General features: G+C 46.2%; 1 protein-coding gene across 9 annotated transcripts; it reads left to right on the top strand.

Annotated features, from left to right (window-relative positions):
- Positions 1–20,513: 20,513 nt before the first annotated feature.
- Positions 20,514–63,069, top strand: TFAP2C (transcription factor AP-2 gamma). Of its 9 annotated transcripts, none has more exons than XM_069651106.1 (8): positions 20,514–20,665; positions 39,205–39,678; positions 41,620–41,671; positions 45,991–46,062; positions 47,532–47,754; positions 54,129–54,247; positions 58,270–58,411; positions 61,209–63,069. In XM_069651106.1, the coding sequence occupies exons 1-8, from the start codon at positions 20,636–20,638 to the stop codon at positions 61,492–61,494; spliced, it is 1,398 nt and encodes a 465-aa protein (XP_069507207.1). In that variant the 5' UTR covers positions 20,514–20,635; the 3' UTR covers positions 61,495–63,069. The 9 variants fall into 9 exon arrangements, with proteins under 9 accessions (XP_069507207.1, XP_069507211.1, XP_069507210.1 ...); XM_069651105.1 differs by lacking the exon at positions 20,514–20,665 and adding an exon at positions 35,655–35,848 and having other exon boundaries at positions 39,205–39,672; XM_069651103.1 differs by lacking the exon at positions 20,514–20,665 and adding an exon at positions 35,655–35,848.
- Positions 63,070–71,799: the final 8,730 nt, after the last annotated feature.

Here is a 71,799-nt window from a genome sequence, read left to right as displayed (position 1 = left end):
CAGTACTGTCTGCCACTCGCAGCCATGTGTGTCCAGGCCAATTGCCACAATACGTTTTGCAGAAACCTGTACCCCTTGCTGATCGAGAGACAGGACAGTTCCAGGCAATATCTCGGGGGTAGCTACTGGGCGAAAAACAAAATCAGAAAGTACTCTACAGTCTTTTTGTATGTTTTCTGGCACTACTCTTGCTAAAACTTGTATGCCATAAATGAACATGTCGGCGTTGGTTGGTAGTCTCATTAGCTATTGTCTGTATTAATAGCATTGCTCACATTGGGCACATGCCAGCTGTAGAGCACACTATACCTCTGTCTGTAAATACAATGGTCATATTAAGCATACTGAGCAAGTCTCGTCCCAATAAATGTACAAGGGAGTTCTCATGGTAAAGTAGGGGTGTTCGTATCGTTTTTCCCTGTATTCTTACATCTAGATTTTCTGTGTAAGGAACCATGATCACAGCCCCAGAGAATCCTTGCGTCTCGAGATTTTTGCCAGATAAAAGGAAATCACCTTCGCATAGACATGATTTCTCCGCCCCATAGTCCACCATAAAGATGAACTGCTTGTTCCCCATCTCTGCCCCCACCAGTGGTTCCTTGTCTGGGCGTAAGGTAGTTGATAGGACTGGACATGCAAGTGCTCTCTTTGGGATGTCCTATTCTGGGTAGGTGCTCATCGCAGGGCAAGAGAAAATGTTTTTGCTTAGTACACATGTTCCCTGGTAAGGCGCTAGTGCACCTTTGGCAGTGGTGACAAATGGGTTTGCATGCGTGTTTGACACTTGGTTATGACAGGTAGGACAGGACTGCAAGCAGTGTGGGGGTGTCAAAGTGTATTGTATCCTGGTATAGGTCTACTGTCAGGCTGCCCATCTTGTTCATAATGTCCTATGGGCAGGCCGTATGGGCTACCTGGGTGTGGGTGGCCATACTGTTGTTCATTGATGTACCTCTGATTATTTTGATAGTTGGCCACAGGTTCGCAGTGCATCCTATACTTGTGTTCTCACATTATTAAAGGATGCCCCGTCATGCATGTCGTTCCCAATGGTCACTCGTGACTACCCTGACTTCACCCATAATGCGTCTGCTTGGTTTCCCACTGCAGAGATTAAGAGGCTTTTGATATCTCTGATCGCTAATGGGACCCCTGCTGTATTCTTTTCAAATGCACATATCCATTTCCCCGCATCCCCCGATAGCGGTGGAAGTACCTTGAGGAGATTTTTTTGTCCATCAGTGCCCAAGGCATGTAATGGAGTAATCCTGCTCATTTGTGGATGAGGGGCATGTGTAGTTTTGATCTCACCTTTCCTTTACCTACTTCTACTCCTTTCTTCTTTGCCAGTGCCATTCTCCCTATCCTGCTTTGGAGTCTTCTCTCCCATCCTTCTTCCACTTCCATTATTTACGGAGGTACCACTGGATCTGCTGTATCCCCACTACCGCCCCTTCATTGGACTCATCAAGCTCACTCCAGAATTCCTCTTCTCTTTCTGAGGCCACTGTATCGTATCCTACACTTTCTATCTCACCTTCTCGGTCTACCCAAACTGTTTTAATAGGGGCACCGTCTATTCGAAAAAGGAAATCCCTGAATTTTCATTTGTCTTCTGGCAATAGGGAAGAATTCTTTACTAGGGGCTGTGATGGCAGTTTCCCTTCCCCGGGTAGTGGCAGCTCTGTTTCGCACAATGTTCGTAACTGGGCCAATTCTGCCTGGGTAGATGTTAATACAATTTCTAAATCTCGGGTGGTGGGCCCTGTGGTGGCAGGAGTCCTGTTTGTTGGAATGCATGGAGAGGGTGGTGTGGTGACTGACGTGACTGGCGCACTCCCCCCTGGTACGTACACTGAGTCAGCAAACCCCTCTGCAGGCGATGGGTATATTTTATTTGATTCCTCACTCTCTTTCTCCTTTCCTCACACTCTCTCATTTGACATTACCGGGGACTCTGCCTCCTTATCCTTGTTATTTGTTGGGGGTGTTTCCTCAAACATCCTCCACAAGCACCTCTTGTCCATTTTGGAGCTGTTTCCCCTTGTATTTGGCCATTAAATAAGTTGCTACATGGTCCAGTATCTCCTTGTCAAAAGACCCCTCCTCTGGCCAAATGTGAGGTGACCCTTCTCCTTTTATCTCATTTACCCATTGCCCATGGTATTTCTTTATTCGGTCACTGTACAAGGGGTTGTGCTTGCAAATGTGTGAGTGGCGTATCCATTCCCATATTCGTCAAAGGATCTTTCTCTCCCGCCCTGTTCCCCCTTTACCATCAAATTTTGACCCTTGGTGTATCAATCTCAATTTTTTACTTCAAAACATTAATTATACATTGTCATGACGGACACATAAAACAGTAACCATTGAACATTTCAACAAAACAAACCAACAAATATACTGACAACACTGAACAAAGAACATAAAACCTTAAAATATTCCCATATGCCTTTAACCCCTTCTCATTATACCCTACTCCCCCTTCTTCGACACTCAGAACTCACATCACCTCTGCCCCTCTTGGGCCTGCCTCCACAAAGTCATAGAAAACTAAAAATAATAATCACTACTATTTCCCGAACCTACTAAATATACAGGGCTCCTACTTATTTCCTTTTCCTCACTTATTTCCAGCACTGGTTGAGATAGTGCTTCGCGGTGCCGCCTTCCACCCCCTTTCGGAGATAGGATCCCATATCTTCTCTTATTTTATCACCTTACTCTTCTTTGTACACATACAAACCTAATAGCCATGAAAAAAGAAAAAACGCTTTGTTTTTCACAATCACTGTATTCATTCACCCCAATCCTTGCGTGTTCCCTTCAAATAATCTGCTCCACACCTTCCCACTCCCCTGCTTTGTTTTCCCCTCGCAATTAATACTCAGGCTCGCGTGTCCGTGGTCTTCCAAAATCCTCCTTTCACGGTCTATCCACAAGTGGGGGCCTCACCGGTGTGGCCCCACCCGGCTCCGGCGAGCAGTTGGGTATTCGCAAAGCTGTGATCCACAAAACATTCTCCGCTGCCTACTCATTTTTGTTTGGGGACTGGTCAGCCGTAGGTGGGAGGTGGCCTTTCCGGGGAAGCCCTGTATCTCACGTCTGGTACGGAGGCATTGCTGAATTTCACGTTGGACGGGTCACCAAATGAACGGCCCCATTCCCCAACACTCCAAAACCCAGTGAACCCGAATGATGGACACACCCGCTAGGGAATGAGACCAGGAGATGGATTGCAAGTAAAACAAATTTATATAGGTTTTGCATGCACAGAACTCTGCTGCCCACAGAGCGCTCTGCCAAACATTACACGGGCAGCACATTATAAAGCAAAACCGCGTCACTAGTGATGCCATACTATAGGTACACAACTCTGCAATACAATTGGTGAGACACAACAATACAGTATGTATCCATATGGGGTAACCACGTTGGATTGGCTGCTGCTGGGGTGTCGATCCCATGGGTACCTGGGTCAGCTGGGCTCATCTTCGTGGATTGAAGACCAAGTCTGCGGAGGGCAGTATTAATAACTATCTAAACTACGATAACAGGATCTGAGGACATGAGACAAATTGCAAGCATAAACGTTTGGCATGAATGGAGTTGCTTGCAGAGTTCAACGACAGGTTATATGGACATTCTACCCTCTGCACCCAAAAGTTCATAAAACACAATGCCACAGACCCAGGTGGCCATCGTGGAGGTTTTGATTTACCTGATGCCTCATGATAGGGATGGACATGAGTTATTTTTATATAGGATATGTTAGCGCAGGGGATTAGTGCTATGGTGGGTGTCCTCTTCTGATCACTGCTAGGGGTCAGATGTGCATCTGTATCAAAGAGCAGAGGGGCATGGGCGTAGTGGACTCTGGCCTGGCAGGGTGGGGTTGAGGGAGCACATGGTGTTTAGTGGAGATGGATGTGTTCTGGGGCTGAGGCCTGCTCCGGTCTCACACAGTGCAGTGAGCTCATCTTCCCCATGGTGATACTAAATGTTGCAACAATTAATGGTTGGACTTCGATGAGAACAGGACTTGTGCAAAGTTGGCTGGAGGCTGGGTGGTGGCCTGGGCAGTTAGTGCGAGACACTGGGCAGGAGAGAGACAAGTTTTTAGAGATCCTTTTCAGGCCTGGTAAAAGACGGTGTCTAGTATGTCACAAAATGGAGTGTCTGACCTTGAGTAAGACTTGGTTATGCATTTGTCTTTTGTTAATGATTAGTGGTTAGTATGGGTTACGTACAGGAGAGAAAGGGGCGTCTCCCCCCTTTAGTACATATGGGATTCATCTTGTGTGGGAATGGTAATGGGGGCGGAAAGACCACCTCTCCCCCCAACACTATCCCAACCTTGGACTTGCGGCTCTTTAGCAGCATGTACGTGATATGTAAGACTACTAACTGTTTTCCCAATGAGTCCATCATTTCACATAGGTCAGCCATAAGCCAAGGTCTTCCATCTGTAGTTGACCTTGTAGCCTGCTCACTGTATTGGAACATTCAAGGGAGTGTGAGCACACAACTATCTTCATCTGAGGCTCTAATGAATAACCCTTGTCATCGACTTCTGAGTCACATGTGAAGAGACCACACATTTGTCCATTTCAGTCTCTTGTTTATTGTTATTTGATTCAATTATGCAGGGTGATGTTGTTCCTCTTGGCCTCTAGGCACAGTCTACGTTACATAGATTTCATACACTTTTAATTGTCCAATACTTTGGGAGTTGCAGGTGTGTTCTTCTTTAATCTAAGAGGAATGTATCCTTCGTTCATAGCTTATCCTGGTTAACTCCCCTTGTGCCATGCAATTATTCCTTAAAATAGCATCCTTGGCCCTAGGCCAACATAGCCTTCCTGTTGTTCTGCACACTGAGCTTTCCAGCCTCTCCTGATTCTGAAATCTTGGTCTGTCTCCGAGGTAGCTTGGTTGAATTCGACATGAGCCAGCGTCCATTTTCCTATCATGGTCGCCCTTGCCACATTATATATTCCTCTATAGCAATCCTCTATATGTTTCCTTTCTATCCGAGTTACTGCGTATTTACAGTTTGTCAAGTGACTTCAAGTCAGCAATCCCACTAAGTCAGTGCCTCGTCTGGGACACCCAAGGGAAGCCTTTATTTATATATTTTTATGACAAGTTATACTCTGGATGATAAACCCTTACATAACGCCCCTCTCTTTGAATCCCCCTAACCTCACTGAGCCAAGAAGTAGGTTTGTTTTGCAATTTGAAAGATTTATTGGAAAAATTAAACAATATATATATATTACACTTTTATAAATAAATTAATATTTGATCGCACACTTATGAATATTACTGTGATCAACAATGGATAATATGACAATTGTATGCTTACTTAATCACTTAGGAATTGGTATAGAAAGGGTAAAGTAGCAGAGAATACCTTTATGGTTTCCAGGAAAAGCAATGATGGAAAAGAATGCAACACAGGAATAACCTTGATTTGATTTCAACAAAAGACAATGTAATCACTTTTCCCCTTTTGGCAATCCCCCCCCTTATGCAATATAAAAAGTTGGAAAGGAGAGCACACAGTTCTCAGGAATACAATCAAATGTAGTTCAAAGTTCCAGTTCCCCCCAGCGAGCTTAGAGGAAAACAGGTATGATTTTAAAGCAGACAAATCCTTTTAAATGTGGTGGCAATGAAGTAACATATGCTAAAAATGATTTTTAATTCCCTATAGGAGATTCAGGGTAGGTGATAGATATTTAAGATTAGTTCAAGTCACACTGGCAATACTCAATGAGGGATTAGCAGGTTGAAAACTAATTTTAGCAGTTCAAGCAAAAGACGGCTATCTTTGACAGGAGCTAATTTTTCAATTTGCGGCAATTTTTCCGAATGCATCGAGCGCGATTACGGAAAAACTATAATGAATAGAAAGTCTATAGTTTTAGGCTTGTTGGAAAGCTTAGAATCTTAGCTTTCAAATGAAAGTTAAATCTAGTTCGTAGCACCTACGATTCCAAAGATACGGACAATTTTATGAAGGTAGTTTTTCAGAAATGAAATAATGATTCAAAATGGCAAAATGACACTTTTTTATTTTTTTATTTTATTTAAACAGATTGTATGGTTTTCATAATTGAAACCTTTAACCTGATCATGTCCATTCTTCCATGATGTGTCTTCAGTTTGATGTACAGTATCCTGATAGCAGAGCTTGGTAACATCTTATTGTGCCTGGGTCATGTTGTTGATCACCTCTAGTTTCTTGAGAATTAGAATCACTAGTCTTATGAGTGTCAATGTTATTTTCATTTTTTCTCCTTCTACAAGAGTCTTCCACCACTCATCAACATTCCCTGTCATGTGACTTCTAATGATGGCCCCCAAGCACTGCTCTCGCTCTTTCCTTAAACCGGTACACTGTAGTGTGAGATGTTTCAGAGATTCTATCTCTCCTTTTATTTTACACATTCTGCAGCTTTCACGGATATCCAACCTTTTTCTTCTTTGTAATATTTCTCCCGTTGGTAAAATGTTCAATCTGAATCTCAGAAAAAGGTCTCGGAAGTACCAGTTAGGGAATAAAGTCAGATAACTCGGGATCTGATTCAGTTTTCGTGGTTGAGCCCAGAAGTTTTCGTAACTTTTTTATTTGCGGTTGTCTTCTTGGGTTTCGATCCAATCTGCCATGTATAGTTTCTTTTTAGTTTTGTCTGGGTTGATCCATAAGTCATCCTCAGACTCACTGAGGTTCACTAGGATCCCGCGACATGTCTTTTGCCAGTCTATTAAGATTATGTCAGATTGGTCTTTTAGGGCTTTTATCAGCACCCCAAATCCTCCCGTGGTGTTTTCTTCAAGACATTTTCGGTAGAAAGTTAGCATTTTCCATACCGCAATTGTTTTGAGTGATGTCAATGCCAGCTCTCTCCTTATTTGCTGTATTGGGACTGATTTGGGCAGCTGTAAAGTTTTCCTCCAAAACAGGCGCTCCAGGATTGACCATGTTTGAGCTTGTAGGGGGGTTGGTGATTCTACCCCATATGTTAATATTGGCACCACTTTCATCCTGTAAAAGGATATTAGAGGTGATAAGGTGAATCTGCAGTATCTTTTATGCAGAATTCTCCCTTGGGCAGCTAGGTTGGTTGCTTTCCTTTTTAGCCCCACTATTCTTGGCATGTTGTTTTTCGTATCGTCTATACAGGCTCCCAAGTACGTGAAAGCTTCAACTTCCAAGATGTTTTTGTTTTTCAGAGACCATCCTAGTTTTTCCCTCTGTTTCTATTACCTCCTGGGCATAGCTCCAGAATTCTCGATTTTTCTGGATTTATTACCAGATCATTTGAGTCTACATACGATTGTAATGTAGTGAGCTGTCTTTGCAAACCGATTTGGGTTTGGTCCATCAGGACGATATCATCTGCGTACAGCAATCTCCCAATCGTCATTCCTGCTATTTTTGGTGGAAAGCAGCGAGTGGACTCAAATGACTCCTCCAGGTCTGATGTGAACAGGTTATACAATTCCGGAGCCAGCGGGCATCCTTGTTTTAAGCCCATTTTTATCTGAATTTCGTCTGTTAATGTACCCGCTGTGTCCAATCTGACTCTGATGCTTGTGTCCGTGTACAAGTCTTTGATGTTCTCCACCAGTGACTGTGGACATTCCCAGCTTTCCATTTTCTTCCATAGTTTAGCTCTTTTTATGGTGTCGAAAGCCTTCGACAAATCTACGAACGCAATATAGATTCCTTGGTTTTTATTCCTTTGTGTTCTGGCTTTCATTAAGTTAATCAGGAAGATTTTAAGTGCTGTGCCTCTCCCTTTCACAAAACCCGATTGCCAAGGATCACTTCGTCCACTTTGCTGTACCCAATGGTCTAATGCTTTCAGTAGTGTAGATGCAAAGACCTTCCCCACCACGTCTAGTAATGCGATTGGTCTGTAATTGTCAGCTGATGTTCTGAGACCCTTTTTAAAAATGGGCACCACTACTGCCTTTCGCCAGGAATCCAGAATTTTTTCTGTTGTTAGTATGTAATTAAATAGAAGATGAAGAAATTTAGCCCATTCGCCTGTGTTACTTTTCAGTATTACGTTTGTCAGCCCGTCAGGCCCAGGGGCTCTCGAATCTTTCAGTTTTTTTAGGATGCTCTCAATTGCTTCAATACTGATATCTATAGTTGCCTCATTTTTATTTGTCTTTGGTTTCCGCTTTGGGTCAGTGTGAGTTTCTCCTTGCAGCTGTGTGTAGTGCTTAACCCATGAAAAGCACTAATTGAGTTCATTTGACTTATTGCTTGAGGCTTCTCCACTTTGTTGATGATTGCCCAGATTTCAGCTGTATTTTTAGTTCTTATTTTTCCCAGCATTCTTTCTGCATCCTGATTTAGCAATGTCTTCTTGTGTAAATGTAACCAGTTTCTGTATTTTTATTTTTAGCTTATGAATCTCTTTACTCCAGTTGTCGTGTTTAATCTTTTTTAGTCTTCTGATGTCTCTCCTTAATGCTTTTTTCTTTTCTCGTATACGACTGTCGTACTGGTGTTGGTAGGTTGATATTTGATGGTTACTTCCAAGCTTCCTTTCTGTAACAAATGTTCTGAAAAGTGGGGTGTAATCAATCCTTTTGTGGCCTTGTTCGTTTTCAAGCGTTGAGATCATTTGTTTTAGATTATGGTTTAGTTCTCTTGTTTTCTCTGGTCTGATCCTTAGTTTGATACCTTTTTGGTCTGTGACCAACTTCTGGTTATAAGTTCCGGTCTTGTTATTGCTGATGTTTTTGCACGTCAGTTTTAACAAGTTGTGGTCACTTTCTACTGTTGAGATTACTTCCAAGGTCTGGATGTTCTCCGACAAATTACTTGAGATGCAAATATAGTCCAGGATCTCTACTGATTGTGTTCCCTTCCAGGTTGGTTTTGCTGGTTGGTCCCCCTTCACCTTTCCGTTCAGTACTACACAATCCCTTGATTGTACCATACGGTTCCACATTGTACCTCTTTTTTCCTTTGTTGAAGCTGTTGTTATGTCATGCTCTGATCGGTCGTCCTTGTTCAGGCACGAACAATTTAAGTCTCCTACCAGTATGAACATAGGATAAGTCCACTTTTCTCTCTGTTCATCGATTAATTCTGCTATTTCATCTGGCAGGTTTTTGTGTAGTGAGTTTGCTGGATTCCAATATATGTTGATCAGTATTAGTACTTTACTGGCTTTTTTATCCAGCTGTAACGCTACCATCTGAATGAGTAAGTTTGGATTTGTCTCCTCCAGCACTTGCCAGTCCAGGTCATTTTTGATGGCTACCAATGGACCTGACATAGGTCTACCTTTTGGACCTTTGACTGCTGGGTTTAGCAATACCACGTATCCTTCCAATGTCGGTGGTTGCACCAGCCATGTTTCTTGTAGGCATAACACACTAAGTTTCTCTTTTTGAAGCGTTCCATTAGTAAAAAGGTGGTTAGAGCCTCTGGTGTTCCAACTTCCCAGGCTCCATGAACCCATGCTTTTTACTGTTTTATATTATTGGGTGTTTGTTTTGTCATCAATCATGTTTTTCAACCATTTCCACCTTGCTGCTTCGTTTTCTTCTTCTTGTTGTTGAATTCTTTTGTTTGAGCTTTGTGTGTTCTGGGTGCCCCTTCTCGCTGATGTTGTTCTGTTAGTCTTGGCACTACTGGTCTCTCTGTCTTTTCTGTTGATTTGTCTCACTGAGTGTTTCTTTACTCTCTCCTGGGTTTTTAGGACTTCATCACTTTCTTGTAGGTCGAAACCCATTGGTCTTAATTGCAGAGCTTCTTCCAGTAGCAGTTCTCTCACCAGATTTGATCTTGTATGTAAGATTACCTTGTCGGTGCGATCTTCCTCGATGAATTCTACGATCGCCAAGTCGTCTGTTGTAATTAGTCTTAGGGCCGGTATGTGGTGGAGGAGTCTTATTACGTTGGTTCTGTTGAGGATTAAATCGGTCCTCATAATGAAGGATCCGTTCCAGAACAAGCCCTAGTTGCTTTGAACTGTCAGCAGCACTTATTTTGCGTGTGGGTCTGTGCTGTAGATCTCTTCCCCCCTCTTTTGTGTACTGCCGGTCTCTTCTTTCCTCCGTCTCGATTCGCTTGTTGCTATATCTTGTTTCACTTTCCCGACTGGTTCCGTGGTTTCGGGTCACAGACCGTCCCACGAACCTTTCTCGACCTTGACGTTCGCTCTTCTGAGCTCTTTCACTTGATTCCTGTTTTTTTCTCGGTCCATCCTTTTCTGTATGAGTATTTGGTACTCTTTTGTTTTCTCTCTGTGTCTCATAACCGGTTTGTGTTGACATTATAGATGAGGTGTCACTTTCACTATAATCTGTGTGCTCCTCACTCGCGGAATCATCAGCCCCTGTGTTTACCTCATCGATGCCTCTTATGCCCTGTTTGTTTTTGTCATATGAGACCGGGTAAGTGGAGAGGTCCAGCAGGTCATCGTCAGAGCAATCAACTTCTTCGATTTCTAAGATCTTTTGTTCTTCAGTCTTTTGGTCTGGTCTCACCCTTTTTCTTGTTGTTTCTTAGCTGGTCAATTATACTCGGTTGTTCTTTTGGTATTGTCAGGTTTTTAATGAAAGCTCGGCATTTACTACTCCTGGGGGCTTTTGCTGTTGGTTGATTTGTTTGTTTTCTAGGGGGCCCTATGTTCTTGTGGTGCCCCCCTGATTTGTTATCTGTGGTCCCATTGTTCTTCGTTTTTGTTTGGCTGTCTAGTTTTTTATCTTCTGTGTTTATGTCTCTTGTTTTGAAGATCTCGCACACATTCCCCTTTTTCTTTCCTTTCACCAGACATTTGTCCGTAGTGATGGAGTCTCCAGGCCTTGTTGTCGGTCTTTTACTAGAAATGGCCTCCACTATTTCTGTTGAGTTGTTTAGCCCTTGCCTAGCGCTTCTATTTGGGGGACTTTCTTCCGACTCGATCGCTGATGATTTCATTGACTCATTTCTTGTTCCTGGTTGAGACAATTTGCTGTTTGGTTTTTCTCTTGGAAGAATGTTACTGGTGATATCCTCAGTCGGGGGGGGTCTATCTTCGTTTTGTTTTACCTCCCCCTTCTCTTCACTTTGAGTTGCTCGCGGTTCCATAACGGTTACACTTTGGGTTTCTGAGTCGCCTTCTAAATTTACTGGTGTACCCATGCTCCTTTCTCCTTTATTTTCTTGCTCGTTAGATTCAGCATTGTTTTGTTTTTCTACACCTGGAATAACCTCATGTACGGTCATTGTTCCTGAGTCTTTTCTTATAAAGTCCTTGCCTTTTTGATTTAACCTCCCTAGTTTTCTTTCTTGTAGTATAGGTTTGATTATGTCATGTAGCAGTTGGGTGATATTGGCGGTGCTGTTGTCCAAATTGTTTTGGATTGCTGAAATGAAACCCTCTACAAATATTGTTTTGGTATGTACCATTGCAAGTATCGTAGAATGGTCTCTTAATGTGTCTGCGATGTCCTCATACAATTTCATGAAGGGTGCTAGGATTCCTAACATAGTTGCGACCATTAGGAAATTGTCTTCCGTTGTTCGACCTGATTTAACCTGGTCTTCATTTCCCACTTGGTTTAATGGCAACGTTTGCATCGATTTGTCTTCGATGTCAACTTTGTCAGTCATTCCTCTTTCTTTGTCAACGTTTTTGGTGCCTATGGTCTTGTCTTTTAGTGCGTTCTCCATATTCATTGACGTCTCTAACAAAACTGCATCTGATATTTCGACTCCTGTCGTTTTCTTCATTTGATTAGTGCAGGCGGGGCTCTGTCTGCCAAGGCTGAAGCTTAGTGTCTCCCTAGCATTTGCTGGGGTTACTGTGGTTCCTCCATTTATGGTGTTTGGAGTTTTGGGAGCCCCTGTTAAATTTGTTGGCAATGGTCCTGCCGTAAATGGTTTCCATATGATGCTTCTGGTAGCACCCTCCTTTTGGTTGTTGGGGTATTTGGTCCTCTTAACTATGTATCTAGATGTGGGGGCTGAACTGAGTTCTAGGATTAGCCCCCTCACGGCCTTCTGACTGTGCTAACTCCTTCCATGGCCTTTCGTCCTCTGCCTCGGAGTTTGAGTTTTTTCTTTTCAGGTTGTTCAGCATATGGCGTTCCCCTGTTGTTGGTAGCTTCGGTTTTTCTATCCAACTAGATACAGTCGCTTGGCTTGCATTGTGACCTGTTCTTGCCTCCTTTGGGCTTACCCAGGGCTCAATAGTAGAGACATTCAATGCTGTTAGAATTGGAGAACTGACCAGATTTTGCATTTGGTCTTCCACTGGCTTGTCTGTGATTTTTTGTGTGACCTGTTTTGTCGAATGCTCTGCTTCCGTCTGTAGGCTTCCTGCTACAATTTCATTTTCATCTGTGGCGGCTCCCATGGCTTTTATTGGTTCTCCGGTATTAGCGGCCGCCTGCCCATTGTCTATGTATAGCGCAGTGCTAGCTCCAATTTTTACTTGAATATTGATGGGGCAGAAACTTTGATTTAATAAGGGGTCAGGAGTTGCTGGCTGGAGTTCTGCCTCCGCAGCCCAAGAGGGGGTGGAGCAAGTCACATCCGTATCCCTCACTATGCCCTCTGCCCCTTCAGTCTGTTCATTGTCTCTCTTTAAGTGCATTTTGTGTCCTTGCTCCCCTTCAGTGAGTCCCAATGGCACGTGCAAATAAAGCTTACCTTCTTTTATGTTCTGCAGTTCTTTGGCGGCACTGTGGTCTGGCACTCCGCGCTCTGCCCGCCACCTGACACCGGACACTCTGACACACTCCGCTACGCTTCGCTTGACTTCCAGTTTTTGAAGTAAGCGGGCGTACGGAGGTGGAGCGTCAGGCAGGTGAGAAGGCAAGTGAAAACAGACTCCTGTGTCTTCAAAGTGAAAGTAAAAATAATAAATAAATAAAAGCAGACTCCACGTAGTTTTTGCTTCAAAAACGTCTTCCAGTCTTCCAGCAGCAATTTCGCAGCAATTTCGGGCGGCAATCCAAAGGTAGTGGTACAGGCTCCACGGCACACAGGACACTCTGACACCTATAATAATAAGTCTATATTATGGTAGGTCGGCGTGGCATACGTGTGTGCGTGTGGGGGCCGAGGGGGCTGCACAGCCTGGATGCAACAGCGAGAATGTGACTTCTTCCTGTGAGTGATCACACTGCTCTGCCCGTGAGGCGATCCTGGAAGGGCCAACAATTACCAGCCAGGTTTAAAATTGGAGAAGGCACACACGATTCTATGATGCAGTTTTGGACAGGTTAAAATGGTTTGAATCAGATTATTTTAGACTAAGAGATTGGTTCTGGCACAGTTTTAGCTGAGTACTCACACTATAAATTTGAAATAGGCCGTCAAGGTCTGATCAGGTTTGGACTGGACTCCTGGCGGGTGGTTCTGAAGTCACAGCTCTCTGGTTAAGCTCTACTCTGCACTTCACAGCGGTCTGGTCTCTGGTTCTACTGGTCTCTGGTTCTGGAGATGGTCTTTCTGGATATTGTCTGGTCCGGCAAAATGCGTCGCAAGAAAGTGGAAAGTGAATGTCTTGCCTGTCCAAGCAGTCTCTTTTTATGTGTTTTGAAAGTGGGTGTGTGCGTGGGCATAACTAAGCCTGCCCCTCACAACTTATCATTGGCCAAGCTCTCCTCTCTCCCTTGATTGGGGGAAGGAAATGGAGTGTCATCGTGATGAGGTAGTTTATGGGTCAGAGGATCCACCCCTGGTCAATTTGCACACAAATCTATTCTTGATCCAAATACATATTTATCTACGTACAATTTTTCTAATATTATATGTCCAGTTAACATATTTTCTGTAGCACCAAACCATCCGATCCCTGTCTTTGTAAGATGTCGTGTCCACTTATGACAGAATTCTGCCCTTTTCATCAAGAACACAACCTCTAAACTTTTCCAGAATTTACACAAACTTGCACAAGGAATATGGGCATCAGATGATAAAGTGTCAGATTTTTAACATACAGACATTCGGAGTAATACCTTATTTTCCACTACTACCCCCAAGAACATACCACAGAGTCCTAACACCTCTTAAAATGTGCACAAAAAAATAACAAGAATAATGATATTAATTATATAATTTTGACAAGTCCGTACTATGAATTATCCATCTTTTTAAAATTATGCTCTGGCCCAAAGGGGTGTGGTTTCCCAAAGCACATGGTGGAATTTCTGGTTTGTCCACTTCCTCCAACTCAAGTTCCTCACAGAGGCACTGCCCCTCCCAGTTTCTCTCAAGAGGAAGTAATTTACGACCCCCCCCCCTAATTTAACATTTGCCTGCCAAGGAAAGTACATTGTTCTGCTTCCTTCTAGTCCTAGGTGCCACTCCCCTGATTCAATCAGAGAGGTGTCATCTCCTTTCGGTGGGGACAGCAGAAGATAGCCAGGCCTGGGAATGCAGTGGCTGAGCAAGTTTCAACTCCTGTCGGGGGTAGTTGCCGGGCAGAATTCACTCTCTTCAAGCCAGGCTTCAGCCAAATGTCACTTTTGTTCCCAGTTTTTCTTCATTCAAATCAAACTTACAATTTCTACACATGCAGCTAGAACGCTGATTCTAAGTTCAAAACTATGACCTTTAAACAGTTGCAACCTATGTGACACTCAAAGTAGGTTACTCATTTATTTTAAACATTTCGATTTTAGTGGCTTTAAGTCCAATTTCACTTCAGCTGCTGACATCCACAGGTCAGCCAGTTTTGTTATAAACATTGTTTTGGGCACTTCATCTTTCCAGATTTTGTACACCCACAAGACTACATTCTGCCAAATGTCTGCTGGTGTTCAGTGAGATTTTTGAATATCTTGCAATGTTTAAAATAGGCATTTTTAGCTTGCATTTCAGAGAAACAAAGGTGATTTCAAAGCGCTTTTGAGCTAACAGGCACTGCTTTTTTTCCTTTGGCACAGATTCCACTCATGGCACTCCTGGCCCATCACGCTCGCACTGGTGGGTGGCAGGTTAGGCGACCATTTTGGTGTGCGCAAACTGCACGGTTTTCCTGGATTCTGGCGCAAATGTGGGCTTTTCGGCCATCTTGGATTTTTTGAGCCCACCGCACCAAATGTTGCAGCATAATAACTTGAACGTGGGTCAAGACACCCAACAAGTTATTAGCCAGCAAGTTACTTCATCTTCTTTGTATTCACGATTACTTTAGCCTTAGGTACATGTTTCTCTTGGTGCTTCAGTTACATTGTTACTCTATTTTCATATCGTTTTCAGGTTTATACATCTTCATGACATCACTTTGCCCTTGTTAGGTCTCACTTTAACATTCCATGATGTCAATAGGTGCGTGCTGATATTCTTCCATGCGGCATCCTTCCATACTTCCAGTGGGGGGGTACATTCTGTATGGCTGTCTGAGTGCATAACGTCTTTCATACACTCGATGCAGTATAGGAACAATACAGGGTGTCACATTTACTGCTCTTCTTCTACTATTCCATTTTGACGGTGGTCCGGGGGCGGGAACTAGTGTGAATGCATCCATCTGCTCCTCTAAATCACCATTCAAGAAATCCAATAGCATCTATGGACTTCCACTCCCATAAATCCTCAAGTACTGAGACCAAGAAGAGGAGGAAGGAGTTTGTGCAAACTAAGAGAAGCCTGAAGCCTAACGTGCAGGCTAGTTGTTTTGCTGGACCTAAAGTGTGTGGGACATTTAAAAATGCCATCCGCACTAATGACAGGCAGTAGGAGAGAGCACCATGCAGGAGAAAGCAGTGCGAGAGAAAATGTGCAAATCCATGCAGCGGCTTGCAAACCTGAATCACACATACTAGCGCAGCGTGATGGAAGGAGAAGCACAGCAGGCACTCCTGAAGAACTGTGGAAGTACTGGGAGCCGCACGGGAGCCCCTGGAGGTATGGTTGTGCCAATAGACAGCATTCTCTGGTCCAGGCAATAGAGCAAAGCTGGCGGGTTAACGAAAACCTGCAGAAAACGCTGGGGGTATGTCAGCACCATATAAGAAGCAGACCGATGGAGGAAGCTTCATTACAGCAGCACACCAAGACTTGTAGACTCTGAACTACCGGTGAGTCCGCCCAAATTCCTTGGGGATCACGGGGCATACCGAAATTCATGCAACCAAGTGAATTAATTGAATTAAATTATTAATATGGACAATATTCAAATATGGTTCAAGAACAGACAAAACCCTATACTAATTAAATACCCAGTAAGAAGACCATTTGAATACTAACAAGACAAAGACCAGCAACAAACCCCAAGCAAATATAGATGCATAAGATCGCAATTTGGGGTCGGGAGTTGAAAAAGTTTGGTTTGGTTTATTTATGAAAAAGTGTAACCATAAGCAAACATACTGAGCATCTCAACGTATTATGCTACTGTGGTATAGTAAAAAGAACAGTGAAACCAATAAGAAGTCCTGGCAAGAAGAGTACACCAGGCAGCTGACATTTGAGGGAGGGGATCTGCAACCCTGATGGAAGGATTCCTGGCAGGGGAGTATACCAGGAAATCTGCCCAGGTGTTATAAAGATTCTAACATTGTGGCAAGACACCTGGCAGGGAAGTATACCAGGGATCTAAGAAGCACATGAAAGAAGTCCTGGTGACTGATACACCAGTCACTTGAAGTTGTATAAAGACTAACATTCTGAGATGATACCTGGCAGGGGAGTATAACAGGAGATCTGGAAAGCCCACAAGAGGATTCCTGGCAGAGGAGTAAGTACACCAGGCAATTTGCCAAAGTTACAAGAAACGTTCAAGAAAGACTGTTACGTAATTTCTTATTTGAACAAGAACTTTGTGAATCCAGTACAAAGACGCAAGGGAGCCATTGGAGAAAGAAACTCTTTTGCCATTCTATCTTAAAATCCAGGGGAAGGGAACTACCCTTTGGACCCAAGGATTTCTCCTTAGAAAATTCTGTTGGATTTATCCTTATACGTTTGATTCTGATGATGTGTTGCTAACATCAAGTCAAAGACATTACCTTGCACCCTTTGGGCCCGACTCATGGAAACGTTTTAAAATGGTGCAGTCCCATTGAAAAATGCTCTGTGAATCAGGCCCTTTGTTGTTTTCTAGCGTTAGGGTCAGATTTGGACACAACGGCGGCTTCTACGTACCGACTACTCGACACAGACTGATCTTTAGTTCTCGTTTTCTAGGCAGTGCTAGAGAGGCGTTCTCCCAACCCATTTTTGTTTAATAAGATTGTTTGACTATGAGAATACCACAACTTTGAGTCTGGCTCTCTTGTCTGACCCTCACGGCACATTGTGCAGAAGCACAGGTTGGGGCATTCTCCTGCACTGTGTGAAGTCTTTGTGGCATGGTTTGCACAGACCCAGGGCTCCTGCGGCAAATTGTGGAATTTTTCTCCTCCTGTGCAGTGTGAAGCCGTTGGGGGTATTACTGCGGCTGTCGAATACACTGAGCAGATATAACTCCTCCTGATCCTGTGCAGTGTGAAGCCGTTAGAGTAGTGTTGTGGCTGTTGGATACACTGAGCAGATGCACAGGCATAGAGCTCCTCCTGCACAGTGTGAAGCCTTTGTGGGTATTTCTGCGGCTGTTGGATACACTGAGCAGATGCACAGGCATAGAACTCCTCCTGTGCTGTGTGAATCCTTTTGGGGTATTGCTGCGGCTGTCGGATACACGGAGCAGATGCACAGATAGAACTCCTCCTGCACAGTGTGAAGCCTTTGTGGGTATTTCTGCGGCTGTTGGATACACTGAGCAGATGCACAGATAGAACTCCTCCTGCACAGTGTGAAGCCCTTGTGGGTATTTCTGCGGCTGTTGGATACACGGAGCAGATGCACAGGCATAGAACTCCTCCTGTGCAGCGTCATGCCTTTGCGGTATTGCTGTGGCTGTTGGAAACATGGTGCACAGTTTGAAACGGTCGCAGGTTGGATCCAGGGTGGTCGGCACTGAAGTCGGGCTGGTCTTTGGTTCACCTGAATTTGCTGAATTTTTAAAAGAGGTGGGTAAATCCTTCTATAAAACAGTTCACCCTCGTTTGAAAATAGCCCCCAAAGCCCCAATCTGTAGGAAGAAGACGGCGTTCATTGATCAGGTTAACGTCGAGTCTGCAGCCTGGATGGCAAAGTCATTGAAGCAGAATGTTTTCTGTAGTGTTGGGTGCATTTGCTCTGAATAGGAGGGGGGACACTCAATACTGAAAAACAGCCCCATTCTTCGGGGTTGAAAGGTGTCAGCCCTTCCCAAGAAAGGCCCCAGGCCAGGGCTGATACTCCGTGTGACACCGCAGAGCTGTCCGGGTCAGCAGCAGTCAGTGAGTGAGAGCGGCCAGGCAGACACGCAGCTACTGCACCGCGCTGAGGCAACACGGCGCCCCGCCATCACAGGCGTGTGGGCGGCCAACCTACACACATGCAACTGGGAATACCTAAAAGGCGCTCAGAGGAGTGTGGGGCTGAGAAAGGTTAGAAGTGAGGGAGGGAGGGAGGGAGGGAGGGAGGGAAGGAAGGAAGGAAGGAAGGAAGGAAGGAAGGAAGGAAGGAAGGAAGGAAGGAAGGAAGGAAGGAAGGAAGGAAGGAAGGAAGGAAGGAAGGAAGGAAGGAAGGAAGGAAGGAAGGAAGGAAGGAAGGAAGGAAGGAAGGAAGGAAGGAAGGAAGGAAGGAAGGAAGGAAGGAAGGAAGGAAGGAAGGAAGGAAGGAAGGAAGGAAGGAAGGAAGGAAGGAAGGAAGGAAGGAAGGAAGGAAGGAAGGAAGGAAGGAAGGAAGGAAGGAAGGAAGGAAGGAAGGAAGGAAGGAGCAACACACTGTATAAATAGGGCGAAAGCAAGAGGTTCGGGGAGGGGACGAGGGAGAGAAGAAGTGATTCGGAGTGGACTTGAGGGCAAGCCTGGCCCCCGAGAATGGGCCCGTCCCCTCGCATTGGCTGACACGCATCTGAGGGGCGAGCAAAGGCCTGCAATGATCCCGGCCCCGATGACAGCCTCCTACCAAGCACCCTAAAGCCGCACCTCCAGAGCCAGCAAGGGAAGAGTGGGGCCCCCCACGAGCGCTCTAGTTCAAATGGAGAGTTGACTGCATAGTTTCATGCGGAGGGAAAGATTCGGGGTGCATTTTCCCCAGCGCAGTCTTCAGAGCCCCTAACTTTCGTGGCCCCCTTTATCGATGGAACGTTCGATTAGGATTGTGAGAATTCTTCGATCGGCCGGTCTGTGATTCCGGAGTGATAGAGCACGCAGCCCCGCGTGCGAGTGCACATATAAAGAACACTGGTTCTCGCGCAGACCCCGACAAGCTCTTCCATTTCCCAGTTCAACGTGTGTTTATTTCGTTCGTTGTGTGTTCGTCTCTTTCGTTAGTCCCTTCGCTTCGCTTTCATTCGTTAAAATGAGCAAACATCAAAAAATAAAATACAAACTTAAACGGGTAAAAATGCCGTGAAACCTACACACACCCAAAGGGGTGAGTGTTCAGCTTACACGCGTGCTTTTGGCATATTGTATATGTGACGTGACCCTATGTATTGCCATATTGCGGTGGCGCTACCCTTTGGGGTGCTTAGGGCTGTATATGGGATGGCGCGGGCAGTTCTGTGCAGCAGCAGAGGATCCGTTGCCGAGATCCTGATCAGGGCCCGTGATCGATCAGTTATTGATTGGAAGTTAACGGGTCATCCTCAGCAACACGAGCCGTCATTTTGCCCCAACCCTCTCTCTCTCTCTCTCTCTCTCTCTATATATATAGAGTCTAAACACCTGCCGTTTCGGGGTTGAAATTGTCGTTACTGTCACGTGCTGGACGCCCCTATTGAAGGGGGATTATTTGAATGAACGTGTCATGTCGTGCGCAAGAGGTGGCGAATAATGCACGGAGCCGCAAAGCCGGCGGGGTCCCAGCCTGTGCGCGGTAATGTGTCGCCACCTCGAAAGGGTGACCAGCCGGCCAGCCGAGCCTCCACCCCACCCCCACAAAACCCGAACACAAGCACACCTTGGTTTGAGAGGCGCCTTGCACAGCACAGACAGGTGTATCCTAAAACAGGGCGGCAGGTCCAGGGTTGCCTCTACACCCAATAAAACGCAAGCAGGCCCCATAGACGAGGCACACGTATGCACGCCCGGTGCCTGCGTGTGTGGCGTGTTCTCCTGGGTAGGCAATTCAACCGCTACTGAAAACAACTAATGCTGGATAGCGTGGGCGCCTGTGTACCACCTCAGATGCCACCCATCAGGCTTTAGTCCTGGGGGGCATTTAAATATCAACCTGCTCCGGCCCATGAATTGGCATTCCAGACCCAAATGCCCGGCAGCGCTCCCTAGAGAAAGAAAACAACAGACACGCGCCTCTCTCCCGTACATACGCGTCTGGGCGCTTTTGGTTGTATATGTGTTGAAAATGGAGAGTCACAACTGTTCCTGCGGCCAGGTTGGGCCGGGGAAGTGCGGGGGAGGCCTGGGGCCCAGGGAGGGAGGGGTGGAGGAGGGGACGGGCCGGGCTGCTCCTCCCCAGGTGTGCTGCTGACGAGTCCGTTGTGCGCATGCCCCGAGCCGGCCCCCAGGCAGCCAGTAGTCCAGGTGTAGCGCTCTGACTTGGGGCGCAGTTAAAGAGTTAGCGGCGGAGAAAATTCTACCCCCCCCACACCTGAATCTCATGGCTCTGCTGGGCAGGAACGACTGGCAGGTATGTACCTTTAAATATGCCTTGCTGGAAATGCAACTTAACGGGGAAGGAACTCCGCGGCGGGCCTGGAGCTCACCCCGGGGCTGCGTGGGGGAAAACACACGGTGCCTGTGCGCGGAAAGCCTGACTGTAGGGCGTCCAGGGGCCTGTGGACGTGCTTGGGTGCCGCCCGGCCCAAGTAACCATCACAGGTGGCAGTTGGGGGCTGGCTACCCCGCTGCTCGTTGGGGTAGCAAGGGGGCTGCGAGGGTATCCCGGTGCCTGAGGGGGGGTACCATCCGCACATGTCAAGGTAACAGGTGGCTGCTGTCCATTGCCTCGAGGGGGGGGCTACAGCTGGTGACTGCTGGGTTAGAGGGGAGTGGGTAGGTGAGCACTGAGGGGCGCTAGTTTACGGGTGGGAACTTTAGTTGCGGATAAGCCAATTTAACACCGCTCAAAAGGAGGTGGTTAATGTCCAAAGCTTGGGGGGGGGGGGCGAATCAGCACAGTACGTTTAGACATAAGGGGCTACTTGAGTAGCCTGGTGCCCTGTGGGTATAAGCTGTGATTGTTGTGGTAAGTCAAGTGCCCCCTGTGCCCCCCCCCCCCCCCCCCCACGGTTTGTTTTGTTCCTCGCCTGAATCTCACCTTGATCGTCAGCAGTAATGATGCTGTTATATCACCTTAGTTGAATAATTTCTTCTACTTGAAGCGCTTGGCTAGGCGCTAGGTAAATTCAAAATCACCGTGACCAGGAGCCTCCTGGTCTGGGAGGGTGGCATCGTGCCCGTATGGGTAACGCGAAGCTTGTAAAATAAATGGGTGACTTCGGCGTTTCTCCTGTGACTGTACGCGCAGCCAAGGGCCTCTAGGGTAACAGGGTAGCTTGGAATGTAAGGGGCCCCACAGCCCGGGACACGGCTATTTTCCTGTGGTACCCCAGTGTGCGTGAGTCACGCTGCGGGGGGAGTGCCCGAAGTATCCTCTGTCGGGGGGGCGAGAACGGGTGGATTTGACAACTGTCGCCCAGATGTCCTCTCTCGCTTCTTTACCTTTTAAGCACGAAAGTCAATCCCGGAAAAGGGCCCCCTCCCTTCGATTCGGTACTGGTACCCCACTGGAACCTTGCATTTCGCCGCCAAGAGGCGCACGCCCAGTGGTAGCTGACCCGAAGGAACTTTACAATGCCAAGTCCGCGCCTAATACGGAGTATGTAGGCGCTATTTGACCAAGCGCTACCATGTATAAACTGAAGCGTGCAGAACAGTCTACTGCTCCGATGACCCCCCCCCCCTGACCCCCCCCCCCCGCCTTGCTTGCAGGGTTACGGTCTCTACCGCCTTCTCGTCGCTGTTTCTGTTTTTGCGCTTTTTCGCCAGCGATTTCGTCATGCCGTTGTTTTGGCAAAACCAGCGCAGGAAAAACCTGATTTGCCTCGAGCCGGGAAACCAATGTTTAGGGCTTCGGTTCGTTTAGAAGGACAGAATGTGCTGCTTGTTTTGCCATATTTTATGCAAGTCGTCCCATGCTTGTCCTCTGTACAGGACAGGACATGACATCCATGACATGCACAGAAGGGTTTTCTAATGGTGCAGCCCCATTAGAAAACGCTCTGTGAGTCGGGCCCAAAGTATACCTGTGTAGTGTGTCTCCGACAAACTCTTCCAAGAGTCCCAACAACCACAACCAGTAGGGCCTTTCCATAATGTGCAAACGGTGTGGCGCAATATGCGCGCCCAACATACGGGTCACTGAAGGCGAGCGCTATGGAGAGGGCGCTATTCTTTCACTGCGCGTGCTAGTGGGGGGGGGGGCGTGCTGGATGTCCCACCCCTGCCTCCGGGCCCTGTGGTGGAGGCGGGCCATGGGCCTGTGAATTATGTCTATAGCCAGCATGCTTGCTTTACCCATGGGTTTGGGGGGGGGGGGGGGGGGGGGAGTCTCGTGCGCCTTTTATCCGAGATTGAATGTAAAAACACCAGGGACCAGATTACAGAAATTTTGCAAAGTTTGCCCTAGTTTTAAAAACACTGGGACCTATTAGAAAACCATTGCACCTGGACAAGTGCAGTTTGGCATATTAAAAGCACCAGGGCAAAAATTGCCGTAGTGTAAAAAAGATGCATTTTCACTACATTTTGGCACCAGGGCAAACTTTCCCCTGATGCAAAAATGTCTCTTTTTAGTACTAGTGCAATGTAACCCCTATTTGTTTTTAACATGCAAAAGTGCACTTGTTGAAGTGCAATGTTTTTTATGTATCCCAGTGTGTTTTTGTAAAAACAGGCAAAGTTTTTTCTAGTGCTAATACGGAATGGTATTAGCACTAGGGCACACTTTGCCCGGAGGTACAAATCCACCAGGGGCCAGATTAGAGAAACTTTGCACCGGTGCAAGTGTAAAGTTTGTACGGTATTAGCCCTAGGGCAAAGTTTGCCCTGTTTTTTAACAACACTGGGACATATTAAAAATCCATTGCACCTCGACAAGTGCAGTTTGGCATGTTGAAAGCACCAAGGCAAAGATTGCCCTAGTGCAAAAAAAAGAAGCATTTTCACTTCATTTTTGCACCAGGACAAAGTTTTCCCTAGTGCTAATACGGAATGGTATTAGCACTAGGGCAATCTTTGCCCCGATGCACTTCATGCAAAAATGCTTAAAACATGTATCTTTTTAGCACTAGGGCAATTTTAACCCTGGCAATTTTAATATGCCAAACTGCACTTGTCGAGGTGCAATGGTTTTTTAATGTGTCCCAGTGTTTTTTAAAAAATAGGGCACATTTTCGCCCTGGGGCCAGATTACAGAAACTTTGCACCGGTGCAAGTGCAACGTTTGCACGGCATTAGCACTAGGGCAAAGTTTGCCCGATTTTTTAAAACACTGGGACATATTAGAAAACGTTTGCACCATGACAAGTGCAGTTTGGCATGCTGTAGGCATCAGGGCAAACATTGCTTTCCGGTAAAAAAAGATACATTTTCACTGCATTATTGCAGCAAACTTTGCCCTGGGGGGAAAAACACACCAAAAATGTATCTTTCTTGCACTAGGGCAATTTTTGTCCAGGTGCTTATACAATGCCAAGGTGGAGTTGTTATGATGCAATCGTTTTCTAATGTGTCCCAGTGGTTTTAAAAATAGGTCAAACTTTGCCCTAGTGCTAATACTGTGAAAACTTTGCACTTGCGCAATTGAGCACATGCTGTGCTCTTGTGTATCGGACGACGCAGGCCTTGTATCTGTGGTATTCACGTGCTGCCCCAGTGCCTCGCCGTGACGTGCCTCGCATAAACTGCGGAAAGCGGCGCTTGCAGGGGTGGCCCGTGTCGTTGGCTTGCTCAATCTGCTGGCGTCTGCACTGTCGCTGATCCGTAGAGTCGTCGTTTTTGCACTCCTCGGCTGTTTTTGCTTCAACCTTACCACGAGTTCGCCCCGTAAACTATAAGAGAAGGTTCCCTCCTTCGAACGAAATCCACAGGGCGTTTTGCAATGGGGTTTTGCCATTGTAAAACGCTTCTGTGCATTAGGCCCCTAATGTCACTCGGCGTGGCTCCAAATGAACAGTCTATGGTGTTTTATACAGTGTGCCTCGTTGTTTAACGCAGTGCAGTGTGACTCTGCACCAGTACATATTCACTTTACACTGAGAAAATGCGCTTTGCACTCTGTGAATCGGGGTGTTTGTTGGCAGTGCAGTCATTTTGCACTGCGCTAAAAAGCAATCCTTGCACGAGGTCCATTTGTTTCAGTGCGAACATCCCATATCGGGCTCTGCATACCTGATTCTGCTTATGGGGTGCATCTTCGGCCTGGGCTGGCCCCTGTTTGCGCACGCCAGGAGTCTGCAAGAATGCCAAGTGTGGGGTTCGCCCTGACACTGCGCGCCTCGGGCCCTGGACAGAGGGGGCCTGGCTTGCCAAGCGTTTTTCAGTGGGGTTGCGCCCTGACACTGCGCGCCTCGGGCCCTGGACAGAGGGGGCCTGGCTTGCCAAGCGTTTTTCAGTGGGGTTGCGCCCTGACACTGCGCGCCTCGGGCCCTGGACAGAGGGGGCCTGGCTTGCCAAGCGTTTTTCAGTGGGGTTGCGCCCCTGTAAAACGCTTCGGTAAATCGGGTCCTCGCTCTATTATGTGATCAACCGCTTAAGAGTCCCACAGAGAAGCCGTTCCACTGCCTGTTCCCGCCCCCCAGCATCCCACGCCAAACCTATAGGACTGGTTTTACGGGGCCAACAACCACTAGAAAACGCGGCAGGTTGTACCAAATTTCGCAGAAGCGTAATCTGCGCTTTTGCACACTCGCTTTTTGCGGGGGGGGGGGGGGGGGGGCGCTTCCGTGCCTTGATTACAGAAACTTTGAACTGGTGCAATTGCAAAGTTGCACTGTATTAGTAAAAATTGCCCTGGTGAAAACATGCATCAAAATGTGTTTTGAATGTGGGCAATGTTTGCTCTGTTGCTTTTAATATGCCAAACTGTCCCGAGTGTTTTTTTTAAAAAAAAAAAAAATAGATTAATCTTTTCTTTAGCGCTAACACTGTAACTGTGCACTTTCACTGGTGCAAACGTTCTGTAATCTGGCCCCGTGGTGTTTCAGTATTTAATAATGGATTATAAAGCGGGTGTTTGGATTACGGAGCGCTTTATTCTCTCGAGAGCCCTGCCCCGTTGGAATGCTCTTATCCAAACACCCCCAGGGCCGCGGGAGGTGGATGCTGTAAATAGCCGGCGTTTTCGGCAACACTCGCCGCTGCGCTCTCCTTACGCGGCTGCAAGTCTCTCATGGACGCGGTGGGGCGTTAGTCCGCGTGAGAACGATTTGACACGATCATAAAGCACAAAAGTTATATATTGCTCGATAGTCACAAACTGCGTGACCTCTGACTCTAGGAATAATAATAGGACAATTAAAAGATGCACGAATTCGAGGGCAATAAAAGGGCCATTCAGTACGCCCTGAAATGCCCTTTAAAACGGATAGAGCGCTCTTCTGTGTGTAACGCCCGTGATGCTGCATGAACGTAGCCTGTAACTGCAAAATACCCCTGTAATATGGACTTCACCCTAGAGCGGTTTATGATATACGATACGAAAACAGCGCTTTATAATATACGACGAATAAAGCCGGCCCGTGATGCTGCAGACAAGTAGCGTGTAACTCTGTCAAATAATCCGGCAATATGGACTTCACTCCGCAGCGGTTTATATACGATGAATAAAGCCGGCCCGTGATGCTGCATACAAGTAGCGCGTAACTCTGCAAATAACCCGGCAATATGGACTTCACCATAGAGCGGTTTATGATGTACGACGGATAAAGCCGGCCCGCGATGCTACATTAAAGTAGTGTGTAACTCAGCAAAATAACCCTGTAATATGGACTTCTCTACAGCGGTTTATAATATAGATGAATAAAGCGGCCCCCTCTTTTTCAATTTAGATTAATGGATGTTTAACAGACCTCCGACCAAACTTTATATATATATTTTCAGGACCCGGTTAAAAGTGTAAAATGCTTGTTAAACCGCTCGTGAATGTGTTACACATGGATCACCTGGGTGGTTTATGGTACTCGCTTTATTAATCTCGCCTCTGAACAAATATTCAGATGTGGTCTAAATGTGCCGACTCTACAACCCCCACCCCCTCCTTCCTTCAAACAGGCCTCTGTACACCGATGCGGTCAATGCAGTGTAAAGCGGGAGCGATTTCCACTGTACGTTAACAAGTTCTGAAGTAATGGAGGCGCCGCGAGCGGAGCGAGGAAGGAAGGCTGATTACATCCGCGGAGAGTGTTGTGGTGTTCGCACGTCATTAAAGACCTCTAATAAACCAGTGCCCGGTTTATATCACAACCCCCTGTGACATCACTCTAGCGAGATTACGCAAGTGACCGGGGAAATATATTAATGTCTTGTTCCCCACCCCCCACTCCCTTATCAAAGAGGGTTTTCGGTTAATCTCCCTCCACCTGCCCCGGGTTCCCACCACTTGCTTGAGCGGTGCCTAGGGCATCGAGCATGGACTGATTATAGCCTATTGACTTCTTCCTGTAACTAGTTAGAATTTATCACAAATTACCGTCGTGATTTTTATGTATTTGTTTTTACCCATAGACGCCCTGAAATAACTCGCTCTGCCGAAACGCACCTTCCCCCCCCCCCCCCCCGTAAGTGGCTGTGTGGTATTGCTATTGCCATTATACGTGTTCGGATCAAGGGATCGCGGGGCAGGTAGAAGGGACACCCCCACCCCGCCACCATGAGCGCACCCAGGCCGCCTGGAACAAAACCTGCTCTCTGGGCCTTTGAGATGCGGGGCTCGCCTTTCACCGCCAGTAGATTGGAACCTGCTGGTATTTGCTTTAATTTCGAAATATCGGCCGCCTTAATGACGCCAGGCCCTTTCGGGACAGGGCCCGCCGCCTGCTCCTACAAGCGTCCCGGGGGGAGCCGACTCCCTGCATTTCAAAGGCAGTGCAGCTCGGGCCCCACCAGAAATGCAAATGCGGATTAGCGCGGCCCCCCCGGCGCTTATTGGCCTTAATGGGCACCTGTGTGAAAGGAGCCGAGCACCTTCCCTTGCGCCGGCCGATTGGCTCACTTCACAGCGCCCCCCGTCCCCCCCTTTAAAAGACCCGAGCCCTTGATCGGGCCTTTGTGTTGGCTGGCCAATTTCACACACTTCCCAACAACCCCAAGCCCTTTTCTTCACCCTATGGCGGCAACGGGCCCAGCGGCATTTAGTTTTAGCCAAATGTATCTTACCTGCAGGGATTTGTAACCAGTTCGAAGTGAATGCATATTCTGGCTGTTTACTGTGCCACTGGACCACACAGCGCCTAGATTATGCCCACGCGCTGTAAACCGCTACCCTACTTGGACTACCCGTAATTTCAGTGCTTCTTTCGCCACCTCTGTTTAGAACACACACTGCCCCCCCCAATGGCTAAAATGAACACACTCCTTTTAATTGACGTGCACGCGTAAATCGTGGAATGTGTTTGTTTTAACACCTACCATCTAGCGTCGTTGCAAAGTTCTCTAGTTACATAGCCACAGCGCCAAGAGGCGATTTCAAGCTTAGCCTTGAAAAATAAAAAAGAGCTACGTTTCATGTTCCCGTTCTATGTTGGTGTGCCACGGCGTCCCATCACAACCGCACGTGTATTTCATTTGCAGTGAATTCGTTTCCCAAAATGGGGGTGTTTTCTTGTACCGCTGCCACACAACTTGTGGGTTCCCCAGCCTGCTTTAATTTTTACGACCGAATGTTTGTGGTCCGAATTTAGTCCAGTGTTTCAGCAACACATAAACTGAACGCTCCCCACCCAACCCCCCCTGTTCTCAGGAAATCCGACCAATAAACTACTCCAAGGGATCGGACCTCGGGCCTCCTGGTGCCGCAGGCCCAAGGGGACCGAGCGGGACGCCAGCTTGCTTCACAGCAGTGCCAAGGTTTGTGCCAGTGCGCCTCATCGCGTGGCCCAATCGGCCCAGGTTGATGTGTGTCTGGGGAGGATGCGGAGGTGCCGATTGATTTGTTAAATGGTGCGTGAACATGTCCTCCCCTCTCATGATTCAAACCCGTCTCCTTGAGGAGCAGAGACCTTCCGCTGTGCGGGCCCAGCAAGGGGGCGGGGGCGCTCTCTACCTGGGCAGTGAAGGCGCACAAATTCCCACTTTAGAAATGGGTGTGGGGTACCCCCTAATCTTCCGTTGGCGGGAAATGCAAGACATTGCGCCGTTCCCTTGAGCAGAATATGCCCCCGTTAGGCCAGTAATGCGACCCTTCAAGACATTTTAGCGACCCTTAAAGACATTTTAGTGGATCCCAAGTCACGTAAATTTAGTGAATACCTGGTTTAAAGTCAGTCACTAACTCTGCCATGTTGAATGAGTTGCAGCCTCTGGGGTTTCATGAATCCCTAGCCTAAAGCCAGTCACTAACTCGGCCATGTGGGGTGCGTTGGAGCCTCTGGGGTTTCATGAATCCCTAGCCTAAAGCCAGTCACTAACTCGGCCATGTGGGGTGCGTTGGAGCCTCTGGGGTTTCATGAATCCCTAGCCTAAAGCCAGTCACTAACTCTGCCATGTCGGGTGCGATGGAGCCTCTGGGGTTTCATGAATCCCTAGCCTAAAGCCAGTCACTAACTTGGCCATGTCGGTTGCGTTGGAGCCTCTGGGGTTTCATGAATCCCTAGCCTAAAGCCAGTCACTAACTCTGCCATGTCGGGTGCGTTGGAGCCTCTTGCCTACAGTGTGTCCTTACATCCCAATACGCGCATTTTTACTTATATTTAAAAGCATGATTTCAGTCACAAGACCAATAACAGATAATGCATCACCTTACAGTAAAAAAAGTACACCTTAATAAACATTTTTTTAAACTGTAATTCGTGCAACAATCGGGTGGACTGGGAACCAAAAAAGGGCCTGCAAAAGTGGCCCCATATTACAACTTTTCAGCAAGCCCATGTTCCTCTGAGATTAAAATAACATACGTTGTCACACAAGAGGCCCAGGGTGCAGAGTACTATCAGGAAATGTCAGGTGTTCCCCGTAGGCCACTCCACACCTGGCAACAATGCCTTTACCACATGGAAAACTTCCACAGCCGCATGGGACTTGTGTGGTACATTCGGTCGGCCCTCCAGGAAACCAGGTGTGCACCCCAGCTATAGGCAGAGCACGCAGAGGCCACACCACTTTTCATTGCACGTTTGCCAAAATGGAAGAGAGCTTGCAACCATATTTACTTTGGGAAGCTGCTTCTGCTCTTACACAGGCCCCTCTCCATATCCCTTAGGATTGCTACAAGTCTCTCCGACAACTGTTTCCTTATCTTCCCGAACTAGGGACCTCTGTTAAAATCATCGCTTTGGAGTGACTGTCTCGGATGTTGAAACCCAAATACATGCCAATTTGGCAAAGGATTGACAGACGCATGTTGACCAAGACTGAGGACTAGACCATCCTAGAGGCCACCCCACAATAGCTGAAAATCAGGGTACAGCCAACAAGCAAGGAAAGGTGCAAGCGTGCTTCTGTGAGTCCATCAATTAAGGCTACACATATGCTCCAGGTTGACTGATGGGAAGAGCCACAAACCCAACCACCAGGTAGACCACAACCAACAGCCCGTCCACAAAGGAAGAAATCACGCTACTGTCCATGTTGTCTCGCACAAGCATGCCGAAGGCCGCGCTAGAGCTCACCTATAAGGAAAGATTCAAGCATGTAACAGTTCGACCATCAAGCAGTCTACAGACAAGCCTTCAAGGAAGCGCAGAACTCGGCCACAAGGAAGGGTGCAAGACCTCGTACATGCAAAGGCAAACCAACCAGGAAGGCTACAAGCAGGCTGTACACTAAGAGCAACTCCAGGGGGAGAGGGCAGACCGGTGAACCCCGGAAGTAACTGTGAATAAACAAAACAATAATAATAGGACTGGTTGCTGCGTTCGGTCCAGGTTGCGTTGAAGCGCATGGACAGAGCAAAGTTTATCACAGTAACAAAAAATTCAATAGTCACTGTTTGTAGTTCATCAAACTTTTTTTATTTTAAAAAGGTAATTGGATTATCATTAAAAAATTAAGAACCACATAAGTACATGTAGGCCACAATCGGTCAAAAAGGGGGGGGGAGGGCCTGACGGTAAAGTGGTGGCAAGAGACACTTACTTCACAAAGAACATCCAATCAACATGTACATCATACTTGAAATTAATCCAAGGAGCATGCAAACACAACAGTACAATTACACAACATAGGTACTATAAAACATGATTCACTCATACAGAATGGAGAGCTATATTAATACAGCTAAAAAAGGACCCAACATGTTTCTTTCCTCTATGAACACCATAGACTGTTATTAGGACATTTTCTTCATGTTTTTTTTTTTTTGTTCCAAGTAGCAGAGTCTCTGCCGTTCAATCTGAGCGATGCATATTGTTCTGTTCCAATACGTGATACTCTGCAATAAGGACAAATAATGAAATATATAGGAAATGTATTAGTAGTTGCATATGGGCTAATGGCTCATCATTACCAAAAAGGAAAATCAGAAAAAGCCTGTAAATTACTTAAATCGTCTCCTCCCCAATTTAACACTGGAAGCTATTAACACTGGTAATGGGAGCGATGGGGTATCAGTCCACCAACCCAGTTTCACCCTACACGGGTATAAAGAGAGCGACCAGACCTATTACTTGCTATTAAAATCAGTATTTTTCCAGAAGTGATCTGATAACACTATAGTATCGACTATTTATCACAATCCATCATGCATCATCTAGGATGTTGTATTAACTGGCATGAAGATTGTGAACGTTGTACATCCTCATTGTAGGATGTGGGCTGTCGGCACGAGCCTTAAGCGTGGTGGAGCATGGTATATCTGTGTCACTAGTGTGGCGAGGTCCCGTAGGGAGTCTGTGGAAAAGCAGGAATACTCTTCAGTACGAGACCTATTTCTGTGATGTTCACAGTTGTGAACTAATGTCACATATATGGAGTCCCGCGTCAGGTGAGGTATCTAAACATTTAATAAATACAGCTGAAAGGTATTTCGAGCCCACTGGCAAGTTCTATTCTCAGTGGGAGTGTTTTTGTCTGAATGATTTTGCAGATGCCTATTTTCTGTGATGGATACCGGGAGGAGCCTGTGTCTCATCCGGAACTTGGAGCAATAATCATGTTTCTTCGAAATTCAGTCCGTACGCATGAGCTACCACTCGCTACCAGTTCACTGTAATAGGGTACTTACAAAGTCTGCATATAGTCTATATTCCCGGTTATCATACAGGTATTCTCAGTCTCGCCCCGTTTCAAGGCATCCTACTTGTGTTATTGAAAGATGTAGATTGAGGCGACGCTGGGTCATGTGGTTTCGTGCTCCAACATAATATCAAGGGGCCATCTTGCTTTGGGGACAAAGGATCGTGTGGTATAGACAGAGCCTGCAAGGAAGCCAAGAACTCGGCCACAAGGAAGGATGGAAGACCTCATACATGCAAAGGCAAACCAACCAGGAAGGCTACAGACAAGCCTGCAAGGAAGCCCAGAATCATTCTAGAGCTCGGCCACAACTAGGTTAGGGTGACCATCGAGTATGACTACAAATTGGCCAGCAGTCAACCAACAGGGAAAAGTGCAAGGAAGGAGGCAACCGTACCATAACCAACCCTCAAGAAAAGATGTAACTATGCTACAGTGCGATCACAAGCAAAGGGGCAATTTTGCAGGCAGATCTGTAAAGGACCCGACTATTCATCAGCTGAACCACAGAGAATGATGCAAACCTCATACTGACCAGCACACAGCCAAGCTACAGGCCTGGAGCTGACCCCCATCAATATAGCTGTCAATATCAGGGGTCCACTTCTTTTGAATGCCATTTGTATTTTGGCCATACGAGCTATGGAGCGTTATCTTGCCTTTAAGAAGATTTGTAATAGTTAACGGTCTATAATCGGTTTTCAACCTACAGCAGTCAAGACCAAGGCATAGGAGTCTGATGTTAGAATGCTGCCCCCCCCATTCCCCTTTCACAATTTACCCAAAGGATCTGCCCATCTCTTGGCTCGCAAGTTGTCACATGGTGTTGTAAAGGGGGGGGGATTCCAGTCCAGGTGCTGTTCTAGCACTTGCAGATTTTTGATTCTCTAACCACATATCCCAGAAGATAAAACTGCATCATGTGAATGCCTGACAAGGGATGAGTAGTTTCTTTTTGAACGTGGTAGTTCTCCAATTGATAGGAATGCTCCCCTTTGTGTCTGGCCCAGGAGTATGAAGAACGTGTACTCAAAAAACCTTGAAATATAAGTCCCCTTCATTAGGAGGTTCTGGCCACCCATTGCAATGCCGTAGAAGGGTGGGGTGTTTGCAACTAGTGACTACCCAGGCGTGTTTGCCTACGAATTCTGGCCAGTATATAAATACTGGAGGTGTATGCTAAAACATCTGGGGAGTCCGGGTGTGTTAGAGAGAATTCTCTTATAAGGCTAATTTCTCAAACCTAGCGAGTCCCCCAGCAGCTTTGCTGGATTTTTGGGGTTTGTTTTTTTCTCCTGCTAAGAGTGAGACTTTTTTACTCCCACTCTTAGGCATGATTTGAGGTATGTCTTTGACTATTTGTGTGATTTTGGGCTATGGGGTCTTTAACTCCATAGGGTATCATCTGTTTTTGTATGTGTGTTACACAGCACCCTCAGTGCATTCAAGTTCATTCATTAATGTTGTCATTTGTATAGCACCTTTCACCATAATTGGGGTCACAACACACTGTTGGTTGAATGCCCTGAGGAACCAGAGTCCTAGGTGCTATTATGCATGTGTGCATTTCAGCCATTAAAGCTATGTAAGGGTGGCCAAGACCTTGCTTGTCACCCATGTATGAATGGCGTGTGGATTGGTGCAGCAGAGGTAAACGATGAACCGAGGAGACAGAATTATGTGGAAAGTTACAATTCAAGTTTTTGTCATTAAAAGGTAGCTTCTTTCTAATGGCAGCAGTGTTGTGCAATAGTGTGTTTTGCGAGTACATGGTGTGCGAAAGCCTGTGCCTTCTGCTAAGTTATGATGGCTATGATGGTGTGCTGTCCGAGAGGAGAAAGGGGTTAGCTGTACAAACAACCATGTCTACATCCTGCGTTCCATCTATGTACTTTGCACAATAGCATTACATGCACGAATATGACTAACACAAATGGGCTAAAAGCAAGGTATGGTTAGCTTACACAATGGGGCCAAATGCAAAATATGTCTAACGCAAATGGGAAGGTAATGATCATGGTGGGTGACACCCACGAACAGCCTATGAGTTGTGATCTGATTCAAGACCCATTGGACTGCTTCAAATGGATACCACGAGAAAGGTGTCTATAACCTGTGGCTTTTGGGATGCTTTGGGTTGCAAAACTATGTCCCCCTCGCCCACCCCACACTATTGATAATGATGATTTGGCGTCCTGGGATTGGTTGTCCTAGGCCTCTGGCGACCCAAAGGTTGCAGACTCCTGCTTTGCAAGTTCTCGGCATGTCCAGCTATACAGTGTGCAGTGTATCTAGCCAGTGCTGCCCGTCCCGTCCAGCTGTGCAGTGTATCTAGCCAGTGCTGCTCGGCCTGTCCAGCTATACAGTGTGCAGTGTATCTAGCAAGTGCTGCTCGGCCTGTCCAGCTATACAGTGTGCAGTGTATCTAGCAAGTGCTGCTTGGCCTGTCCAGCTATACAGTGTGCAGTGTATCTAGCAAGTGCTTGGCCTGTCCAGCTATACAGTGTGCAGTGTATCTAGCCAGTGCTGCTCGTCCTGTCCAGCTATACAATGTGCAGTGTATCTAGCAAGTGCTGCTCGGCCTGTCCAGCTATACAGTGTGCAGTGTATCTAGCAAGTGCTGCTCGGCCTGTCCAGCTATGCAGTGTGCAGTGTATCTAGCAAGTGCTGCTCGGCCTGTCCAGCTATACAATGTGCAGTGTATCTAGCAAGTGCTGCTCGGCCTGTCCAGCTATACAATGTGCAGTGTATCTAGCAAGTGCTGCTCGGCCTGTCCAGCTATACAGTGTGCAGTGTGCCTAGCAAGCGCTTGGCCTGTCCAGCTATATAATGTGCAGTGTATCTAGCAAGTGCTCGGCCTGTCCAGCTATACAGTGTGCAGAGTATCTAGCAAGTGCTGCTCGGCCTGTCCAGCTATACAGTGTGCAGTGTATCTAGCAAGCGCTCGGCCTGTGCAGCTGTACAGTGTGCAGTGTAAAGGTTGCAAAATCCAGTGTTATTTCTTTCCCGGACGTTGCTCGTGTCCGGGGATATCGGGGCGTCAAGCCCTCTTTTAGTTCGGATAGTGACTCTGGAGCATTGTGCAGTGGTACCGCACCCAGGCTGTATTTTTCACCCTGCGCGTATTAGATGGTACGAGCAGCTGCCAGTGGAAGCAAGAGGCCAGAGCTGGAAGGGTCAATGGCACCATGGAGATTGGCAAGCCGGCCGGTGTCTGGCATAGGTGTGTGACTAAATGCGGCCTGTGCTTCTACCGCCCTCCTTGAGAAACCCTTTGCCTCTAGGCCAGTCTTGAACACAAGGCGGGCAACGGGCAGAGTTGCAGCACTGACTGGGGGTTAATGCTCTTGCTAAATGGCACCGAATAGTCGGGACTGAGGCCGCATGTGCTTTAATTCACAATTCAATGACCACACACAATACTGTACAGGAGCATTCTGTTCATAGTTTGCCCCCCTAACCAGGCTGTGGGATGCTGCTTCTGGGGCACAGTTGTGAGTGCCCATTTAGCTGCGCTCCGGTTCTCGGTTAAGCTGATTGGTATTTGGGGGTTTCCGATGGCCCCCTCCATTCTGACGCCTCTGACGTGCACGGCTGCACTGAGTTCATATGGCGTTCTCGTCGCTTTCGGGGACAGTATGGCTGTGTTTACAGAAGACTCTTCTCTCTGCGACCTACATGAGAAGTTGCCCCAGGTGGGGTGGGTAGGAAGGGCTGCCCTGTAAACCCCATGTCCTCACTCGGCTCCATAATTCACCCAACACATTAGTTATTTCGTATTTTATCCCTGCTGCGGGCGGGGGGCGGGTCCATGTCAACCCGGACCATAACGCTAGCAACATGCTCCCATGTGCAAGTCTGGGCTATGAAAGGGCGCCGACCAGCTAGTCTGACCTAGGCAGGCGCCAACTTCCTAGGGACTCCCTGCTGTGCCACTGTGTGCCCGCTTGCTGGGGGCAACAGGAGAGACTATGTGGCAGGCTCGAGTACCTAATGCTATGTCCACCCTACCCTTCTGCCAGGCCAGCCCTCTAGGCGGCAGGCGCCAGTCCGCAGGGGACTCCTGCTGTGTCATTGTGGGCCAGCGCGTTGGGGTTGGGGCACCTCGCTGTGTAGCAGACTGAGACTCCCACACTCCCTCGCCCCGCCCGCCCCGACTCTGTAACGAGGAGTTTCCCTCCCCAGGGAGGAGTTAGGGTAATGTGACAGGGGGAGGGAAGAGAGCGCTCCCTCTGGCAGTCAGACGGCGATCGCTTCGGAACGAGCTCCATGCGCGGCACCTCCGATCTGAGGACGCGTGCACATCATCCCTGCCTAGGATTGCATCTTTTACTTCGGATTTCTTTGGACTTGTTTGCGGACGCTGGACGCCATGCTGTGGAAACTAGCCGATAACGTGAAGTACGAGGACGAGTGTGAGGTGAGCACGGTCCTTCCCACGAATAGAGGCGAGGGAGTGGACAGGCGTGTGCTGCAGATCACACCTAGTCGCTGCGGGCTCTAATCCTGCCTCGTTTGCAGTGGCTGACAATGATTTGCTAATTGGTGAAAATCGGTGCACACATCTGTAAAATCACGCACGTGTTGCATTTCTCACCTAGCTGCGCGTGGCAGAGATGTAGGTGTCATTATTCCTTGCACCACAAGGCGGGAAATTTGCTCCATTTGGAGTATTTTGTCAATCAGCGTTGGGGCTGGTCGGAAGGAAACGAAGCGGTTAGAGGGTCGCTCAGTTGATATGTAGGAAGCATCGATTTTGATGAAATGCGCGTCGCTATTTTGGGCTCACGGGAAAGTGTCCCCATTTTTTTGCATCCTGCTGGTGATGGGGCCAACAGATGATCGGGTGTAAAAAGAGGGGCAGGCGGCAACTGCGTCTCGTGGATTTTGGAGCCTATGGAATTGACTGGTTTGGAAAGTGCGGGTTTTCTGGTTTAGTGCACGGGATCTTGCTGCAGTCTTTTAGACATGTAAGCATCCTGGGACCTGCACTCCCTTCCGGCTGCAATAATAGTTTCTAGACGTCTTTGCTGTGAAGTCGCTTTGTATTGCGTGTCTGCCCTTTTAATTACAGAAATAACGTGTCGAGTTGCTTGGGCTGCACATGTATACCGATAGAACATTGTCGTGCTCGAGGGAAGACTACATCCAAATGTACACAGAGAGCCGGGGGCTGGGTGGTAATCAAAATGGAGAGCTCTCCTGGGGATTTTGGCGAAACTAGCTAGTTGCTGACCCTGGCCGCTAGTGTGCGCTCTAAACACGCACACCGAGAATCGGAGGCGCCAAAAAGGGGTGTACCGCAGGAGCAAGTTCACCACCTCCAGTGACAGGTACTGTGTTCCTGGGCTCCCACCCAACAAAAACGCACTTTTATTTTATTTTTTGCAATTTGAGTTACATTTCTGCAGTGTTACATCGCACCTTTTATGCAGCGGCCCATTTGTACGTCAATGCATCGTCGATTTAGCACTCGATATTCCAACCCGTAAATGTAATTTATTGAACGGTGTCCTTTAGAAAAATAAGGGCACACATTTTTATGCTGGGAGGTTCGTTTTTTTTCGGTTGCACTTAACGCAAAACATCGCAATTTCTAAACATTTACACGCTCCGTTTCAATCGTTTTGTCCGAGCGCAGTCATTCATGGTGTTTATCATATTTTCGAGGGATTGCTGTAGGATTTTCTGTTTGGCCAGCCGGCTGTTTTGTGCAGATACAGGGGCACACCCAAGGGGGCCACTAATGTTGACTCTTCTCACAGTGCTGGGAAGCACTGTAAACTCTTTGTGGCTGGCGAACGAGAACTTTTCTTGCCCCGGCCGCTCTTGCCCCGGCGCGGGCTCTTGCCCCGGCTCCTCCCGTGTTTCCGCGCCCTTCAGAGCTCCGGCAGTTCCGCCCGCCCGCGCGCGCCTCGCCTGCTCCCGTGTGTGGCCGCGAGTGACGCCCCGTTGCGCAGAGCTCGCGGGGCGGCCACAGTCTTCCGCGGAGCGCAGGAGCTCCCCCTCTCCGCTCGCGGGACAGGGCGCGGGCCGGGTCGCTCCACGCATCTCCGCTTCCGGCGAACTGGCAGCGCACCAGAGCGAACCACCCCGCCGGGCGCCGAGGCCTCCTATGTACCGGCGTCGCCCAGCAGCCGGGCCGCGAGGGAAGGGTTCCGCCTGCGAGTTGGGTTTAACAACTGAGCACCACGCCCGTGGTCTCGAACCAAGAGAACCCTAATGGAATTATCTGCCTGAGGCAGAATGAGCTGAAACGGCTACTCTTTCTCCTCGGTACCCTGTAACCTATGTATTTTTGTATTGCGGGGATTTGTCGGCTCTCACTGGACCCGGAAGCACTTCTTGTGAGCGCACATTAGCACATGTCGCGCCCTACACTAAGGTGGACCCTCGAACCCCCTCCCCACCGAGTGCAGGCGGCAGTGACGGCGAGACCCATGCTGCGCCGAGTTTCTGCATTTTCACCTGTCTGTATGTAATAGTCCTGTCTTTTGCAGGGCTTTTTTATTTGATTTAAACGTATACTACAGTGTCTTGCAGTTTTCACCCAATATTCTCTATACACACTTTTTGTGGCCACGTTTCAAACGCGGTTCCCGTGTTGGAATTATTTGTGTGCGGCCTTTTATATGATGGTGCCTCGCTCGTGCGGGTGAAGCTGCAGTTCCTGCCCTGGGCAATACAGGGAACTGGGTTTCGCGTGTGCACGCGCGCGGGTCAGAGCCACCGCGGGATTTGGGGGTGTTATTTACAGCGCACCTGGCGCGGCTACGGTCTGTTCTGTTGCTTCATAACGAGCACTTCTATAATCACGAATCGTATTTCTTCGGATCGCTGCCCGTTTACCGTTTCCATAATTTGCTATTTAGTGGGAGACAATTTCATATGTCACTCCTGTAATTGCGAAATAAGTGTGTACACGCTGCTGCTTAACTCTTAACTAGACTTTTATATGAAGGGCTGTGGCTAATGTTAGTTGTGCACGAACGCTCAGTTGGCCTCGTGGCAGGAAAGTTGCCCCTGAAGCGGTAGGGCCGCTGTTCAGTATTTCAATGTCCTCTTCGCAAGGCTCGTGAATAACTTGTGATGTGCTTTGAGTTAGTAAAGCTCCGAATTCGGTGGCGCTTAATGTTGAAATGTCTTTCCTATCTTTTGCTAGATCTATTGACGAATTTTCTTAACAAAACCAGGATCATTGTTTTTTTGTAGTTGCATTTTATTGGTTTAATGCAGTTGCCAGTCAATGTTCCATATACTGGGCTTCCAACAATCGGCGATGCTCCTGCATCCTTGTAATCCTAGTATTTGATTCCATGTTTAAGACACTGACCTCGGATATTAAAATCCTACTTCCTAGAATCGGCCAAGAAAGGCAACGCACGTGCCTCGGCTCCTGGCGCCCGAGGGCCGTGCACCCATGGCGTTTTCATAGTTGAGCTTGACTATTCTAGTTCTAGAATACACGCCTGTTTATATCGTGACATGGACCAACCCCTCTCCATATGGATTGACCCATGTTTTATGAGTGAAGACTTTTGAATGACTCTGAATATACCTTTTTGGGGGTAAAGTGGAGGGCATACTCGCCAAATGTAAGCAGCTAGTGGGTCTGGTGTCGTGGCCTGCATGGGAGTGTTGAACACAGAAGTGAAGTGTGCTAGCTTATTTGTTGTGAAACTTGTGCAAGAGCGGGACTAATATTGCTTCTAGGTGTTGGCCATCTTTGCATTGCTCTAATCCTCTTTTGGTCTGTTTTTTTTTTCTTTCTTCCAGGACCGACACGATGGCAGCAGTAACGGGAACCCTCGGCTTCCCCACCTCTCGGCCATGAGCCAACACCTGTACAGCCCAGCGCCCCCACTCTCGCACTCTGGTTCCTCTGACTTCCAGCCTCCGTACTTCCCACCCCCTTACCAGCCCTTATCCTATTCCCAATCCACTGACCCCTACTCTCACCTCGACCCTTTCTCCATCAACTCTCTCCACCAGCCTCACCAGCCCTCCCCCAGCCAGCAGCAGAGTTGGCCCAACAGGAACAACCAGGATCCCTCGGGCCTCTCGCACCACTCCCGGTCGGGACTGGTCCAGCACTTGTCTGCCTTGGATGCTGGCTCTGGGCTGCGGCGGGATGCCTACAGACGGTCTGAGATCCTCCTTCAGCATGGTCATGGACACGGACTGGACGCCGCCAACCTGGCCGAGAACTTGGGCCTGCATGACATGGCACATCAAATGGAAGAGGTACAGGTAGGCCTCAGTGTGGCTGCTTTTTTGGGTTGCTTGTTAATGGTCTTGAGCTAGAAGCACGAGTATCATGGGTCTCAAGTCTGTTCCTCTTCGGAAACAAATCCACATCACAATTTCAGGATATGCACACATCTGGTGAGCACCACGACTGCACATGGTTTTTTTTTTTTATCATAGTGGTTTTACTGAAAAATCTGTTGTGGTCGGGGCTCTCCTGGACTGCAGCCTCTACGTTAAAATTGATTGGTTGATTGTATCTCTGCCACCTGTATTGATGGGCTTGATTGAGACCTGGTAGAAGCATAGCTTGTTCCATCCCTGCTGTTTTGAGTTCCCAGAGGCTCATGATTTCCATTCTTTACCCCGGTGTTCAACAAACCAGTGCAGGGCGGTAGCTGTAATCTCAATACACATAAATTGCCCCAGAAGCATATATCGGGACTACAAACGGTGGACTCTGTCGGCATGGAGTCAGAATTCTCCCTGTTCCACGTTTAACCATGGAAACAAGATGGCTGCCTGCCATGGCACTCCCATGCTTTTGGCTTGGTCCAGTGGTCCCCTGACTCGATTTGTTGAGCTTCCTCAGTCCGGGGCAATAAGAATTGTGCATGGATTAGTTTTATTCAAGGCTGTTGGGTCAGACTTGTTAGTCTGTGGACAAAGTACACATTTGGATTATTGCACCCATCTGGATGCAGTGTAGGGTCAATTTTTGCAGCAGGGGATACCGGCTGCACCGTGGGGTAATTATTTATTTTTGGGGTGCACCAAGGGCATTGATTCTCTTTTTTAATAAATGTTGCACTGAGCCATGCAAACTACGGGCTGTGGTAGCACCTCCTCTTTATGTAACTTTCGGTTTGGGAGGCTAACCACGTTGTCGTCAGTTGATGAACCTTTTGTGAATATAGTCATATCGCTCAGATTTTTGTTGGCTGAGTGATGTGATGCGTGTATTATTTTACTGCACGTTGTTTAACACATGCCCTTTTCAGGTCGAGCACTCAAAAACAATTTTGGATCTTCCAATCTGGTCTTGCCCTCTCGTGCTCTGTGCTTGTTGTGTGCTCATTTGACCATAAAGGAATCCCATATTTGCCCACATACCTTGTGTGGTGAAGATTCTGCTTTACATCCAGCTCTTTAAAACCTACTCCCCGCCACTACACTATTGGCTGTATATGTCCAATGTTTACATTAAGCCGCTTTATGTTGAATTCGGGCTTTTCCCTTGAATGTTCAGGGACCTGCTCTGGGAAGCAAGGTTTACTACTAACCGACTGCTTTCACCGCATGGCTTAGTTTGTCACGTTGAAGTGGTGTAGTTAATGCAAATGTTAACGGCACATGGAAGGATACAGTTGAACTAAACACTCAGTGGGGTGTTGGGAAGCAATTTTATTTTTTGTAATACATTTTCCCATACCTTCTGCATCTATCTAACCGTGCAAATTGTTCTGCCTTCTTTTGGAGACGGTGACTGTTACTGAGTTTAATGGGAGGGTATCAGTGGTCGAAGTGGGCGGGAGCCGTCGGGAGTGGTGCTCCTCTACTTCTTTTAATTAAGTTGTACGGTTCCTATACTTTTATTTTAAAAAGAAACAGTTCCGGAATTGTTTTGTTTTAAAATAAAAGTGTAGGAAGCAGTTGAAACTTGCACTTTCAGTCCACTGATTAGGACGTTCCCTTAAACAGCTTGTGGATGTGTTTTGGGGTCTGTATTGTGCATGGCAGGGGCGTGGCGAGGGGGTTTGTGGGGAGCGGTGCAGGCCGGCAGGGAAGATAGTTCCATTACTTCTTTTGGTGCGCTTCGACCACTGGATGGTATAAACATCAGTGGTGGGGGTCTGGTTCGAATTGCAGCAGAATTTAATGTGAAATAAAGGTCACGCAGACTCCTAACTTGCCCTTTTCTAAAACACATATTTTGCCTTCCAGAATGTTGAAGACCAAAATTTATTAATGCAAGATCAGACCGTCATTAAAAAAGGTGGGTTTGGAATTTCAAAATAATTCTATATTTAAAAAGCATGCTTTTTTGGGTGCTGTATAGGTGAATTAGAAGAATATAGACCTGCTGTGTGTGCCCTTTTTAATTTTTTTACTGGTGTATAGGGTCAATTCTTGACTGAGGAACAATTCAGGTGCCCTTTTACTATTTATGCACCTGGATACATGTTGCATTTAACAGTAAAACTGTGCCTATTTGGAATCCTGATATGCCTGGTGTATTGATTGTATGATTAATTGGACCACGACATTCTTTATAGAGTTTAGTTTGCTACTAACAGCAGCACTACTTCTTGCCATGTGTAGATTTCAGAATATAGAGATTCTGAAACAAGAGAACCTGCGTTCGTGGTGAAGTATAGGCCTGGTGTGACGTGATTCAGTTGTTTCGCAACACAGGCATGAAAGGTGGAAATAAGTATATGTGTGAACTCTATGCTTCCCAGGACGTTTGTCCTGTGGACAAGTGCTACTAGTAACAAAAAATGATTACAAGCCTGCGGGTTAAGTGTCAACACAAGTGCCCGTATCTGTAGCCAGCTTGTCGGTACCCATTAAGCAGTCTGATTCTCGCTCTGTATTGCCCTTTCTCAAAGTTGTTGACAAAGTTAATCTGGTTTCACCACAAAAATAACTTGCATCAAATGTTTTGCTTGTTTTTAATTGCAAGTGTCCTCTTTGGTGTTATGATTACATGTATTAAGCACTTTCTAAGCACTGCATTTTGCCCAATTGAGGGCTATACATTAAATGTATCAAGTTTTATGTAAGTCACGTGATGAATCCATTTAGGTCCCACATCTAAAAACCTGACCGGGGGGGGGGGGGGGGGGGGGGGGGGGGGGGGGGGAGATGGGCGTCTGCAACCTGTGGCTCTCCAGAGATATTAGACTTTGACTCCCATGCATCCCTCACCGATTGCTCACTAAGGCTAATAGATTTCGCATTCCAAAACATCTGGAGAGCCAAGTGTTGCAGACCCACTAGATAACTTGTCCTCTGATTGCATGCAGGAAGTGTTTTCCTTGTATTGTCTTTGCTGCCCAGTATTGGGGAGTGGGGGCATTGAAATGGGGTACCATGCATTAATTTATCCTAAGGTATACCACCACACTCTACTGACCGCACGCAGCAGTAGTGTGAAATACTGCACCCTTTCTGAATTTGGAACATATGTGCAATTAATCATACCCGATTCGAATCAAGTAATTGGGGGCTGGCCTAGTTATCAGTGCAATCACAACTTGCAGGCTTTATCTTTTTGATCTCTGTCGCACTATATTGAAGGTTTCTATCAAACGGCATAGACCACTTCTTTGTCCAAGTGGTCCCTATGTAGAGATAACCTGCTCCCATCACAGTATGGTCTTATTGATTATGCGCAAGGATCGACCGATTGTTTGCTCCTAAAGATTGGACGGTGTGCTTTTCTTGACCCATGTATTTGGCCCATCATTCTGACCTCCACATTCGGAGAACTTTTACTTGTATTTTTCTTTGGGTTTGTTTTTGCCCGCTTTCCTCATCGACACGTTGATGTTCTGATTAGTAGGAGAGCTTACTTTTTTGAGGGCCTGCTTGAAGGGAGTTTCAACTGGTTCTTTGCTCTCACAAGGCCAGTTGCGTTAGTTGCGCCAATTGCGTTAGTTGCAGAGGGTTATTTAGTTTTGTTAGCAAGAAGGCACCAGGTAGTTATTGATGGCATATATTGTATTTTCAGGTTAACTGTGACCTGTCTACCCAATTGGCTTCCTTATGTGCCACATTCTGACAAGCACTCTTTACGTTTCGTCCAAGAAGGCAATGTATCACTCTTGCACCAAACTCCAAAATAATCCAGAAAGACCCCCATGTGGGTTGCAGGTTCTCCCCACTGTCATGTCAATTATAGTGTACACTGCTTGAGGAAGGGACCTCTGTGGTTTTGGGAGATATTCACCAACACAAGCGCAGGGAAGCAGTATTTAGAGGACACCGTCTATTTTTACAGCCAATAAAGGCCTTCATTTGGCGCAGTTTTGACCTGTCAAGGGCAGATTTGAAGAAGTGTGCTTCTCTTGCACACTCGTAGGGCAGACCTTTGGGTGGCTTTAAGTTTGTTTCTCTGCCAAAACCTGCAATTTATAATATGTGCCGAATACGGGAAGACCTTGTTTTACCATCTGGTTGAAATCACGCTTTTTAAATACAGCAACTCGTTCACCTTGTTCTCCCAGATTAAAGCTTCTCACCGCACAGCAAGGGGGCAGGGAAGGGACTCCACTTTTTTATTATAGGCCAACCCCGTAGGTTTTCCGTTCACCATATTTTGCTGTGTTTCTGTAGTGGCGCTTTTGGCATCTCGTTTGCCACTTGCTGCTATGCAGTAAAGGAATCCTATTTTAATATGTGTATATACTACACGTCTGTTGTCTTTTAGCATGCAATTCTGTTACTATTTGATATTTTGGTTTTGTTGAGGACCACAACATATCCTCTTAAAAAATGTTGTATGCATTTCGCTTCTTGAAAGGATTCCTTTTTTTAGATGGATTTGAAGGTAGATTGATTTAACACACTCTCCATCCTTTCTTTCTGGGAAGGGGTTGCACTGTGTATTAAATTGTGGCAGGGCGTTTTTCTAGGCAGAAACTGATTGGGATAGTTTGCCGTTATTTTCACAGGAGACCCTTTATTGGCAGTGGACTATGCAGGGCTTGTATCTCTTGGTATGACGATGGGGGTTACCATGAAATTATAAAAAACGACCTAGCGAGAATTTTTTTTTTCTCTCCAATAATGGAGAACCTATCCCCTCACCCCAGCCTCCATCTATAAATGAACAAAAATCCCTACCGATTTCGACCCCAAATAAATGCGGTCATTTCTCATTAGGTATTTTTATTGATAATTTGTGCATATACCGTATATCTGTAGTCCCACAGTAAGCTTCAAGGCATGTTTTTTGATGGTTGTGTTCATGGGCTGGATTCTTAAAATTGGTCTTTGGTTGGCCTGGAAATGTGGACAATGAAACCGTAGTTATGTCAAAGATTTGTGTTATTCCTTTGCGCCTTCAAATGCCAGGAAAGGGACCGTGGGTAAGTTCCTATTTCAGGTTATGACCTTCCCAAGAGAGCGACACTAGTCGCTGCTGCAGCACCCTGTTTTGTCCCGAATTTCTTTGTGCACCCCATCGACACGGAGCTAGAAAATGATAGCTTCTATTGCAGGCGAAGTGGGGGAGGGAGTGGGGGGGGATCTTCAGTTAGTGAAGTAACAGCCAAGCCAACATGGGGGCAAACCAAACTGTTTCGAGCTCTTGGAAGCTCACCCGAGCAATTGTTTTACTTGTCCTGGAGTCTTTGCTCTTGCTTCACCTAGCTACATACCCTTGTGAGAGAAACAGTCGCCGGTTAGTTTACGATTTCATTGGAGCACACGAATGCTAGGAGACACAGATTGTGGTTGTTTTGGTAATTTGCCCACTTGTTCACTGTCCTGGCCTTGCTAATCCTTATTGCCATTTCTACTCACTTTGTGTCTCTTCCAAAATACACTGTCTTCGATTCTTTCAAGCTAGCTTTATCAAGCACTAACATTAAACTTTAGTCTGCCAGTATTCTTTCAAAAGCAGCCCGAATTAGTGGCTTATTGCAGCTATAAATGCATTAAGCGTGCCTTCAGCCCATGGATTTATATCTTCCTTGCACTGAAGTCTTTTAAAAAGAGCATTGGCAAAGTGGCTGGTGTGTAGGGTTTAGATGAGCATTTTCCAGACATGGGTAACACGTGCCCAGGCACTCGCCGTTTTCTAGCTGTTGCCTTCTCATGGCCACTTGGTGCCATTATGGCAGTGTCTGGAAAATGCCTATGCAAGCACAGATTGTTGGCTCTGCCAATGCTTGTTTTACTTGAACTCTGGGTGGATCATATCTAATCTGATACTGTGGCTCATTGTACTGGTGGGCGCATGGATAGCAGTTCACTGGCTGGCTTTCATTATTGGAGCACAGGCATATGAGTGAGCAAAATACATTGAGGCTGTCGTGATTGAGGCCTCCGTTGGGCTGTGCATCACATATGGGATTTTTAACCTGCATTCTTTCTGGTTTTTCACAATCTCGGGAAGCTTCTGAACTTGAAATCCTCATTAAACTTGCACGAGTATCCTTCGATTGTGAGGCTGCTCTTCGGAGCACACATTTGGATGTTTCAAAGTATTGTTGATGGGGCGAGTAATCTACAGATGCAAATAAATAAATACAAATAAATACAAAATACAAATTAAATGGCGACTGTCCCATGTTGTCCCTGTAGGATTTTCTGGGTATAGAAGAGAGTTGCAAAGTTTGGCGGCCTTCAAGACTTCTGGAGCGAGCTATGGCATAGGTGGGCTGCCTTAAGCGAACTGTATGTAGATCAAGCTTCAGCTGTTTGCAATAACTGGACGCACCCTAGTGTTGCGTGCATGCTTTCTGCTTGTAAACCCGTGGCGTAAATGTTACATGCACTCTGTTCCATTCCAGTGGGTCAGTAGCACACCTGCATGTGTTGTAATTGGCAGTCCTGTGTACGGAGTTGTTGTTTTGGTAGTGTTTAAGACCAGTGCTTGCAACCAAATTTTGTATATTGTGCTTCTGTCTATGTGGGGGAGGAGGGAGTGCTCGTCAACGGTTTCCGGCGTTTTGGATCACACTCTTCAGAGTTTGCTTTCACTATAATCTGTGCGTGGGTATGGTATCCCCATGAAGAGTGCTCTGCGGTCTGCATAAAATAAATTGCGTGACTGAGTTGTAATGTGTTGGAACCCAGCCGAGGTCCCGCAGGCAGTTGCAACCATAACGATAGCTCGGCATTAATTTGGAGAGTTTGTTGATTGAGACCCACGCATTACGAAATATAGTTATAGTATCAATATGATATAAAATGTGCCTCTTATTGAATGTTCGTGCTGGTTTGAACTTAGCCTGAGGCCTCTAAATCAATGGGTGCATCTGGGCAGTAGCAAATTAACAATGGGGTTTCTCTGAGGAACGCACAATCTGGCCAAATAGCACAGCTGGGCTCCTGAAACATGGGTGCTTCTCCCCTATTTCCAAAGCCGAAGGTCCACCAGACCGTCATCTCAACCACACTGTGCCACACATTCCTCCTAGAGAGAACGTGAAAGTGGCAGGGTTTGCACTACTTTTGCTCCTTGTGCTGTCGAACTTTCCATCTTGCATTTTCAAACCAGAACCACGCGATGACGATCTCCAAAATACCAATACAATGTGACTTTGTCTATAATTTTCTCTTATTTCGTGTGTGCTGTCATGAGACTGACCTAGGGCTCCTACACTTGTGCGACAGGTGGCATTTTTTCATATTGTCATAAACTTTTTGAACGCACAGGCAGGGATCTAAAATTTGAATTTGAGCTTTTCTTTGAAGACTCCACTTTTTTAGTTTAGATTTCCATCGCTTGGGTCATTGGCTCACGAAAAAAGCTTCCACAACACCAACTGTGACCCTAAAGTACTTGCTAGAGGTGGGTATGCGTGTCCTTCAACCTTGCGTGAGTGATCAATGGTCACCGGCTTACGGAATGACATTTTGAATGCAAGAGTCTGTTGAAAAGACGCTACACCCACTTAACATTCCTCTTGATCCGAGTTCAGGTTCAACGCTATATGTTACATAAGTTTGGGTGTGACGGGTGAACTTTTAAGCTTGTGCAACTGGATCCTGTATTGTGTGATGGGGAACCGCCTGGTTTTGCGTGTTACAACATAGCCTTGAGTTGACGTAGTTACTTTTAATTTTGATTTTCCCACAAACTCCACACCATCTCTTAATTTTGTTTTTATATTCTCTAGGTCCTATATCGATGAGTAAAAATAATGCCTTAAGTCTTCCGTATCAGAAGGACGGACTAATGGGAATGGTGATCAACCCCAATGAAGTGTTCTGTTCGGTTCCGGGGAGACTTTCCCTGCTGAGTTCCACATCGAAGTACAAGGTGACTGTGGCAGAGGTCCAGCGAAGACTTTCCCCGCCCGAGTGTCTGAATGCGTCTCTGCTGGGTGGAGTGCTCCGAAGGTAGGCATTTGCAACGCACAACAGGAAACCTGAACACCTTGTTGGAAACTCTGCTTTGATCTGATGCAGATCTCTTGGCCTGGACTGTATGGACTGGGCCGGCTTACATGTTCTTGGTCATAGAAAGAGTAGAACAATATACGAGAGGCTTGTTGGAAAAGGGGAATCTTGCAAAAGTATCAGGGCGATGACTGCGTACTGCAGCTTTGATGTTCCGGTGAGGGATTGTCCAGTCCAAGGTGTCCTACTCCAAGCCTGCCAATGTATGCCATACATCGCTGTAATATTTGCGGTTAGCTGTTTGTGAAGACCTGCATGTGCGTTTAGTTGATGAACATAGTACCAGACGGGTCTGCAAGAGAATCTGAACCTTGCAGGTCTTTGTTGGAATTGGTGGGCCTGGTTGTTACGTACTGAGCCCAGTGGGTCCTTGGCAGCCAGTGAGGATTATACAACCTCTGTATAGTATGCTTGTAACCAACCAGACGGCCACATCCACTCACATGCCACAATCTGCTCCCACAGACAATTACTGAGCCAAAATATGGCGCCTCGAGAGTCTGTCCGAGGCAAGTGAATGACGCAACCACTGAGTTCTATAGGGGTGTGCAGCTGGGGGTTTATCCCAATTAAACTCGATCCTTTGCACACCACTGTTGATAAAGCAATCTGCTGATGCTGACCTACCTGTCCAGAAAAATCTCAAACCGTCCTACATTCCATCTGAACATACATTTCCTGGGTGTTTTATCCTTAGTCGGCATGGCATGCTTCTCCCTGGGGTTCTCCTACTCTTGCTACCAGCCCCCCACTCTAGTTTACTGTGGGCGGGCCTACTTTGCTGCTCCATATGCTGCACCGCGACGTGCAGTGGTGCCTTAAGTGGCGTTCGTTATGCCGTGTTTTCTTGGTTGCTACATTTCTATGCTATGTCCAAGTTCCCCCTAGTTCTGAGTCGTGGTGGAACAAACGCAGCCCTTTCTCTACATAAAAAGGCAAACTGTATACTACAACTCCTTCATTATGCGCCTCCTCACTCCCTCGGCACCCCTCGTTGGATTTTTGTTCCCCACCAATAGGTGAATACGAAGTCAGTTCGCCTCATCTATAACTCTGCAAATTTACTGATCGCTTGTTCAGAGAGCTGGCTAACTTGCACACATATTCTTAGTTTTACCGTGTGCAATGCAAGCAATCGCTTAATAGCTCCTACGGTTTAACCTAGCACTCTAAAGTACCCAAACGAATAAATACACTTGTTGTCTCGGTTCATCTACTAGATCCTTCAAGCCCAAAAAACGACCAAAATGTTATTCCTTCCAACAGCTTTACTCCAAATACAGGAAACTGCACAGGGTTGGTACCATCAGTCTATCTGGTGTCCACCACCACAGAGCGGAGGCACTGCCGGGTGGCCAAGGGTAATAACGGATCTACTTTCTAGAACATTCTTTTGGCCCCATCACTTTTGTTGCTTTCATCCTCTTACTCACCAAGTATGGTTCATTCTCCATGCTTTGCAAATCAATAAAATGGGGGTCTACTTTACACCCCCACGTTGTGTTCTGCAGTACCACTGCCTGAGCTTAGCTTTGCCAGATTTGATCCCTTTGCAGTAAATGAAGCCTAGATCTTGGTGTTCATTCGTTGTCATTACTGATATTGCACATTGTTGGTGTGTAATATTTCTATATTGGCCCCAGTTGCAACCCTACACTTATGATTGAGTTGAGAGGTATTTTGTGTTGCCTCCAACTTGGCAGACGTTGGATTTGCAAGCAAGTTGGCAAAAAGTAGTTGCCCTGCAAAGAAGGTTTAGGAATGTTTTTGCAAAGTTCCATCTGGGGCAAGGGGGACGAGGGGCCGTTATAGAGGGGTTCGCTTAAACATTTTCTATGCCAGCTCTCGGAGGGAATTTTCACTCGTGCAAACAAAAATCCCTGCACCCAAACCTACGTACAGATCAAGCCTGCCAAGCTGAGTGCTTTACTTGGTGTATGGACACTGCCTACAGACCCACCTTCACTGTATGAAAAGTGTGAACAAGTTATTAAATATACATTCTATATTTTCAAAAGGCATTCCGAGGCTTGTGCTATGCTTCCACTGGATGTGGTATGGCCTTTTTTGGTGAAGAAAGATCCCGAAGTCAATTTATAATTGGTAAAGAATTAAAAAAAAGGGAAGGACTAAGATTTACTTAACTTTGATATTGATGGTGTGTAAATGATGAAATGATGGATATATCCTTTCAAAATAGTTTTCAATCGTTAACAAAACTTTGTTAAAGGAGCGTTGTTGGTGTTACCTTGTAAAGGGACTTTTTAATAAGTAACCTTTGGTGCAATAACATGAAACCCTATTGGTTCTTAAAAACCCTTGGAATTTGGTGAACAACCTTCTTGTTCATGTTCTTGATGAGCTCGAAATCCCAGAAAGTAGTCAATTATTGTGAGTTTCACAACCACAACTCATGCTTCAATCATGCACTGTTCATGCCACCACAAGTGTTCAAAATACACAAGTCCTGGTTTACAAATATGCAGCCGTAAAGAAATTGCAGCATTTGTCCCTAGCGAGATCTTGGTACTGGATCAACGAAGCCTAAATCCAGAGACTAATCCTAGCGAGCAAAGTTTTCAGCTTTTTATGGAAAGTTGAATGATCTGAAATTGGGGGAGACCTCAGTGGCGGAGCATTCCAAAGCATCCCAAGTAGCCTAGTGAAATGTGGGCACCGAAATCTCAGCTCTAGCAAGAGACCTCCACTATCTTCTGGGGACATAGAAGGCAAAGTTGTCCTGAATGAATCAATCCTTGTAATAAGCCCTTTATGAACCAGTCACATGATTTTCGCTGGTAACCGGTGAAGGGGTGCAAAACTGGGGACCTGCACGTGTGTCCATCTCTGGTCTCATTGTCCGATAAGTGTGTTCCTTTTTCCCTGTACATTTTCTAGTATTTCCTAATGTCAAGTCGGCCCCTTAGTTTTGTGCTGCACTGTCCTGTTAATCATGGCTGGCAAACACTCTTAAACCTTAAGCTTTTACCGAAAATATGGCAACTGACAATTTTTATTTTTTGCGGAGTCATGCGTCACAGATCTGATGCATGTACTCCAATTTCATCTGGTCTTTGGTCATGCATTTAAACTGTGGCTAAATATTGCAGCAAAGCCTAATATTCCTGATAGCCGGGGACCTGCAACTGCACTGTTGGTTGGTGCCAAGTATCTTCCTCACCCCCTCCCCATTTGGTTATGTTTTGAATTCTTACACTGCCCAGAATTGCCTGACCCTGCGAGATTCCGGAGAAATTCTCCTCAAACCCCCCTACCTACTACTTGATTAAATGTATGAACCACCACACCTTTGCTGCTTTCGTTAATGCCATCGGACATAGTAGCACATAGGTAGTTCTGGACCTTTTTCTAAAGGATCATTTTGGCATCTGTGATTATTGCCCATTTCCGTTATAAATACTGCGGCCCATGCACGTTTGGTCATGCACTGAAATTTAAATACCAACTCTCTGGTTATTAGGTTTTGTAAGAGTTTTTATCCATGGCTTAATCTATGCAAACTTGCAAGCATCTCTAACTGTACTTGTTGCCACACATTTCAATGATTGCGGTTGTGCTCACTCTTTGTTGCCTGCCCCCCCACCTCCTCCCACACTTGTATTGGAGTCTGGCTGATCAGAGGGATCTGTTTGATTTGGAAGTGGCACATCCCGCCTGATTGTTTGGTGCCTAAGGTAATCAAAACAGAGTTGGGACAAGGTAATCAAAACAGAGTTGGAACAAGGGTGCCTCGTGTAACCTGGCCAACACTAGAGTGGGTGTGGAGAAACTTTTTATAGGGTAGCTTTCTGATAGCAATTGCCAATAGGCAAGGCTTCAGTAAGGTGAGAAATGTGATGCCTTGATCCAGTGTAGTAAAAGCAGCCTGTGATGATGGCAGATTTTTGAATAACCGTCTACATTTTTGGGTGGGGGAGAAAAAGGGGTGGTGGTCAGATATCCGCCTTGGTTGTACCACCAGTTGGGGCAATGCATCCTGGATTGTTAGGCCACTTCCCTTCTGCTCAGGAACCCAAGACATGCTAGCCCTGTTTTGATCTTGTTTGGCCTCGTGTGTGATCGGGGACCTGGTGGTTTTCAGGTCCTAGCTGCAGATGAATAGGATTTCACTATAGAGCGTTCCAAAGCTTGGTCAGTAAGGAGTCTATCCTGTGCCCTTTGCACAGGCCTGCCTTTTTTTTTTTTTGTGATCGAGTCTATCTGTCTTCACCTCTGAGCTAGAGCTCCAACAAAAGGAAGGCATTTCTGTCATGCATGATTTCCATAGTGGCCCCTTCCATGCTGGCTGGCAAGTTACTGATTGGCTAATGTGGCAATGCCTGAAAGGCTGCCCCAGCAATCTGGTGAATGCCAGAGTTACCGAACAACTGTACAGCTGATAGTTTTCACCAATGTACTTATTGCAATATTTCCAACACGTTACTGGAAGCAGCTTCTTTGGTACTCTGTCTCATGAAAAGTTACACATTGCCGTTCGTGATTGTGAGCTTTCTTTTTATTTTCGTGCCCAGACATATTTTGTTTTCAGCCCTATGCGGCTGGTGGCCTACTGTCTGTCTACAGGGGGGTGCATTGCCAGTAGTTATTGGCTTCACTTACACTCATGCCTCTTTTTAAATATGTGCTCATACCCTTTTCCCTGATACTCCTTCCCAACTTGCTGGTTCGCTTTTCACCTTTTGCATGATTCTGCTGTTTTACCCTTTTGAGATGTAAATCGGTAGTATCCCTCAGCTGAAGGCCACGCAAAAGCATGCTCATGAATTGGAGTGCTTTGTTATATGCTATGCATTTGGTTTTGGCAAAGGTGCAATTGGAGGTATCCTATTTGTGTGGGGTGTCTCTCCTTTGCATTTGAGGTGTGTTGGATTGAGGGAGGGGCTATATTGTGGGTTGGTGTCCCAGCAAGTTGGGGGACTGATCGTTATCCCAAGCATGCTTATAGATCTTAGGAGGGGGGTCACTAATCTGCTCATGTTATGTTCATCTAATTTGTATACTCCTTAAGTCTCCATTGTAGCAGCATCTGAGCATCTAGGCTTGTCTGTTGAGCGATGTACTGTGCCTCTACCAGGGATATCCCGACCTTAGTCTGCTGGAGGAATTTAAAACAGCATGGGGACGAGGAGTAGGCGGTGGGGGGCGGGATCTGGTATTGAAATAGAGGCTACACATGGTAGGAAAGGATGCAGTGAGGTGCGGGGGTGAGGTTTAAACAGCTTAGGTGAATATGAGTCCTTAGTTCTGAACAAGGGAGGAGGCGGATATATCCTTAAGTGTAAGGCTAATACATAGATGCGAGACCTTAGCCTGAGCTACCTGCACAGGCTGAGTTCATTATACTGTGAAAAGGCAGCAGTGGATATTTAATATTTTTCTCATTTTTTTAAACCATGTTTTTTTTTAGTAATTTTCAATATCTCCACAATACATTGTTCATTGTTTATAACGTTTAACTCTCCCATCCCTCCCCGCCTCCCCACCGGAAGATCTCCATCTATAGTCCTTCTTTCGGAAAGTTGCTCATTCTACTTCAGCTACTTCAGTTGAAAAGGTCCAGTATCCTTATTTTGTGTGGGCACCCTTGTTCTTTGTAGACCGTTTGGAGATACTCCAGAACCATGCCCCAGTCCGTTCTAAAATATTGATGTTCCCCTTGAATATTACAAGTTATTCGCTCCATGGCTAGGTATGTCCATACTCTTCTCGTCCGATCCACTGCGAATGGGGGGCTTTTTTGTTTCCATTTATGAGCTATTTCCATCCACGCCCCTATCAATAGACCCATACAGTTTCTTTTCTGTGACACTTGCCACTGTTTGTCCCTGGGGTACCATAGGCTCCCTAGCCACACTTCTTCCCCTAAACTCTCTGCCCCTGGGAACATTCTCTGCATTTGGGTTTGCACCTCTCCCCAGAATTGGTTCTGAAGTGGATATTTGACAGGATAGGTAGTGGGAGAAGAGCTCAATGTCTGGCTATATTTAGCGTTATAAAAATAAGGCTATGGCCCCATTTGTTTGTGCAGCACATTGTACCAATAATTGCACCTTGCAGAACTGTGGGGGAGGGAGTCGTGCAGGTTGCAACAACATGAATGCCCATGGATTGGCAAGAATTCTTTCCTCAAACGAGAGGAGGCCTTGGAACAAAAGTTTGCTAATGTACTCATTTACCTCATTGTATGCATTTTCAACATGTAGCCTGTGATGGAACCCTTGAAAGTTTGCAGCATGATTGTTACCGCTGAAACAGGCCTCCACACACACCGCTAACCAATTCATTTGTTGCAGGGCAAAATCAAAAAATGGAGGGCGTTCGCTACGTGAAAAACTGGATAAAATTGGCCTGAATCTTCCAGCTGGTAGACGAAAAGCAGCCAATGTGACGTTACTGACCTCTTTGGTTGAAGGTGGGTCTTGCTGCGATTGAAGAAGATATGTCTCCATTGTGGACATGACTTGGGGGGGGGGGGGGGGGGGGTGGGGGTGGGGGTCAGGGTGGTCCTGTTGTTGAAAGCTAAACCACTCCTAAGATCAAAAATAAAATACATTGGCATTGTAAAACTTTTAATAATTTGGTTAGTAACATGATTGCTCCCGGCCTTCAGTGTACTGATTGGTCATTCAGTAATTTTGCATATTTAAATAGATTTATAAGGGATGGTGTACTTCACCAAGAAACAGTTTACTGTTTCTAGGGTGGCTGAGAACGTGAATAAGCCGCCTTTTATTTTTTTTGTTTGTTTTTTGGAGTCTTGATTGAATCTTACACCAGTCTCCTGCAGCTTTGTTGAGGGAGTGAATAAGCCTGTCCCCTATTGAGAAGTGACCGAAATGGTCAGAGAAATTGCCCTTGTTGATGGAACCGTGCCGTGCTAGAAAGGTTGGACAGTGTGAGGAAGGGCTGCTACAGAGTAGCCACAACTTTGCAGGCAAACGCACGAGTAGTACCCTTGGTCTGTTGTGATTTGGCATGACCAGTTTGTGCCGCTGGCAGGTAGCAAAATGAAAACCATGCTTTGGTTTAACCAGCCACAGCAAGCGGATTGCAATTATCTGGGTGTGAAGGAGAAGTTTCAGAATTTGCCTTTTTTACTTTTTCTTTTCTCTGCTTTGCTTGACCAGTACGTCCATGGTGAAAGTACAATTCATGCAGTAGTTGATGTTGACTCTTGGAAACATTTTGTCCTTTTGTGGAGTTCAATGAACAGTGAGTCCAACAAGTATACTCCTAGACCGCACTTTATATCCCTGGGCAGATCATTTGTATGCCCACATATCTGCTTGGAAATAAACCTTTACATCAAGGGGTGCTATATTTAGAGTACACAGCCTATAAACAAACACTTCACTTGCCTGACTCGTTCTTGCGACGTGTAGCCCTCTGTGGGTGAAGGCCATATGTCAGATAGTGTAATGAGCAGGGTTGCATTAATCTGCTGAAAGGAAAGTATTAAACTTTTTAAAGATACCATATTTTGATTTCCGCTAGGAATATTTGGACAGATACCTGTGGGACTATACAAATATTAGATATTTTTTAATCTGATCCATATCCAATTTTCATGCTAGAACATCCTTGCAACATATTTGGATGCTGCTGGTCTCCATGACGTTTGAGTACATGGCTGCTGGCCGATTTCCTGAATATTTGCTTAATGCAGATGTTGGTGAGCCAACTGGGTGCAAAGGTTTAGAGAATACCTGATGGCATGATCCTGTACAAGATTGTGGCTGCCTACTTGTGGTAAAGCTCTTATATAAATTGACTGAAAAAGCTTCAGCAAAGTTGCAGTTGAGCAGATTTAATGCTCCTGTTGCTGTCCCCCATAATGCTACGGCCCACATGATGCCATTGTGAATCCCTCTTGTATGGATGTACTCATGTTCTTTGCATGGGAACGCGCCGAGGTAAGCTGGTCGTGACTTCCCACACTTGCTGAATTTCAAGTGTTTTGTTGCATTAAATCTGCTCAACTTAATTTCCCCTTAGCTAAAGTCCCCCCGGTGAATTTCAAGGGTTTAGTTATACCATCGTTTTTCATGGGCCACTAGCCAGAGCCTTTGGCCTTGTCCATTGTACATGTCCTCCACCCCCCAATATGTTTCATTTGTGCCCAGGCTGTGTTCGGTCATCATCTCTTTCGGCCCTACTAGCCAGGGCCATATTTCAACCCTTGATATTTTGTCCCTATAGGTACCCCACTCCTCACTGTAGCTGTATTTGTATTCTCATTTTTGTAACCTTTTCTTCTCCCCTCCCCTCTCCCAAATATCTGCGGCTACATTAGCAGTGTACTAAAAATGACCCTGAATATGTTAAAATATTGTTATTGGTGCCACACACTTTTATTTCCCGATTCCCTACTATAACCCCGAATATGCGAAAATTGACCCTGAATATGAGAAATCGTTTTGAGCTCTGAACTTGGTACCCAGACCCACTGCCTAGGCACCAAGTTATATAACTAGTTTCTTCTTTTTTTGTACCTTGTACCTACGATTTGACACTTCGGGGTAAAAAAAAAAATACAGGCCAGGTTTGCAAAACCATCCTTTCTGATGCTCCTCACGCACGTTTGCTGCAAACGTGTCCAGCACTTTAGGCTGTAGAGGCAAGCAGATTATATAAATGACACATTGTCCAGGGCATGGTTGAACAGTCTGGCCACTGACCAGGGCCACAGGGACCTCCTTGCAAAAGTTTGTTGCAAATCTGTCCAACAATGTAACAGAGAGCAGGATGTTTTTTGCCACTATCGGAACCCCTAAAATGTTCAGAACCCACTGCCCCTACAATTTGCCCCCCCTTCTTGATATCTCGTCAAACTTTGCACAAACATTCAAAGTACGGTCTGTAATCCGTTTGCAAACTTGTGTGGAATCTTCAAAGGGCACCAATGTTATAAGACATCCAATAATGTTGCACACCCACCACACACCCATCTTAACGAAACCCACCACACCTTCAATAACTTTCACAGTTGGTCTATAGTTTTATTACAAAATGAGTGCAGTTTTGTTGAACGGCCTCAAAGTTATTGACCCTGTAATGCACTTGTTTCCATGGATGCCGTCGAGCGTTTCTCAAGTTCGCGAACATCACTGTAATGTCCTAATATCTTTGCGGACGTCGAGGAACCAGATTTTTGGCTTTTTCGGCACAAACCCTATCCACATCACCTCTCACATCCCCAGACATGTTTGACAAGTGCAACGCTGTACTGAATGTTTTTACTGTGTTGTTCCCAGACTACGGGTGGCATTATGGAGGCACCTCCCATGGGCATGTACGATGTATAACGTTGCGCGGCTCCTAGATTGGCTCGGAGGGGTCTGCGGACACCAAAACAGGAATTGCGTCTGCGGACTGGACGGCAATATCTGCTCTTTTAATTTGTAACCAACATTTTTTAGAATAAAAAAAAATCTACTGTATGGACTGTCGTACACTAAATTTACAAACGCCTGCTTTCGGGACTATTCCGCTGCTCCCTGTGCTACTTTGGTGCAAAGCCGTCAAGCAGTTTGAGCTGTAGCTGCAAGAAAACTGTTTCCATTCATGTCTGTCCGGATTTTAAACATTTTATCCTCTTCCTCCCCCCCCCCCCCCCCCCCCCCCCCCCCTTTGAGGAAATAGCATGAAACGTTGCAAAATAATTCAGAGGCAGCTGTACTTTTTTTTGGCAATGTTTGTGGGGATTCGTTCAAAAGCACCAAAGTTATTAGCCACCCAATAACTGCTCTTCCTTTGGGATGAGCAACTTCACGATCGCTACTGCAGACCCTGTAAAGTAAATATGGAAATTCCTGCCAATGCATGTTTATTCCAGGGTGAGAAATCTTAAACTGGTGGGTTTTTCATCATTGTTGCACAGGACCTACTTTTTTGTAATTCATGTTTGGGGAGTCATGTTTGGGTGGGTGGTATAGTGGTACTCTGGAAAATCTGCCCCCCCCCCGATGATTTAAGGCAGTTGCTTCTGAGCCCCACCCTTGATTATTTTTACATAGGGAGGGGTGGTTCAACAACAATTTCTTACCAGCCCCCCGCCTCCATATCCCATGTCTATTTTCTATTGAAAGCAGTCCACATACTCTTTCCCACCCCCTCTTTTGTGGCATCAGCCCCACAGTTTGAAGACCATTTGATTTAAGTGCACCTCTGGCTAACTGCCAGTAACTGTAGAAGGGGATGGTTATCCAGGCATCCTTACTTGGACAAGTGACGAGTTTGTAATTATTGGCCAAAGTGTGGCGATTGCGACCATACAGGATGATGGCTATATCTGCACTGGAGGGAATAAGCAACAAGTGTTTAATATAAAGTCTCATTTGGGACGCCTAATGAGTGTTCTTTTTGCTAATCAATAAAGTTGTACTTGAACCAGAAAAGCAAAATTTGTAAGCGAGACCCTGTTTTTATTTTCAGGTGAAGCAGTCCACCTCGCTCGGGATTTCGGCTACGTGTGCGAGACAGAGTTTCCATCGAAAGCAGTTGCGGAATACCTCAGCAGGCCACACATGGAACGCAACGAGATGGGGAGCAGGAAAAATATGCTACTTGCTGCTAAGTACGTGTAATCTTGGTGGTCACAGGTTTTTCCAATAGCTGGCAAAGTTTCAATTTTTTTTTTTTCTGTCGAGGCGGGGGGTAGGGGGGGGGGAATCTGACAAACTTGAGTAGCTAAGAGGGATATTGTCATTGCTCGACTGCTGGTGGCTGGCCACTTCTATGGGGGGGGGTGTGTATCGTGTTTTTGCCTCTTTGGATATAGGAAACCATAAGTGGGTTCCTGTAGGCAAGTCCTTTTTAAAATCCAGTCTTCTGTAAGGGTTGGATGCCTTTGGTCACCTGCCTTTTTAAAGCTGGCCTGTTCATCTGAGTGCCCACTGTTCTGATCAGCAGGTGTTTAGTGTGGTTTAATTTTCCGACAGATTCTCGGACTGAAGATGTGCACATAGAACGACTTCCTCTACTCTTTTTCACTCTAGTGTTGACTAAACTTCCTCAGTAGGTTGCCTCGAAAGCAAATTAGTGTTCCTCACGCAGGAGAAGCACATCTAGCACAGCTTTCCTCTTCTGGATGCCCACAGTGGTTATTCCATTTGGATTTTTGACTGAGATATGTTATCCCTCAATCCCATGTAAAGAACATCATCTGCGTTCCCAAGCCTCTACTAAGGCAAAGCCATTAATTTACTGTTGTTCAAAATAGGTATTGAATTGGCTTCTTATTGTGAAGAGTGCTTTTATTAAAGATGCCCTTCTGCACCCTTCAGTAGAGGTTGAGACGGCACTGCTGGGCGCATGACTGGCCTAACCTGAAGCCTCCTAACTACTAGTGTTCATTCATGTGGTGCAACCCTTGGTTAACTCCATCTGCACCCTTTCCTGCTCTTCACAGTCCCCAAACAGAAACCTCATCGAGGCACTATATTGCACTCCGATATATATGCAGAAGAACAGTGGCTGTGGCCTCCCTTGCTCTCATGTGATGGTACCATTTTTAGTTCTCTTCTTTCAACGCTGCACCACCAATGGGGTTGTCTGATCTCCTTTGAGCTTTTCAGGGTGGCTTCTTAAAAACTCAAAACTGTGGTGTCATTTCAGACTATTTTATCACCCATCTATAATATTGCACACTTCCCACTGACGCTCCATCCTTTCTGAAAGACCTTCACTCGCCATTCTTGCCACTTGAACTGTATATCTTCTTGACCAGTAGTCTGGTCCTTCGTTATAGCCGCCCGTGAGAATAATGAATTGGTGTTGGGTGCGCTCCTTTTGAAGCGTGCTCAGTAATCCCTCGTCTTTGTGAGAACACTTAATGGCAGCTGTGAAAATTCTCAAAGGAATGTGCGGCAAATTGAACTGAAAATGAGCGTAAATGAAGCGGAACAGCTAGGAATGGGAAGTGGGGAAGGGATGGTTGGCAGAGGCAATAAAGCAAAAATATTAGCATGTCAAAACTTACTTGAAATTATGCGGAGCGCTTGAAATGTAAAATTAGGCTATTAGCAAGATTGGTGTTAAGGGACACTTGCTGATAACATATTTATGCTAGATAATATATTTTTGAAAACCCTGTCTTTGAGGCACACAATTTACTTGTTTAGTAACTGGGTTTCCCTTCAGGAGTGGTTTTTCTTTTTTGCGGGTGGGGGTTGCACCACAATGGATACTTTTATTTTTTTCTCCTCTTTACACTCACCCCCCCCCCCCCCCGCCTCCACCCTCATAAATCCGACACTTTTGAATAATTGCAGGTAAATACATTCTGAGGGTGACTTGCAACAGTTCAGGTGGGGAGGGATTTTTTTGTGATATATATATTTTTGGGCTGGGGGCACAGTAGCTTGGCACTGGCCCCTTTGCCTCCCAGTTCCCAGTACAGAGCCTGTCGAGGACAGCCGCCATTGAAATTATTTGCCATCTGGGAACTTGTTTTGCCAGCTTTTGAGGACCGCCTCTGTCCAGTTTTGCTTAAGCAATTCCTATTTCGCCAGAAAATCTGTTTTTTTACATTTGGCATCGGGATGCTTTCTTTGGCGCAGGACAATATTTGATTGGGCATTCAGATTGACATACGCATTTGCCATCTGGTGCCTATGTCTGCCATCGGCTCAACCGCTTATTGAAGCCTTTTCTGTCTGATGCGTTTTTCACTGAGAAACTGGCTAGACTATTGAATAGCATTAAAGTCGGTCATCTTGAAGAGGGCTGGTGGGAATAGGTCATTGTGGTCTTGGTGCCTCCCCAACCCCCTCCTCCACCATCACAGTGCTGTTGTTCCCTGGTGGATCTTTATCTTGCATGGGACTCCTATTGCTTCCAACAGTCAAGTTTGTCTTCTGCTGGAGAACACAACATCTGGAACCGTGGCTGCTTAGTAGTGCCAGCTATAGTTGGCTACCACAGCAGCCATCTTGGACTTCCTTTCTACATTTTGCTATACAGCACACTAATATGGTACCCAATTGCTATCTTGAGGGATTCTTTTTGTGTGATTCCTATCTTGAGGGATTCTTTTTGTGTGATTCCCTAATTTCTGGACAATGCTTCCTCAGTGGAAGAAAATACCTCCCCGGTGCAGAGGTTGGAGGGTGGGGGGGGGCAATGTCTGAAAGCATTGATGTTTGTAGCAGTTTATTGTTCTGGTGCAGGATTTCATTGAAATAGGCGGTGTACTCGCTAATGTCTGAGATTCCCTGCAATTCATAACTTTGCTAAATACGTGTTTCTTGCCCATAGTTCTATGCAACCTGTTTGTGTTTTGATATGAAAATGCATGTTGGCAGAATAGATGAAAGCTCAGCTCTGGTTTTGAAAGGTCGAAAATACTTAAATTATTTGTTTCTCTCTTTTAGGCAAATCTGCAAAGAGTTTACAGACCTTCTCACTCAGGACAGGACTCCGATAGGGAATGCCAGGCCGAACCCCATCCTAGAACCTGGTATTCAGGGCTGCTTGGCACACTTTAGCCTGATCACCCATGGCTTCGGCAGCGCGGCCATCTGTGCGGCCATGACTTCGGTCCAGAACTACCTCAATGAAGCATTAAAAATAGCGGACAAAATGTACATGAACACTGGTGACCAAAGCCCACAGGACAGCAACAAGAACCTTGACAAAATGGACAAGCACAGGAAGTGAGTGTGGTTCGACGTTATGCCCTGACCGAACTTGAAAGGAAACCACAGCAGGCACCTGCTCCTTCTAAATCAGACTGGCGTTGCCGCGTTGCAAGGCAGGGATGGTCTCCCCTTGCATTTCTCCAGAACCAGAGCACTGGGACTTATGGATTCATGGATTCATGAGGCAAAGTGCTGTTTCCAGGCCGCAGTGTCCAGTCCTTTGAGGATCTGTAACCAAAAGTTTTAAGATGCGTAAATATGGGAACTCGTTTGTTCATTTTTGCTCCAGAAACCGGCACTACATCTTACTTTTGTAAAGTGTAAGGAAAGATTTTTTTTTTTTATTTTTTTTTTAATCTCTCCCTTATTTTAGGCAGACCTGGTGTATTGTCCCCTATTGGATGCACCTCAGTGACAAAGTAGCTTTTCGGACAAATGGCGGGAGGCGCGCATCCACCTCTGGAAGCTGCGGCTTGCCACTGCACCACAGCACAGTTGTGGACTGGACATGGCAGTAGTTTAAGGGGGGAGGGAGATTGCCTAGTGTACTTGCTACCACCGGAGCCGGAATTGCCATCGGCCACACCCTATCCAATATTCACCCCATATGCAGTATTACATGAGGATATTTTCACACATGCACAACCTGTTTCTCAAACCAGTGGGTATATCCTCCCACTAGAAGCTTGTCTAGATGCACACCGGCTGCACTGTGGAATGGCATCCAGGTTCATCGACACGTTTTGTTTCGTGTTTGAAAGCTCGCTCCTACACTTTTAAGAACATTTTTTGTTTGTTTTTAAATGATCATTGGTAATGAAATTTTACACTTTTTTGTTTTCTTGTGTAATGCACACATCCTCACTGTCATTTCTGCACGGCTAAATTCGATATGAAATGGGACACCAGGTCTTAAAGAACCCACTTTTCCAGCACTTTTCATTTTACTTTTTTTTTTTTCTTCTATCGGGGTATTGCTGCATTCTGAAGTTCACCACGACTGGAAGAGCATGAAACCGCAGGCTCAGTACATGTTAGTCCTTATTCTCCACTTTAATCATGGAGGTCACCAATGCGCCATACACTCATCCTGAAGTCCAGGGATGTTTGGTGTTTAGTAAGGGAGACAGTGTTTCTTGACTTGTACATATTTATTTATGTGTAATTTAATGGGATTTGTAAATATTGGTGACTTTTTTTTAAACATTTTTTTTATAAATGGGTTTGAAATGTAATTTTTTTGTGCTAAATATTTCAAAGGTTATGGGTGGGGAAACACTAGAACACCTCTGTGCACAGGTATGTCATACAGGGTATTTTTTTCTTTTTTGGGAAAGAAAAATTGAAATTTCTTGCCACTAAAGATTTATTTCGAATCAGATCTGCGTTTGTGTGCGTGCTCGCGCAGCAATACGTTTGTGTACTACTTTGCCTGGTTGTTGAATCGATGTTTGCCGAACAGTGTGAGAGAGCTGTAGGGTGTATGGACGATCGAGGATATGGAACATTTTCTTTACATATTGGAAAATGTTCCCAGTATAACATGTTGTACATTATAACCATGTAATAAAAACTATTCTGGATAGAAAATCTGGACATTTGTCAGGGACTATCATTTGGTGAATCTTCAAAGTGCCTGAAATTCCCTTTTAGCTACAAGGACAACACTAACGTTACCATAGGCCTCGCCTTTCTTCCTTGGGTTACTGTAGAAATGTTTGCGCTTATATATATATATATATATATATATATATATATATATATATATATATATATATATTGTGTGTTTTAAAACTATGCAATGTGACGCCAACAACTTTTGATGTTTATTTTTTTAAATATTTAGGTTCTGTTCCAGGGGAGCCAATAGAGCGAGACATGCGGTTAGATAATGGGAGTGCCTCCTTCAAGACATGAGTGATTATATTGGAGCTATTTTGAGAATGGAGTTCCTTTCCATACTGGACTGTAACATTTGCGTTTGGGCAGTCTATTATGAGGATGAGGCGATTTTAACATTGGGCGGGGGGGAAGGGGGCTGGGCCCGCCGCACTAATTGTGAGTCCAAGTGAAGACAAGGCACGTTGGTGGTGCCGTTACTGGCAGGGTCTGCTTGCCCCGAACATTAATGCTGTAAATCACAGGTGCTAATAGTTTTTTTTTTTTTTTTTTTAATCGGTTCATAAAATGATGCTGTCCAAGTGTTCAAGAAGAGACATGTTAACATGGCCTCCATGGAAATCTGCAAAGGTTTTTTTGAAATGATCTCCTTTTCCCTTTCCGTGATGGTGAACAAGAGGGGTGACCTGCGGCATGTTGCGGGTACATGCTAGGCATGGGTCCCGGGCAGCAGTGGTGAAGACCTGCAGTGCTCAAAGCTGCTCTGAACCCAGGCCTTTTACTTGCCAATAGCATCTCTGTTCGAGTGCTTTCTCTGAGCCCGCTCAAAAGGGTGATAAAGGGAAATGTGCAATATTGCCGGCTTGCCCTCATGTGCTTTACGATCTCTCGTTGGTCGGCTTCTGTAACATAATTTCCGCCGTTTAACTTCCTGGGTTGGGGAGCCTTGTCCATCTTCTGCTGAACTTGACCATTCCTCCTTTTTTTAAGCGAAACCAAACTAGACTCCATAGAGATTGGGTGTGTCATTTGCACACAGTGATGCTTGTAAACTGAAGTTGTCTCTCCACTTCCCCCATGTTGAGGGTTTAGTGCATCTGGTCCTGGATGATGTAGCTTCTGCTGTTTTGGCAGCCTCTGGGAGGTGGGCCCTATAAGGCGGCAGAAAGGCAACGTTGTTGGCAGGATTAGCAAAGCCAAGATGTGAAACCTGAAGTTTTGGGCGCTGATGGGAAGTTTATAGGTGACTGGCCGTTGGGAACTGTGTCGAGGACGAAATAGGTGTAGCTATTCTGCTTTGCTATTAATAAGGTATAGCCTGAGGGCAAGGGTGCATCACGAATGCGAGACAAGCTGATGGTAGAGATGTAGAGTTTGGATGGTGGTAGTGTGCAATGGAGGCTCCTGGCAGGTGCTCAACAGAGTGGCTGCTTGATGTGGAAAGTAAAACAGTAAGGAGGCTAAATCTCTTTGAATAAAGGAAAGTTGCACAGTCTGGCACCAAAAGGAGTCCTAAATCTCAATGAACTGTGTAGACCCGGCATTAACAGTCGCAAGACCATCTGAATGATGCCACATACTAAGGGAGCAGCCCAGCGAACCAGACACATGGGTTAAGTAAATGTTTAGCAAAAAATGTAAGGTAAGGGATTTTGCACATGGATAGACTTAAGTTGACTCACTTGCGCCAATTAAGCGCCCCATGTGACGGAACATTATATATTTTAACTGTCCCTTGTTGTAGGGACCCCTGGCTACTAGAAGTCCAGTGGGGTGTGTTGGAGGACTTTGAGCACATTATTGAGGTTGTGGTGGAAGGGGTGTGGGGTAACCAGTATCCCTAATTATCCACCTTGACATTCCAAAATGGTTGACTTTGGTTGCAGTTGAGCATTAGCATAACATTGCTTGCAGACAAGTATAACGATGCAGCATTTTATAGTAGGTTTCTTTCCCCTTACTGGTAGCTGCAAGCATAAAAATGCTCAGGGGTTTGGTGTGTGTGGTTGGCACCTGTCTGTGCCTAGTGTTGGCTGCTTCCTTGGCTGAGTTACACCGTTTAACTATGTAATGGTGTTGCATGGTGTTGGTAGTTACTTTCTCATTTTTCCCCGAAAACCTCACAGACAGACTAGGGTAGAGGGCGGGTGGGGATTGAGGGGGTGTTCTAGTGCTGGAGCCTTCTGAAGCCATTACATGTTTGGTTCAGAGAAAGTTGTCCAGGAATGTTTAAGTTTCTTAGTATGTTGGCTGGCAGAGGATATGCCCAATGGGGCCTGCTGCGAATTCTGCCTGCCAGGGCACCACACCCTACAATCTTGAATAGGAGGGGATCTCCATCCTAATCTTAATGGAAAGCTCTAAAAAAAAAACCCTAAGACAAATTATTAAAAGAACCCGTTTTTGCACCTCGCAAACTAGGAATCTCTGGCTCCTTTGCCTAAATTATATCAAGTATATAATGGAATATTCATAGTGTATGTCTTGATCCTTTTCGTGGACTGGAGTGAGATGCACTCATACACATTAAATAACGTTGGGTTAATGTTACAACGGTTAGACATGGCTTTCCCTAATATTTTGCTTTTCAAAATCCTGGTATGAAGTGTTTTGTAGCGTGTTGGGTGAAAGCAGTTCGATTCTTGTCACGCTTTTCTTGTGCATGTGACAGCTTGAAAAACTGGAGTTTGGGGAAACAAAATAAACAGTCAGGTGAGCAACCATCCAAACCTGTCTCGCTCCGCTTGAGCTAATCTGTAGGGCGCAGATGCCCGGCTTTTGTGTGCGGCTCGTGTACAGTAGGGGCTAGAAACAAAGGGAGGAATGTTTGCGTGAAGCTTGTAAGGGCGCCCGGTGTGCAAACCGCGTGCTAACAACTAAAATATGCAGGTGTGCCCTTCCGTCATCGCCGTCATCCTGGTGCCTGGTGTGGGAACGTAGCGCCGTGCTGTACGATAGGAGATGTACAGCAGGGTGTGTAGCGAATGCCTTTTCCCCTTCTGTGCTCTGCCTCGCAGGCTGGATCCCCAGTTTCTGTGCAGTGCATCTGCCGTGTTGAGCACTGTTGCGAGAGCCTGTCGTACAGACCGAATTTTGCGGGATTACAGCAGTACCATAGCAATTCTCAAAACAATTGTTTTAAGAAACTTTATGGCTGCACCACGGTACATGACTACCATAGCCCTGTCATGCTACCACACATGAGATAAAATGCATATATCTTCGGTTGTGACCGGTGAGGAAAAACGGACTCTTTTACTATGAATTTAAGCACCAACAAAATGTCAATTGGCTCAGTGTGTCGCATCTTGAGCAGACTACGCTATGGCAGAGTTATGTTTGGTTTTCCAATAATTGATGATTTATAAAATATATATATATATTTTGAGCACCAACCATAACTCCAGTCAAGGATTTTTACTGGGGAGGAAAATCTAGTGTAGAAATGTATAATTGTTATTGGATTGTATGTAAATACGCATTCATATGGTATGGGGCAGCTGGGCCAGAAAACTCCTCACCCCAAGTAAAGCAAGCGGCCCAAAAAATGCAATCCTGTTGAAAAGGAGGTGCACGCTTGTCCAATACCCCCTTATAAATCCTCCATCCCTGCTTTCCATGCAGGTTCTTTCTACACTGCAGTCTCCATTAGGTCAGCTTGATGCCAGACTTCTGCTTCCTCCAGCTCAACCAATGCAACCGTATGGACAACCACGTTACCCCTGAACGAAGGGATCCAACATATGATATGATATGGTATTTGTAACGCGCCTATACACAAGTGTTTCAATATCTCTCCAGAGACCAGGGAACATGCCCTAGGATGCAAACACCGCCTAGACCTCCACCATGTACATTCAGTCCACATACATAGGCACGTACGTAGGATAGAACAAGAGGAAGGAGAATTTGTCAACACAGACCAGGACACTAATCCGAGGGATGCAACTTCAACCTTGTCCCCAAGGAGAGCCGACACATGGGACACAGATCCAGACCAAGATGCACCGGGTAGGCCGACTCAGCCTTCACCTCCGGGCAATATTGGAGTTTTTCACTACATGATGTCCAAGGCACGCCAGGAGTTTGGCCTAATCCCAGAAGAGGAGAAGAAAGACTGATTCCTCTTTCACCATGGGTAAACGCAGGAAGGCACTCTTTTTCCAAATCCGGATCACGTGTGGCAGGAGGGCTTCCGTACTATGAAACATCCTTTTATGGAGCCTGCAGTAAAAGGAATGTTGGAGAAATTTAAGACACTACTCCAAAGTGCCTGACGTCCCAACCTGCTCCAGAGTCTGGTCTCACAATCTGCAAGGCTCGACACAGAGAATCCGAAAATGGATCCCTTTTGGAAAGAAGGTTCTCACCATTGGGGTGACCACCAGGAAAGCAGCCAATGCCCTGACAATAGTCGCTCAATATGATCGAGAGATGTGGCTCCGGAAGCAAGGCCACCATGTTTACCCGTATTGGCTAGTTCGAGGGTCAATGTATCCACAAGCCTGATAGTCTCTCAACCAAAGAGAGATGCTGCTTCAACAGTTGGGCTTTACAATCAACTTTACAAAATCCTGTACAGTTCCTCAAGGAGCTTGGTTTTCCTGGTTGCTCAATTCCTTACAGGCCACAGTCTGGTCAAACCTTCTACAGAAAGTCAAAAGATTGATCACTCTAGTGAGCTCATTCATGCCAAACCAACTAGTTAGTCTGCTCTTCCGGAAACCATGTCCTCTGTCCTTTATTCCCCACTGCCGGCTTCAAATGCGGCCAGTGCAAAAGTTTCTCGCGCTCACATGATCCCAAATCGGGGTTTCCTGGTCAGACAAGGTAACCATCTCCCGGACTCCGTCAGACATACTGAAGTGGTGGACATACCCCTTCAACGTTGCAAAAGGAATGCCACTGATAGAGCCAAATTTCCATCTTACAATTGTGAGTAATGCCTACCAGGTGGGATGGGGTGCTCATTTAGACCAGCATCGGGTCAAAGGCTGCTGGTCCCTGAAGGAAGCCTTACCACATATTAATGTGCTAGAATTGCGAGCAGTGCTCTGGGCTCTGAAATCCTTTCTTCCTCTAATCGATAATTCAGTGTTGTCTTCTCACCGACGACACAACCACAATGTTTTATCTACAGAAGCAAGGCGGAACAGGATCAGACTCCTTGTCCCAGGAAGCACAGACCATCTGGCATTGGGCCATCCGGCACAACATTCTACTTTAGATCTTCCACTTTCCCGGGATGCAGAACAAGCGAGTGGATGCCCTCATTAGGCACTCCTCGCATTGGCAACTGCCAAGCATTATGATAGCCAAAATTAGTCGTCTTCTTTTCGCCAGCCCCAACAACAAGCATTGCCAGAAATTCGCCAGCAGGATTCCGCATCCCGACTCTCAGGGATGCCTTTTCATTCCCTGGGAACAGGGTGTTTTCCTACCCGTTTCTCCCCCCCTCTGCCCCCCCCCAAACTCCACTTTCTTCTCATAAGGAAAAACCTACAGATGATACGCAAAGGTTGCTGCAGGATAATCTTCGTAGCCCCGTACTGGCCCAGGTATACCTGGTTCTCCGATCTACTTCAATTGGCAGCAGACAATCTAATTCATCTAGGATCTTGGGCAAGTCTTCTATCCCAGAACAACGGGATGATCTTTCATCACGACCCAGGCTCTGTGTTGCTTTTGACCACTCCGAATTCGGTAATTTGAATATCCCTCCAGACTGCCGGCGCATTTTAGCAGCAACTAGAGCCCCTGCTACCAACATCTCCTATATCCGAAAATGGAAAAGATTCTGTGCATGGTGTGCACAGCAGCCTAACCTGTAGCTGCTAGCTATAACACCTAATCAGATCCTTCCTTATCTGCTGAAATCAGAGGGTCTGGCGGTCTCTTCCATCAAAGTGCATTTATCGGCCATCTCCAGGTTTACACAGAAAAGATCTTCCCTGCTCTAGTGACAGGCTAATCAAACATTTCTTAAAAGGCCTCTTTTGTACCTTCCAACCAAAGAAAAGGATTCCACCTGTGTGGAGCCTGAACCTGGTGCTAGCAGGGTTTATGAAGCCTCCATTCGAACCCTTGTCGATAACCCACATCAAATTTCTAACTTGGAAGGTGGCTTGGTTTTGTTTTTTTTTTTTTTTTTTTGTGGCCATTGCATCTTCTAGACTTGTTTCGGATCTCCACGCCTTAGTTGTAGACCATCCATATCTACGGTTCATGAGGGGCAAAGTCGTTCTCTCCACTAATCCACATTTCAATCCTAAAGTACCATCAGTTTTTCATAAAAATGCTACCATAACTCTACCCACATTCTTTCCAAATGCCACTTCAGCAACAGAAAAGGCTTGGCACTCTCTGGATGTCAAAAGGGCATTGAAATATTACTTGGATTGCACAATCTTTTAGGACGACTAAGCAGCTGTTTGTAGCCTTTGGCCCATCCAAAAAAGGAAGATCCATATCAAAACAGGTAATTTCAAGATGAATTTCATCTGCAATCTCCTTCTGCCACTCAAGGCCGACAGGCCATTACAATCGACCCCAGCGCTCCACTAGAGCCACGTCTGCCTTGGCGGCTCGCTGGTCTGGGTTACACATCAGACATTTGCCAAGTGGCAAGATGGGCTGTGCCCCACACTTTAACCAGGCACTACTGCTTACACCAGCAACATGCTCAGGATGTGCAGATGGGACGGGCAGTCCTTCAATGACTGTTGCAGTAGGGTAAGACAAGCAGCTTCTGGGGTTGTTCACTTTCTCTACTTGTAGTTATTCTTTTCACATTGGCGCAGAAAACGTTCTCGTCTCTAATCTGTGTTTGCCTGGTTTCCACCTCCCAGCATTTATACTGCTACAGAATCTACATCACAGCATGTGGATCAATGAAGGATCCAATGCTGGAGAAGGGAGTGGTTTCTTACCTGTTACTCCATTTCTACAGCGTTTGTGTCTTTCAGTTCACATGCACCCTTCAGCCTACCCCCACTCATGCAAAAAGCCTTTAAAAGATATCCAACAGCTGGAGTTAACATCTGAGGGGAAGCTGCTGGGGTGGAGCTATATACTCGACGTCCTGCTGCCAAAAGCACCCACAATGTCGATGGGACGCTCAAGGTGTCAACACTTTTCCATAGGAAAATTACTACGTCATAGTTACCTTGGTTTCCCAGCCTGACGATGGGGAATATTCCCAGCCTGATGATGGGGAATCCAGCATGTGAATCAATGAAAGATACCAACGCTGGAGAAATAGTTACAGGTAAGAAATACTCCCATCTGGTGTGCGGTTCAGAGGCATCAAGCAAGCTGCTGACAATTGTGAGGATGCCTGGCTACAAAATGTCTAGCAAGCTACCTACTGAGTGCACAATGATTCAAAGTGCATGGGAGCAAGAAAAACAAATGTTTATTACATGCAAACATGTCTGGGAATAATTGGGAAAATAATTCAACGAACAATGCAAAATGGTGATGTTTTATAGTAGAGTGAGCTTGCAAAACATTGTTTCAGAATACTTTGCCGATTGGGTGTGCTCTATATTGTACTTATTTGCATAGCAGTAATTGTTACCATTATTAGTGTCTCCATGTGCTGTTAGTGGGAACGACCGAGTGTTGGAGGTCATGGAGCACGAATAGGATGCGTGTGTGCATTTGGCCAAAACAGGTTGGTTTAGGACTGGCCAGACTCCGTAGAGAAGCAACCAATGCGATCAGGCATGGGGATGGGTGCTGAGGAGTAGGGGCTGCTGAGGAGTAGAGGTGGCATCCATGTTAGAAACTCGCTATGTCTTAAGTGTGCCCAAATTTATCGTAGGAATGCACTGCATTCTGCTGTCGGGTGTTGAGGCGTAGTGTAAGTATGCAGAGTGTTTATGTGAACGTTTGTGTTTGTCATAGTCTTTGCTGTATACTGATGTGCATGGATAGCCATGCCTGCGGCCAGTGGAGCGGTGTATTATACGTAGCTTGTTGCCATTGATGGTGCTTTGTTGTTGGGGCACCCACTCGGAGATTCAACAGTACATACATGCCTAAATTTGGGATACCTGAGCAGAAACGTGAGGTTCAACAGTACAAGGGGAAAGGCCTACATTTAGAATCAACAGTACATGGAGAATCACCTACACCTGGGATACTTGAGCAGTGGGAGAGAGCGCCCACATTTGAGATTCAACATTACAGCAGGAAACATCTACTGTGAGACTTTGCCAGTGACCTGTAGGCTTAAGGGCGCACAGTTAAACAAGGACAAACGCAAACAAGAGAAGTAAAAAAAAACATGGAATCATAAGCCTGAGAAACATATCAATATTCGTCAAGATTGGTGAAATGTTCTGAAGAGAATAGCTGTGTTTTTAGTTTTTTCCCTAAAAACATCTGTTGACTTTGTCTCTCTGGTCCAGTGGAAGAGCATTGCATGCCCTAGGTGCCACATTCACAAAATCACCTGTCATGGCTTTATTGGTGTTACATCTGAGGGGCTTCAATTGATTCGAGTTATTAGATCTTAGGAGTGTTGTGCATGATTTCTCAATTAGAAGTTCTTGCAGGTAAGCAGGCATCACTCCCGAGACAGCAGTGAATGACAATTACTAGCTGGCTAACGTGGGGGTGCAAACTTATATTAGGATGAGAATTACTAGCTGGCTAACGTGGGGGTGCAAACTTATATTAGGTAGTAAGAGTGGTAGGG

The sequence above is a fragment of the Ambystoma mexicanum genome, chromosome 3p, assembly GCF_040938575.1.
Source record: "Ambystoma mexicanum isolate Mex_15411 chromosome 3p, UKY_AmexF1_1, whole genome shotgun sequence".
In the NCBI taxonomy this organism is placed as follows: domain Eukaryota; kingdom Metazoa; phylum Chordata; class Amphibia; order Caudata; family Ambystomatidae; genus Ambystoma; species Ambystoma mexicanum.
This window is presented reverse-complemented; position numbering and strand designations above follow the sequence as displayed.

What these genes read in the sequence shown, in the direction of transcription:
- TFAP2C (XM_069651103.1), top strand. Translation starts at nt 35,801, where the DNA reads ATGCTGTGGAAACTAGCCGATAACGTGAAGTACGAGGACGAGTGTGAG. An exon ending in ATCAAATGGAAGAGGTACAG is followed by an intron (nt 39,679 to 41,619) that starts GTAGGCCTCAGT and finishes TTTGCCTTCCAG; the next exon opens with AATGTTGAAGACCAAAATTT. An exon ending in AATATGCTACTTGCTGCTAA is followed by an intron (nt 58,412 to 61,208) that starts GTACGTGTAATC and finishes TCTCTCTTTTAG; the next exon opens with GCAAATCTGCAAAGAGTTTA.